The 72089-nt window shown below is 31.5% G+C and overlaps 1 protein-coding gene across 1 annotated transcript; it reads left to right on the top strand.

Moving 5' to 3' along the window:
* Positions 1-15034: 15034 nt before the first annotated feature.
* On the top strand, positions 15035-42448 carry LOC127717714 (cephalotocin receptor 1-like). The gene is made up of 3 exons (XM_052223481.1): positions 15035-15363; positions 16608-17581; positions 39651-42448. The coding sequence occupies exons 1-3, from the start codon at positions 15359-15361 to the stop codon at positions 39893-39895; spliced, it is 1224 nt and encodes a 407-aa protein (XP_052079441.1). The 5' UTR covers positions 15035-15358; the 3' UTR covers positions 39896-42448.
* Positions 42449-72089: the final 29641 nt, after the last annotated feature.

The following is a 72089-nucleotide window of genomic DNA, read 5'->3' as shown; positions in this document are numbered from 1 at the left end:
CATCAACATGTCACAGTATAGAAAAGGATGGAAACGGGGTAAGTGTCAAAGAGAACAATTAACCCAACCCAAATGTACAAAACAACCTAAGACCACCGATACCTTAATTTTGCTATTAATACATAATTACCTAGTTGATTAGTTTTTCAGTTCTTTTTATTTTCAAATTGGCATCACTGTATGCATTCAAATGTAAACATTGTAACCAATTGTAAGATAAATAAACTAAAGTGCACAGCTACGTACTTAAAGAATTGACATCTTTTTTTAAATGAACACATTAATCCATGCACTGAAAAAAAGTAAGAATATACTTAAAACAGTAATGAAATATTCCGTACAGATACAGTACTGACTTAATCAGTATCATAATGAAACAGTAATGAAGAAATCAGTACTGACAAAATCAGTACTGAAACAGTACTGACAAAATCAGTACTGAAACAGTACTGACTTAATCAGTATCATAATGAAACAGTACCGAAGAAATCAGTACTGAAACAGTACTGACGAAATCAGTACTGACAAAATCAGTACTGAAACAGTACTGAAAAAATCAGTACTGAATTTATAGAATTAGTAATTGTACAGTTTTTGTATAATAATAAACAGTACTGAATTAATAGAAAGTATAACATTACAAGTTTTTAGTCTTGCCGAACAGTACTGATATGTACGAGGGTAGAAATGTACCAAAAAAACATTGGTAAATTCTTGGTAGTGTAGTAAAGTTGATACAAGGATATATTATGATGGTGTGTATATTCTTACTAATTTGATTGGTTTAGAAAGAGTCACATGTTTTAACTATAGAAAAGTGATATTGCATGGTTAATCTTAGAAAAGTTTTATTGCACGGTTAGTTTAAGAATATCTGACACAATGGACAAAACCAATCAGATGAATTGGTGCTCTACTTCTGGCTTATTGACAATACTAATAAAACAATTGTAGCCGTTGTATGAGGTCGACACGAGGATATATCGACCTCATACAAAGGCTATAGTTGTATAATATCGATCTGAAAGAAGTATATCGATGTACTTCTTTCGGTCTATATATCCTCATATCTACCTCATACACAGGCTATAATTATTATATATTACATCATGCCGGAAATAGAGCCAAATTTCGTCTGATTGGTTGTTACGATTTCGTCACAAAGTATTTAAGTTTTAGATTTCTATTCTAAGATATTTAAAAGATAATTGTCCAATGTCATTTTTCAATCTGCAGTTTTTAGTCTAGAACCTTTGAAAATACAGTTGAAAACGTGACTTTATAGTGAACTAATCAAATTAGTTACAATACAACATTTGATATTTATGTAGCATGAAATTTGATTTTTACGTTGTGTCGCTGTCCCATGGTATATATTCATCCAATATTTTTCTCAATAACAAAACAAAAAGTTAGATATTCTTAAAATAGGTGTTATATTTTAATAAGTTGTTATTAGAATGGTTGAAAGATATATCTATGAGTAATCATCGATCAATATTCACATTGTCAAGATAAATCATGAATATTCATAAGATAAATAATAATATAAACAAGTTAAAAAAAGAAATGTTGATATTTCCGCACGAAGTTTTAAGCTGAATATAATGCCATTGATTGAAAGCAACAACTGCTCATCCTTCTTCTCGGAAAATGATTGTTATCAATAAAGGAATAAAGCTGAAAATGAATACCAGCTACGGGAATATCATATCTATAAGTACATCAAAAAGATTAAATATAGTCCTTTATTTCATAAAGTATATTCACAGGATAAGTAGTCTACGTTATATTACGAAATAGCAATTCTTACATTTTAAACATAAAGAAAACAATTAAACATAACTTTGAAGATAAGGCTTGTGCGTTTTTACATGAAATCCTTACTGCAAAATACATGTTTTTTTTCTTGTAATTGTGTGTAGTGGGTACGTTTTCAATACATAACGGCTTACAGAATTCAATATAAAAGACGCAATAAGTAGAGAACATATACTGTGACACAATACTATGTTGCGTTTGTGTGTTGTTCATACGTATACTTTATTATTACCATATATAACAGCTCAAAATACGACACTCTTCACAACTGCGGCTGTTTCCGTACCCCAATCTAACGGAAAGTACCGAAGTCCCCCGAAGTTTGCAATTGCATAATACGGATTTCCAGGACACACCGTATAGTACTACAATTGAACACACTATAACCATGCGGTCTAAGCGCTAATACATTGATTGTACCACTATTTAGTGATTGCTTATACAGTTTTATATGAGTCTATCTAGTTGCCTTGTGGATTTATCGGTTGCTGGTTTCTTGAAATCTACCTCATATCTCATTTCCTACGTTTTTACTAAATTTTCATCAATTTAGGCCATGTCTTGATCATTTTTGCGATTGTGGTACAGAAAGCACAAAAAATCCATTACCATATTGGTTTCGTTACTGATTAATACCCAGGCTGGCTCGTTATCTAAATTTGGCCCCATTAATATTGTCTTGATAAATATATACACGAAAAGTCTATGATTATTTATATTTTTAGTTTAATGGTATTTAGATAAGACAATCCCCCATGATATTTATTGTAAGTGTCTTTAAATCAATTGATTCCAGACAAGGCATATGTTCAAAATATAAATAAGTACTTATATAGAATTGAATGATAAATAGAAAGCAATTAATGACAATGACCACTCAGCTGGAAATCGATTTCAAACATCCGGTTTTATGGCTGTTATAAAACACGAAGTCTCGCCATTCTGCCTGTCAGTAAAGACCGTTTTTTTAAGATATATAACAATATTAGAACGTTGAGTAGTTTATGCATGATTGAAAAGCTGTAATGTAAACAGATGCTTAGATTTGGACAAAACAATTTATTAAGTTGTTTGAAGAAACGTTTCTTAACAGACGTACGACAACACCCGCCGCCCCCAAGAAATGAAATAAAACCAAACTATTTTAAAAAAATGATAAAAAGAAAACAAAATAATGAAAGAAAGAAATAACAAAAAACAATGGTGATTTATGATACAAAACAAAGAAGAATGTTAATATTTAAACTGGGAGACTCTTCCGGAACGAGCATACACTGTCATAAATCTGAAAACAAATTAAAAATTATTTGAAGGAAAGAATTATTATCGCCATAACTATCAAAAAAGAAGTTTTATTACAAACAATTAGTAAGATAAATTTTTTAAACATGATTAGATGGAAATATATACGAAGGAATATACAGTTTATAGGTGACTGTGTATTTGGCCGTTATGTTTTATTGTTAGTCTGACAATTAAACTATTTTCTTTTTGTCAATGTTAATATAATCATTTTGAATGCTAGGCACATGAAACTGATTTTAAGGTGGTACCAAACACTTTGACTAAAATTAATTTGGCTCGTTTAATTTTCCAAAAAAATTGACAAAATATTTATTTTGACCCTTTGACAAAAATATAAAAATTTCAAAAAACTTGAACCACATACTTCATCGGAAAAAATTCATTGGATATATAGCAGTCTGACAAACACTAATTTTGATAATTGAGAAGCTTAATATTTCCTTAACAATAGAACGTGATTAAAACGTTCAGATGTTTTTACAGAGTTATCTCCCTGTTGTGTTGTGTAACACCTTAATAATCATTAATACAGTATTTTAGATATACATAATATCTTTGTTGTTCTATTTATTTGATAAAGAAAAACAAAATCGCCAATAATTGTTCATTTAAACGATTAAACCAAAAGTTAAGGAACAGCTCTTATTAGTACTGGCAACTTTGTTTTTTATACGGAGAATTTGATGTTATAGACTGGGAACGATTTAGATTTTGATATATTGTATGGACATCCGTTTATTGTTGAAGACTGTATGTTTCCCACTCGATGATCTTTGGGTAGTTGTTGTCGTGTAGTTGCTGCTGATGTTATACCCCACATCTCCCTTTAATTATTTTGATTTAAACACTTCTCTCACATGATATTGACTATATCTTCTAAACATTATACACAAAAGAAAGAATGAATGTTGATTGTTTTAATTTTTTAACCGGATTTTCGACAGAAATATCGGTTATTTATTTGGGATGTATGGCAGGCGGGCGGACGGCTGCAAAACAGTGTTCGTCCATTAACATGAAAACGCTTTGACGAAATCTTTTCAAAATTAGATATGTTGTTTCCTGTGACTAAATAAAGGTCAAGTTCAATTTTCACGATTTTAGCTGTTCTCGTTGTTTTATGTTAGGCTATATCGAAAATGCGTGCATATGATGTGGCTTGTTGTAGTAGGTATTATTTCTGTTTAAGCACGTGGATAATTATGAAACGTACTGTGTGAATACTGCAAGCATATTCAGCACTACACAATTTTTTAATGTTAATGAGTTATGAATATGATATTGTCAAATTCAAGTCGATCATACATCGACGGAGGCAGTTTGGATTGAACCTTAAGTGTACAATCCGCATGGTGCCTGGAAGGCTGAGAGTCTTTTTTAAAAATAATAAATTAATGGTTTAATACATGACTGCATTTTAGATTTTACATCATATACATTTTTCCATGTAATAAAATCACATATGTGACACAAACCTCTTAAAATATGTATGCATAGTATATTTCAAAATTGTCGGTCGGAGTCCAACGTGTAATTCAGAGAGTGTCATATTCTCTGGACATTATAGAACCCATACAAGAACTATCTAAGGGATCCGTAAATTTCAGGAAATACTACTGCCTTATCCAATACCAATGATCTCCAGAGAAAGAGTAACAGTCCAATTATTAGGAGAGATTTTGCCATTTCAAAAACTTGATGTTGAAAATAGATTTTAAGTAAATTCTGTTGAAAGGAGAACGTATGATATGGGCACTTTTTATGACCATGAATTCGAACATCAAAATGTATTATAAATCTACATTCAGTTGTTTATCAGACATTATTCTGTTGGACATCTTTGAATTTTGTCTTGCATATTGGCATTAGGTCTTCAAACTTCTCACATTTACATTAAGCGCAAAACTTAAAAAAAACAGCCAAAATAGCCTCATTTTGATATCTTGTCATAATATTTAGATAAGAGCAACAGCTTGACCCAAAAAATTATTTTGCTGCAAGTGGATCGTAAAAAGATATGAAACGTGTTAAATATCTTTTCGGGTATATATGTTGCTCATATATATGTCGCCCATAAACTAGGCGCGAAATGGCCGTTTGAGGTCAAGTATGTAAATTTCGACATGACTTAGATTCCTATTTTCGCAATTGCAGGGGCCAAATAATGGCTCTTATCATACCTCCTAGTTTACAGCTCTAATGTAAGTCAAATATATATCTCAATATGTTGTATGTGGTTTATTGGACTGGATCAGAGACTGGTCATTCCTGATATCTTAGCATAGATACAAGATTAGATAAACACTTTTTAAAGAAACCTGTTTGGAATTTATTAAATTCGATTTTTATTCCATGATTATTTCCAAGTATGATCTACAAATATTCTTGAAAATTATTTTATACTAAAACCAAGATTAAATTTGTGTTTGGTGGTGAAATTGGATTTTACGGAGAGAACGTAAATTCCTGAAACACATTTTCTATTGAAGTTTGAGTATGTACAATGCCTTGTTTTAGAAACTGGAGTATAATAAAGATGAAATGTTGATTAACTTTTCGTTATAATAGATTCAAAGAATACTATGACAGGATGTTAACGTCTATAATCACATTAAAACACCTGTACTGTTATGAATCAACCGTAAAATCGTATTTACAGAGTAATAACTTAAAAAAACATCATTATATTGCTATTAATTAAATCCTGTAAAAATCTAAGTTAATTACAGTATTAAGATGCTTTTGAATTCAAAGATTCAATAAGATTAGCTGTCACAGATGTCGAATACCAATCACAGTCGATTCTTTAATACCTTTTAATGTATAGAAAATACAAATTTTTTATACTTTTCGTATAATTGAACATTGATTTGAATATATATTTCTTGGTGTGACTAAAGAAAACGATGGTCCAGTAAGGTAAAGCTATTTCATATATTTCGTTTTTATTTTTGATGCCCTATTTCGAATAGATTTTCTTCAGCAGCAAACAAATTTCTGATGTCTTTCAGTTTTTCTGTGGCGTTGGATTTTTTTGTTTGACGTTCACCCTACATCTCCTTTTAATCATATTAAAAAGCCAAAATTGTACAATTAGAAGCACTATATAGAAACATGTGACCACAATAAGGACATCACCATTTTCTGACCTAGTTTGAGTTACAATTTCTACCGGTCATCTGCGGCATAAGGTCATAAGCCACAATTGCTTAAATGGTAATTAATTTTTTAAAACTCTTATATATGAAAATATACCGAATATACTATCTTTTTATTAAGATTGTTTTTTTTTATTGTCTCAAGTCATGTCTTTCAAAACCGTTGAATCGATACTGAAATAATGAAAGTACAAAATGCTGAGTTCATTAATGAGCTATATCGTGATAATTAGGACAATGAGTTAATGTTTTAAAATCAGAATAAAGTCCACTAGTTATAGAGTGTTGTTGTCTATATTCTTCATTAACCTTTAACCTTATGACTCATCAGTGTATTCAAATGTAATATATAACCGGGTATAGTCCAAACAATATTAATATGCATAGATAACAATAGGTTACTTCAGACTTTTGGTTTAAACAATATTTACGAACGAACTGTGCGCCTCTCCTTGCCGACCTCTTCTTATTTTCATATGAATCGGAGTTCCTTCAGACACGTGTCAAAAACTAGAAGATCAAAGAAGCCAGGTTATTTGATTTCACTTTCAGATATATTGATGATGTTCTTTCCATTAACAATCCGAACTTTTCTGATTGGGTTCCATTAATATATTCACCAGAACTAAAAATTAATGAAACAACAGACACGGCTTCCTCCGCCTCATTTTTAGACTTATGCCTCAAATTTGACATACACAGTCATATCAGTATCAGAATTTATGACAAACGAGACGATTTTTTATTTTGAAATTATCAATTTCCCCCACCTTAGTAGCAATATACAAGCTTCACCTGCATATGGGATATACATCTCCCAACTTGTACGGTATTCAAGAGCTTGCAGCTCCTACTCAGACTTTGTAAAACGTCACCAGTGTCTGAGCAGAAAGTTGATGAACCAGGGGTATGTCAAAGAACGTCTCGTCCTTTTTTTAAACAATTTCATCGGAAGTTACCAAGACCTTGTTGATAAATATTCCGTATCAACTTCACAAATAATACACGATGGTCTTGAAGTATAGATTCTGCGTACTGACGTTGTTTATCATCTTAATAAAGTGTTATAGTATTCTTTTATTTTGTCTTTATTAATATTATTTTTACTGTTAAGTCTGTTTTTTGAGATATCCATTTGACGTGACTCTGTACTTATGTATCCCGTCATACTTTGAACGACAAAATTATTTTATTTATTAATATTACTTTTACTGTTAAGTCTGTTTTTTGTGATATACATTTGACGTGACTCTGTACTTATGTATCCCGTCATACTTTGAACCACAATGTTATTTTATTTATTAATATTACTTGTATTGTTAAGTCTGTTTTTTGTGATATACATTTTACGTGACTCTGTACTTATGTATCCCGTCATACTTTGAACGACAAAATTATTTTATGTCTACCTGTGCGAATTTCAAACGCTCGATTTTACGCCAGTACTTAAAACCTTCCATCCTTTATGGATGGATTTTACATTGATAAATTAAATCGTATAATAAAAAAGCAAAATGAGGATGTAAAATTTGATGTATGCCTTTTTGTGCTTATTCGTTACATTTGTTTGTTTTTATAGTGATTAAGACGATAACACAATGTTGACTGCTGTACCCCTATTTTTGACATTTTTACCTATTGTGTCTGTTTGTTTTGTTCACGCATCGTTGTCATTATAATGGAATTTGATGCGACTGTCATACAAGTGATAGGTTTAGCTATATAGCTATAAAACCAGGTTCAATCCACCATTTTCTACACAAGAAAATGCCTGTACCAAGTCAGGAATATGCCATTTGTTATCCATTCGTTTGATGTGTTAGAGCTTTTGATTTTGCCATTTGATTATGACTTATATCTAGAAATTGACTATGAGGGTCGGTTGAAAACAAAACCTTACGACAAAAGAGATGATTTTACTTCGTGAATTTTCATTTTTAAACCAAGAGTTCCAAATGGTGAAGTTGAAATCATCACTTTGTAAATTTTACGGACGCCATCACGAGTTGGTTGACCGTTATGGAATATCCGTTTCGCAGATGATATCGGATATGTTCCTTATGTCGTAACTACAATCTCGTTCCTTTGTCACGAATGTGACCTACCGAATTAGACTGTTTACCCCTATTTGTGATATGTTTACCTATTGTTTTTGTTTGTTTTGTTCACACATCGTTGTCAATACAATGGAATTTGATGCGACTGTCATATAAGTGAGAAGTTTAGCTATCTTTAAAACCAGGTTCAATCCACCATTTTTATACATAAGAAAATGTCTGAACCAAGTCAGGAATATGACAGTTGTTATCCATTCGTTTGATGTGTTTGAGCTTTTGATTTTGCCATTTGATTAGGGATTTTCCTTTTTTGAATTTTCCTCGGAGTTCGGTGTTTTTGTGATTTTACTTTTTACTCAACAAATCAAGTCATGCTGTATAAGGATAGTACATTATAAACAATAGGATCCAGAAACAAGCAACATTGCATATTTTGATGTCTCAAAAAAAAATTATGACATAAAACATAATGAATATTTGGAGCATGCTCTGTCAATTTGAATAAAGTAAGAACAGTAAATATAATATAAGATTGTTTATATCATATATATCGTAGATTGAGAAAAAAGGGAGAAAAAACAAAAAAATATTTCTTTGTAAATTATGTATGCAAATCATTATATCTGCTACACTGAAGAAGAAAATGAAACTCGTCTTCTACCACACCTATATCACACAAAAAAAAACAATTTCAGTCCGTCATAATAATACCAACATAACGTCAAGATGGATTATTGTTTGCTTAAAGTCCAGTGGCAGATATTTCATGCATGTTCATGACGACATAACGTCAATTTTTAATGCAAACTTTGAGGTTATTCAAAGACAAACGTATCCTTGAAATATGTTTTTGAAATTAGAAAAAGACCATATTTCTGTCAGTAAAATTGCAAAACAGCATTTGTTACCACATGTTTATTTAATCTACACTTTAAAGAAGAAAGTCGAATAGCTTGATCAACAAACGTTGTCTTATTAAAGGTAAGCATGAACTGTCTACATTCAGCAGCCATTGATTATCCAACACATGTATTTTTGATTATATATCTAAGGTATAATGTATCTAAAAATCTATCTAAATTGAATCAATCAGCATGTTCACACGATCAAACATATTCTGGTTAATACAAAAAAGAAGATGTGGTATGAGTGCCAATGAGACAACTCTCCATCCAAGTCACAATGTGTAAAAGTAAACAATTATATAGGTCAAAGTACTGCCTTCCACACGGAGTCTTGGCTCACACCGAACAGCAAGCTTTAAAGGGCCCCAAAATGACTATTGTAAAACAATTCAAACAGGAAAACCAACGGTCTAATCTATATAAAAAAACGAGAAACGAGAAACACTTATGAACCACGCCAACAAACGAAAACCACTGAACAGGCTCCTGACATAGGACAGGTGCATACAAATGCATCGGGTTTTATCGTTTTAACAGACGCCGACCTTCACCCTAACCTGAAATAGTAGTGTTACATTACAATATAAAAAGATCAATAATCTGATCAATTAGTCATAAGGCAATCATAAGGACCTCGTTATTTAGGATGGGCTAATATGCATGTTACGTTTGGGTGGATGAATGAATAGGTGTTTTAAACATCTAATGCCAAATCTTACATATATATCATGGCAATATCATGTTATCGTAGGATTTCCAGCACCACTCTTGATTATCTCAGGATAAACCTTAAATTTAGAGATTTTATGAGATAACTTTGGAAAATACTTCTAACTTAGTATGTTTTTATTGATCTTAAAAGAGTATTATTCAATGATTTTTTTCGGTCATGAAAAAAAGACATACATAGAAAGGTATAACAGTTTATTAATATTTTGCAATTACGGTTAAAATAATAATTGTATAAGCTCCACCCTTGTAATTGTTTCTGTAGTGATCCAATTTAGAAACTTAAGATGAACAATCAGACGTATGTATATACAAAATACTTATATAAACAAGTCTAACTTGAAAACAACGTTCAAACGTATGATTGCGTTGGAAAAAACCGCAATTTTTATACGTGTGCATGCAAAACAAACTTCTTGGTAGAAGGGTCTAAATACAGCACAAACAACATTTTCCAAAAGACCAAAAAAGTGAAAAAGTATATTTTCACAAAAGGCATTTCACTAGCAGGTCGAACATGTACAAAATATGTTTAGAACCGGGTAATGCAAAGGGTCTAATCATTCTGTATTAAAAGTGGGTGTGGGTGGGGGTTTACAGAATATAGAGAATAATGGGCAAAAAATATAAAGAATAGAGAATAATGAGGTGCTAAAATAGAAAGAAGAGAGAATAATGGGCAAAAAATATAAAGAATAGAGAAAAATTGACAAAAAAAAAGAATAGAGAATAATGAGGTGCTAAAATAGAAAGAATAGAGAATATTGGGCAAAAAGTATAAAGAATAGAGAAAATGGTCTAACAAATTAAATAATACAGAAATGAAGGACTCCCAACCCAGACCCTCTTAAAACAAAGACATTTCATTATTCAAACTAAGCGCAATTGTGATGATGAAATGAATTGTCCTTTGACTATATATCTTGATATAATGATGAATTGGATTGGCTTTTGTATATTTTCTTATCAATCATAACGGTCATTCCTGGTCAGTTATAATCCGTCATTGCCAAGAATACCACTGGACAGACAGAAAAAGACATCAAAGATTTAACCTTAATCAATTGACCCCAGACATCAACTCATTCTAGCAATAAAATGATTGAAAAGTAATCTCTATGTGAAAATGGCAATTGTCCCGAGAGTTGCAACATTTATTTGATTATATTTGACCTTCGTCTTGGGCATGCAAGATCCAATATTTGAATGAGTGATAGAAGCATATTGAAATCCTTTAAATAGAAAGTGGGTAGAAGATACAAAAGTGACATCGAAGTCGAAGATCACAAAACCGTTAACAAAGACAGGTCCTATATAAACAGCAGACAAATGAAAACTAAAGCTAGGGCCAAATTTACTCTCACATTGACAACCGGAGTAAGAAACATACATACTCCTATAACAACCGAGAGTTTTATCAGGTACTCCGAGAGAATTTACCCTATCTAAATGAAGCACTTGTTGTTTCGGTTTGAATTTTAAGCATACTTGTACATGTACTTGCTTTGAACGGTGCGTATAACTTTAACACATGTATATTGATAAAAGTAATTTACAACAAACGATGAAAGAGACGAGTACAATTGTATATTTATCTAAAACCACGTAACCTTTAAAAAATGTGAATATTATTAACATTTATGATCGTAATATATGCAGGAAGTACAATTGTATATTTATTAGACACCATATGTACTTTACAATCTTTAGATGTTTTTTAATTTTATGATAATAATATATGCATACGAAACGGTGCAATTGTATTTGATTAGAAACCATATGAACTTAAAACAATTTAGAATATTTATAACGTTTAATAATCGAGATACTTAAACTTTACTTACATACCGCATCAGGTCTAAGATGTTCATCCTACCAATGTATTTATTTCATATTTATTATATATACCTCAAAGAAATTGATTACGCTGTGAATTTCATACTGCAATAGATCATTAGTTTTTAATAACTTGAATATGATTGCGCTGACGTATTTTAGCATTGGAATATCAAGTGTTCCAATATGTATATATTTTCCAATTTATTTTAAGACAACTAAAAAGCAGTGGCTTAGATACAAAATGATAAATAATACGAAAAGCAAACATCAGAGCACAGATTTTATATATTTTGGGAGGAATTAAATAACTGTCTTTCAAGAATTACCCTCGTCAGTTGATAATTTAACGGTCCGAAATTTAGTTTAGTGGCGACGCGTACCGTGGTCCGAAAAAACGGGTATTTTATGTGTACAACTTTTTAAACAAGCTACTGTTATTCTTATAATAATACAAATCTAAATAAAAAAAAAGTTTTAGATAAGCATGGGTTCATTTATTAGCTGAATTGAGACAACTATCCTCCCGAGACGACAGGGCGAGGATGTAAACAACTATAATAGGTTACCGTAAGGCCTTCAACAATGAGCAAACACATACTGTATAGTAAGCTATAAAAGACCCAGGCATGACAAAATGTCAATCAATTCAAAAGATAAAACTATAGCGGCCTGGTTTATTCTAAAAAATAAGTGAAAATAAATATGGTAGACCGCAACAAACGACAATCATTGAATTACAGGTTCCTGACTTGAAACTAAACAATTTTAACATTATCTTTTTTTCAATCTTTATAATGGTTATGTCATGTTGGTCTTTGTGTTTTTTTTTATTTCGACTATCATGACTCACGAACTATGAAAAGAACTGCCGTTTAACATGCAGATGATAGTGAGTTAAGTCATCTAGGCCAGCACTATAGATAGAAGGACAATTGAGCACCTTAGAAGTTCTACTTTCTTCATCTTCATCAACAAACCGTTGTCTTAATCATGTTAATGTAATTTCTCTGCTTTGATTCAGTATACAATCCCAGCTTATTGCTCAGACATTCACTGAATTGTTTTATTTTTGCTAATTTCGCGAATAAAATTGATTGCAAAAATTCTGACGCAAAGGTTGATATTTCAGAAGATTGGAATAAAAGACAATAAAAAGCGAAAATATAATCTCGCCAGATCTGCACGAGAAATAAAAAGAATAAACAATTTACCGTATCCAGTATTCTGGAGATTAGAAAAATATATGTACATGAATGATAGGCATGGTGTCCATTTCATAAGTGGGTAATTGATTACTTTTATTTAACTCACTGACATAATGTTTATTGAATGATCAGTCAAAACTCGAATTACTGCTATGTTAATGGTATCCATACGTGACTACGATACAATTACTTTTATAAATAATGGAAACTTGTGACAAATTTGACAAATCATAACATTAATGACAGTCTCGTCACATTAGTTCGCAAACCATTCTGGTGCATTCTGGATCCATTGACACTTATATAAACACTTTTGTCATTGATTGGTTCCGTCTTTATTAAGTAAACTTCAGATTACTATTTTGTTTAAATAATTACAGATCACGTTCCTCATTTTCATTTTTTTTCTTCTCTCGGTGTCCTTGGCACTTATATCATTTCTGGTCTGTTTGACACGTTTTTCTTTTCATTTGTTTGTACAAAATACAAATAAGAATTACTGCAACATTGCCAGATTACTTACATAAATTACGGCTCTTTATAACTGTTACAGTCTCCAACAGTTTGGTCAGCTTTTGTAGGCTCTATCGTATGTAATGAATATTTTACATCTTTTGAAAAAATGTTTAAACTTTCCTAAAAAATTCACTGAATAAGATATAAATAACAAATTTTACTAGACAAATTACTACTACTAGGAGGTGGGGGGGGGGGGGGGGGGGGCTTGACTACCCATGAGGATCTCGCACGGTCGGTAGATAAACTGAAAATGCTAGCATATAAACATACATATCTTCATAAATTAATGATAAAAATTACATTGATTATGTATGAAATATTTGTCACTGGACGTTAAACAATCAACAAATGAATCTTATTTTTATTTTCTTATCAAAACGTGAAAATATTCTTATTTTCGTTTTTTACAACATGCAAACACAAATCATAAAATAGAAATAAAATTATTCTAGGTAAAAAAATGTTTCTTATTCCTTAGGCCTCATTTTATTCATTTCTCGAATTTTCAAAGCTTACATTTACGTGTTCATAAGAAGGAAACTGTACCGAGCTCAGTCTAAAAGTCAATAAGAGTTCCGGGACATTTTATATGAAGTTGGAATCGTAACAAATAAAGATGAATATTTTTTCTAAGTAAATGATGATGAAAATGGCAATGGGATTTTTGATTGTGAAGCTAACGTTAGCTTTTTTGCTTGGATGCAGAAGATATATTTTTAGATATTGTCCGAAGTTTCACTACTTACATTAAATATAAAAAAAGAGGAGAGAAGTCTTTTTTTTTTAAATTAGCGCAATCGTAGACTTTATTTTTGGCGCAAAAGATACTATATATTTTGAAAACAAGTGGCGCAAACATAGTATTGGCGCAAATAAATTGTTGCTCAAAAGGGTGCATTTTTTGGCGCAAACGGAGTTTTCCCCATTTCGGCTGCGTTTGCTGTCTTTTTTCCATTTTTGAACTACTGCAAAAAGAGGTTTGGATCTTTAGTGTATTGTCATAATTGTTGAACACTTCGAGAGGAGGAATAATTTTCAAGTTTGCACGTTTCAGTGAAGACTAGTATTAACATCTCAATGTTGATGTTTAGACTACAGTGATGCCAATGATTAGCTGTCGTACTACTTTTCATCACAATATTTCTTTTATTGACTAGATTAATACCAGGCTACAATTCTTTCATGCAGAAAGTTACAATTAATACAAATAAATTTAAAATGTATTACATCAATAACAGAGAAACAGGTGTCTGGGGTTCAGTGGTATGCTCAAAAGGTTCCATTGATCTCAAATACTTGTTCTTTTATTTAGAATTCCAATCATATTTTACTTATATTACCAGGTTATAACAGCCGCATAAAATTCTTTTGATTTATTTTTTCATTTGCAATTTTATTTTAACATGTAGCCTGTCGATACTTTTGTGTTACTCTTATAATACAATATTGTTTTCATTTAATGATTTTCATTGCATAAACACTTGGAATACGTGCGGACCACTTATAAGTTCTGACATCTATTTTGTAAAGCATGCAACTGTTTCTGAAGGATACATATTTACACAATCACAAGCAGATTGGCAGGAATTGTCGTGGGATTAATAATGTATTGCGTTTGTTCTACATGTAACTTGTCAACAGAAATTTCATAATTATCATGACGTTAGTGACAAACCATTGACACCGGATTGAAACTGTTTTGAAAACAATTGTATGGAGGATTTGTAGGTAGACAGGAAAATATAACAATTCACGAGATCTCACGATATTTTGCTCATACTTCGTTTAATTTAAATTCTACAAACAACTACTTTGCCTTGATGAGGTAAATAACATGTGTAAATGGAATAACAGGATTTACGATATAATCATTATAGTTTTTTATTTTTAAAATAATGCGAATACTTTGTTTATTTTTCTACGATTTTCTACTTTGTCGTGATGAGGTAAATGAAACGTATAAAAAGATATTTTATTATAATTGTTTATTGATAAAGTTATATCAGCGAATGATATCAACCATCTCATATCACCAATGACTATTATGTTTGGATGGAGTTTTACACTGCCCGGATTCTTTCTCGATAACACTCTTGACAGATAATTAATTATTTCTTTTTATGCTATCTGTTCATTGGAGTCAATTTTATACTGGTTTCAGGGTATTTCTTCGGATATAGGAATGTTGCAAATTATATTGCCCTCCAAGTTGAAACAGCTTAATAATAGGAGTGGGAAATGTTAAAACAAAAAATAACAAGAAAGGCGGGAAATTGAGTATTGACGAGAAAAAAATTATAATTACGAATCATTAATCAACAGAAATAAGAAAAATATTTCTGAATATAACACAGATATAAAATAAGAAATTAAATTGAAGAATAAAAAAAAAAGAGAAGGAAGATACTGAAGGGATAAACAAACACCATAAGTCGGATATAAACTAATAACGCCTTGGGAAAACATGACGAAAAGACGGACAAACAACATAAGTCGGATATAAACTAATAACACCTTGGGAAAACATGACGAAAAGACGGACAAACAACATAAGTCGGATATAAACTAATAACATCTTGGGAAAACATGACGAAAAGACGGACAAACAACATAAGTCGGATATAAACTAATAACGCCTTGGGAAACATGACGAAAAGTCAGACAAACAACATTCTATAAAACACGACAATAGAAAACTAAAGGATGAGAACACGATCCCCACCAAAAAATGGTGGTGCTTTTATGTACTTCGGAAGGTTAATGGCTATTGAAACGTGTTTTTTTTTGTAGCTTATTACGGAATATACCAGTATTTGATAATTAAAAAAATATAATATTGATAATTCAAAGCAAAAACATTCGGGGTAAACATTATTGTTTTGTTGTTGTTCATATAATGTATTCATTTACTAGCTGAAAAGTGTTTTGTTTTTCCCGAATTAGTTAATAGTGTACATTTATACTAAACGCATCATTTACTAGTTGAATAGTGTATTGTTTTTCCCAAATTAGTTAATATTATACATGTATACTATACAAATCATTTATATCTCACCTTTCTTATTTCAGATTCGATGTAAAATTCAAAATGAACAACTCAACAGTCAACGATAGTGCATCATTTTTAGTGAACAACATAACAGAAAATAATAACACAACAAACAATACTGGTACCCAGCCCACTTTGGCAAGGAACGAGTTTCTTGCTAAATTTGAATTAGCTGTGCTAGCTTTTATGTTCATAACAGCAGTAATTGGAAACGTGCTTGTGATTGTCGCCTTAAAATGTCACCGTAAAAAGCTGACGCGGATGCAGTGGTTTATAATTCATTTGTGTATTGCAGATTTGTCATTAGCATTTTTTAACCAATTACCACAATTTGCATGGGACTTGACGTATAGGTTTCAAGGAAATAATGTTCTATGCAAGTTTGTTAAATACGTCCAGTTAATCTCAATGTATTCATCATCTTACGTGCTAATAACCACTGCTTTAGATAGATACTTTTCCATCTGTTATCCAATAAACAGTCAGACATGGACTATTAAACGAGTTCATTTTATGGTGTCTGTGGCATGGCTTTTATCCTTCGCATTTTCGATTCCTCAGCTAATATTTTTTTCCTACGTGGAAGTTGCTCCCGGAAGTAATGAATATGACTGCTGGGAATCTCTAAGTAACGGACCTATGTCACATCTGCAGGCCTATATAACGTGGATATTTGTGTCGATTTACCTAGTTCCGTTTCTGGCACTAGTTTTTACTTATGGAAGAATATGCTATGTTGTTTGGAAGTCCATGGATAATAGATCTGGTTATGAACGTCAAATGCAGTCAAGAAATGGCAATTATGACACACATCGGACAACCAATGACAAATCAAAGATAATTCAACCACGTGTGCATACGAAAAAGGTATCTAAATCAAAGATCAAGACAATCAAAATGACCTTGATTGTCGTCACGTGTTATCTTCTTTGCTGGGGTCCATTTTTCATTGCCCAGATGTGGTCAGTGTATGATTTCAATGCACCTTTTACAGGTATGTATTTTTGACTTTATGTTATAGAAAATGTCATTGCCAATATTTTAAGTTTTTAGCAAATACAGTGAAATTTCCCAGTTAAACTCAGAAGAAAACTACAATTGTATATGCATGCTTGTGTAAATTTAAACATCGTATTTGGAGAGTTCAGTTTTTTGAGACAAAATGAATCGCATAAGAGTTGGACTTATAAGATCACCTGTATTCAGTTCTATGTATTATAACGAATGATATATAATCGCCATGACCAAATTGGACAAACAATGTACCATTGATTAGCTTGTCTCAAACATTTACAAAAACGGAATTGTGAAATAATATTTCACCGTTAGCAGTCAGTTTGGTTCAATTTTGTTAAGATACAATAAAAAAAAACATCGATGATGTATTATTAGCTTGCAAGTCAATTATTCAATTCATTTGAATCCATATTCATGTGAACTTCAATTTAACCCTTAACTAGGGATGGGATGTCAACATTGAAAAAAGTGAAAAGAAGGCAGCCGCTGGGAATGTCTTTTTCGTTGACTGATACTGCTCACGAAAAGCCATTCAAATACTGACAAAACGATGATTTATACATTTGATTTAATGTATGACATGAAATCAATCAGACATAAAAAAAATGGTTGTTATACGATTGCACGTGCTTGCATGTGCATTCATATTTATATTTATGGTTACATTAGGTCATATGATTTACGGAAATCTTCGGAGATCAACTCGATGGTTAATTAGATGTCGTCTTTTGTAAAATACATACGAAGTGTTGATGCATTATAACGAGTCCGTGATTTTTAAATTGTTTCTTAAGGACTTTTTATGATTTAAAATGACGCTTTAGTGTGTTAAAAATAAATTATGATATTTTTTGTCGAATCGGTGAAAACGAATTCGACAGCTAAAGCACCTTCAAATCATCAACTTTTTTAAGGGAAAATGTAGATTTTATAATTTAATAAACGAAACTAAAATGATAACTGCCGTGGTCTTGTTTGCTCTTTGGCGTTTAACATTCGGCTACCTGGTAAGGTACTGCCAACCTTGAACTATAAGGTTTTACTCCAAATCTGATAAAGATCTGCCAATACCTCTATTCCTTAGGTATGCAATGTTATTGTTTTTTGTTATATGTTCAGAACACAAAACGGCTGCTGGATCCAAATTATTGTCACATTAATCTATAATGTCTGTTTGGTTGCTCATCCATTTTTTTCAATATAGCGGAACTATAAACAATTATCATACAAGTAGGATGTTTAAATTAGCTAGCTATAAAACCAGTCTTAACCCAATATTTTTTTGGAAAATGCCTGTACCAAATCATGAATATGACAGTTGTTTTTCGCTCGTTCTGTTGGTTGATGACGTTTGGTTTTGTCAGTTTTTATCGATTTCCCCTTTTTGAACTTTCCTTTGAGTTCGGTCTTTTTTTATACTTTTTTTCGTGCTTGTGTTATATATAAAGAATTTCAATTATAAATAATCCACGTTATTGAATCCAAAATAATAAATACCGGAAAATTCAAAAGTCTCTTTATCTTTAATGAGGGTATGGATAGGGTGTACAAAATAGAGATTAATAGACCAAACAAAAAAGAATATAGAAATACGGATATGATATAAAGTTTAAAGAAACATGGGGTTCCCAAATATAAATAATAAAGAATAAACAACAGAAATAATGAATACAGACAAATGACCGAAAAAAATTAAGAATACAGAAATGAAGACATTACACCCTTTAAGACCCTCTTTTATTATAGTTTCGAATGGACAAATCAGCATTCGTGTAAAATGATAAATTGCGTAGATTTGTCGACTTATTTTGCCAATGTCTTGTCTCTTTTATTATTCGTGACAAAATCTAAGTTTCCAAACATAAAACCTCAATTAACACAGAAACATTAAACACCAATAATGTTTGTCGTTAATGTACATTACAACTTCTATGTCGTAAAAGCTGTCTCTTTCTAACTTATTAAGAAATATATGTCCAGATTCAAGTCTGATCTGTTATCAAAAGGAAAGTAAGATCACGATTGGTAAAGAAAAGGGACAGCGATAACAAAAGCAATACGGTTAAATATTTAAATTGTAGATAAAAGATATAAAAGTATCAACATAGACGGATCTTTTGGGATTTGATATTTATGTTAATTAATAAACATGACCAATGAACTCGTCGATGTTGTTAGTTCCAAAGAAGGTCAATTTTATCATGTGTTAAAAAAAGGGGCGAAAAATACCAAAGAGACTTTCAAACTCATATGTCGAAAATAAACTGACTACGCTATGGCCGAAAAAGAAAAGAACCGAAAAGAAAGACACTAGTATACAAAAAACATAGAAGACTGAGCAACACGAACCCCACCAAAATTATCTTAGGTGCTTCCGAATGGTAAGCAGATCCTTCTCCACATGTGGCACCCGTCGTGTTGCTCACGTAAGAACAAATCCGATAATAAGTCTCATTCGGTAGGCCAAATTCAAGGAAAAGAGGACGGGATTGTTTTAACGACAATTGGAACATATCCTTTGTCACCGGTGAACTTTCAATACTTGAACCTCCTGGTTTAATAGCTTTCCTGCGAGCAGCAACCCTCTATTAAGGAAATCATGATAGAAAATAATGAAATTGACCTTCTTTAGAACAACTATTGGAAAGGGTTACATGATCAAACTTTAAAAGAATAGATCTATTAGCAACATTATACTCCTGATCTTTAAAGAACTAGTTTGTAGTTACAATTAGGAGTGACTGCACATGGTCCAAAGTAGTGAGGGAACTTCGTTGATGAAAAGGAGGCTGAAGATAAAGAGGAAATAAAAACTAAAAATTCGAAGAGAGACTGACAAAATCATTGCAAAAAAGAAAAAAATATAAGTTCAGAAATGATAAGGAAAACAAACGGTACAACTCTCTAAGGCAAAGTTGGATTTGGCGATTAATTTGCATCCCTTTTAATTCATACAGCTACTAAGGTATTCAAGTATTTTGACAGCGTTTGCTTTTGAAATATTTGGGGTTCGAGCGTTACTGATGAAGGTTAATCCATAAATGTGCTTCGTTAAGGGCATACGAAACAGTTTTGATCCCACGGTGATTTTTTTACGAAAATTTGCATACAAGCTATTTTTCACTTAGTTAATTCAAATATGTAATAAAAAATATATCTTCATGTACTAAATTTAGAGACAAATGGGGCCGAAATTTTAGACATTTACTTAAAATTTCAGTTTCTTGGACATTTCTATCCTTTGGACAGACACACTTAACTTTTTTGTTTTAAAAGATAAACACATGCGAATTTTTGTAAAATGATTTGGAATATCTGCGTTACAAAATAATGCTCTTAATTTGTGTGACAATTTTTTGAAAATAATTCATTTTTATTATAATTTCATAATTTTAGTAAAAAACGGCATTTTTTGCTGCATATTTATCTAATTTAAATAAAAATTTATCGGTGACTTTTTCATAAAAATTGGTACAAATAATCTTCTTGTTGTCTGCTCTGTGGTTGGGTTGTTGTCTCTTTGACACATTCTCCATTTCCATTCTCAATTTTACAAATAATCTTCATACAGTATCAAGTCAAATGTCCTTTAAAAAAGAGGGGTCCATGTACTCGTTTTCAAGCTAATTATAAAAATCACTCAAAAAGTGCATTTTTTCCCGATATGTTGCCGTTTGACGTCGCTAAAAATAACATATTACGTTAGCAACGTCATTACCTCCCCTGTAACTGTATCGTATGCCCTTAAAGCGTTAGTTTCGTGTTCAGTAACTGACGTTATTTAAGTGTTTCATTTTTTTTACATCATCTATGCATCTTTAAGTTGACAAATTATTGTGTCTGATTGACATTTTTTCAAGCCTCCGTCTTTACTTTCTGTGTACATAACTTAATCCTTCCTACATAATTATATTAATTGTATCAAAGAACACAATTATCTAGACAGACATAAGGGAATTATTTCAATGCAATAGAATATTCACTCCATGCTCAACGTATTAAAGCCACGGTAGATTTTATGCCCAACAAACACACAAATGAAGTCAATTAAACGTCGCTGAAAATCAAACGCTTTGACGGAAAGATAACGGTATTAGAAGCAGTTTAACAAAAGTCTTCTCGAACATGCAATTTCAATCAATGAAACACATAAACGTTCTGATGTCTATTTTGTACTATATATGATAACTATCATTCTCTTAACCACCGTCAATGTCTTCACATAAATATCAATGATTTATCCATTTTAAAATCAAAACTGGTCCTGGAAGGGTTGATTATCAGTTCGGTGCAAATATGTGCATGAAGCAGTTGAGACTGAAAGATGAGATAAAAGTTAGAATATTCAGAGACGGACTGGGTCAAGGGAAAACTGTAACAGCATAAATCAACAACATATATGTACACACTATGGCTTTCGGTTATGAAAAAGTCTTGATTTTGCTATCGTAAAATTCCAGTTGTAAATAACACTTTTTAGAGTTTAGGCCAAACCTATCGACGATATAATAGCACTACCACGGTGATCAATCCGTATCAAATTAGGTACAAAAATAAATGTTTCATTAAATAAATTGCACTTTTGTGCGGAATTAACCAGGGTCAAACAGACGTAGGAAGGAACGACATGTTAAATTAGAATTTAAGCTACAGTTGTTTACCGATAGTAAAATCTCATAAATCCATTAAGAAGATATAAATCATGGTAAAAAACAAAAATCCACGTGAATCGTATTAAATCCAAATGGAACTAGACCAGGTGTATCGACAGTGCATGTTGTGCATGCATCATCGATCTTGCGAATCAATACTTAGCCAAAATGTCGCAATCGGTACTAGATACAATCGATTAATTTACAAATCAGACGACTATCTTAGTATCTAAGAATCTAAGATCGCGAAACATTTCACAAATAAGTTGAACGTTTGTTAATAGCCTTTCATATTTATGTGCATATAATGTTCATTTTGCTATGCAGATAACATTAATTTTCGTACTTGTCTATCTGGGTCTCTTAAAGTTAATTCAGACATAGTATAAAGAGTAGCTGAAATTACGATATAATTAAATCATGAGCATGCATGTTCAAATTAAAGACATCTCCCTTATCGTGAAGAGAGACAGCCAAAATCTTTCATATTGAATAAATGCATAGCATGTTAGCAATGACATTGTAATTGCCTACAACAGCTCTAGAAAAGTACATAGTTCCAGGTTAACGCGTAATATCTGTCGGAAAACCCAAGCTTATGATTGATCAATTCTGCTTATGTCTTTTAAATGATATCGGCCTGAATAGGATAAAATTAAGAATGAGGAAAAGACGGGGAGGCATTTCTGTTATAAATACATAAGACTATAAAAAGGGTGATGATTTGTCCAACATGGTAAAGAATAATAGAATGGAATAAAGTAAATGTTATGATAAATTTTGAACACCTACAATCTTACTGTTTACTGTGGAACCAAACACCTTGACTAAAATTAATTTGGCTCGTTTGATTTTCGTGAAACTTTTGACAAAATATTTACTTTGACCCTTTGACAAAAATATAATAATTGCAAAAAACTTGAGCCACACATTTTTATCGGAAAAATTTCATTGGATATATAGCAGTTTGACAAACACTAATTTTGATCATTGAGAAGCTTAATTTTTCCTTAACAATAGAACGTGATTAAAACGTTCAGCTGATTTTTACAGAGTTATCTCCCTGTAGTGTTCTGTACCACCTTAAGTTTTTAAAGGTGAACATACGACATTTATCGTAATCTGAGACGCACGTCTGGAACAAATTTAATAAGATTGTTATATTATAGTCACACAATTTTTCTAAGCTGTGGATATTTTATTATCATTTTTGCGGCTTCCCTCTTACATTGTTGATGCATATAACTCCCACGAGGAAGTTTGTCGAAAAAGATCTATTGCATTTGGTAAGATATTAAAAATTAATTGCTTTTTTGCAATTTGTTATAACAAAAAGTGAATTTATCATAAAACACTTTTATGCGTCTTTATTGAAAATCACTTTCAGTTTCTATTTTACGATCTTCTTTTTAGAGAGTTAATACGTTTCAATTAATTGATTTGGCTGATCTTAGTGTTGTTATGTGTTTATCAAACGCATACAAGATGAAGATTTCCGATAGGACGTAAAGTTGACAGATTAAATGGTACGACCGTTGTGATTGATATAACAACTTGCTCACTAAATGCGATTTTGATTGATCATGGAGAAGAATTTTCAAGGATGCTTGTATTTGAATATTATCACAGACGCATATTGTAGTTGTCTTGATAACAGATAATGGAATTGTAGTCATCATATTTGCAATTTTGGAACATATCTCTTTAAAAGTATTGTCAGAATGAAGAATTGCATCGCTAGCGATGAAGCTTGTAGTAAGTGTTTCTGAATGCCTAGAGATTTACACCATAATCACTATGATGGAAGCATTCAATATATTTTTAATAATAAGAGACACAATTTAGTGTCAATGACGCAGAAAAAGAACAAGACAATTGCACAAACAATTCATAATTTTTGGACTATCATTCATTGTTCTATTCCAGCAGACATTTGAAGTAGTATAAACATCAATTCGACGTCAGACCCTAACGTTGCACCTACGTTAGATTTTGGTTGGGTATGAAATTTTTAGACGTCAAAAACTGACGTCAACCCAACGTTTTGAAATACGTCCGTTCAACGTCTGTACAACGTAGTTACAACATCAGGTCAACCAGCAGGATGAACCCGAAAAATGATGTTTAACGTCTGTACAACATCTACTTGACGTCATAACAACCACCATTAAACATTTAAATATCCACAGATGTCTGTACAACGTCTTATCAACGTCATAATAACCACCATTAAACCTCTAAATATCCACAGATGTCTGTACAACGTCTTATTAACGTCATAATAACCACCATTAAACCTCTAAATATCCACAGATGTCTGTACAACGTCTTATCAACGTCATAATAACCACCATTAAACCTCTAAATATCCACAGATGTCTGTACCACGTCTAATCAACGTCATAAAAACCACCATTAAACCTCTTTTAATATCATCAGATGTCTACACAACATCTAATCAACGTCATAACAACCACCATTAAACCTCTTTTAATATCATCAGATGTCTACACAACCTCTAATCAACGTCATAACAACCACCATTAAACCTCTTTTAATATCATCAGATGTCTACACAACCTCTAATCAACGTCATAACAACCACCATTAAACCTCTAAATATCCACAATTTTTGATAAAGCAGGGATTATACATTGCAAACACAGAAAATAAATTTTTCAAATTATCTTGAAATATTTTTTTTACGTAAGCAACATTATTTTGAGAGAAACAACTTTATTATATTAAAATCTCAAAAGCTCAGAGACATGTTTAATTCTATGGATTCCAAAAATTACTCAAAATCACAAAAAACGGCAATAGAATTCCAAACTGTATTGACACTACTTAAAAAATATTCTAAAAAGTAAACAAATTACCTACCCACAATAACTTTGCACATTTCTGTCGATTCAAAATTTAAATTTTCCTCGATTCTCCTTCATATTGTACTTGACCATGAGTTCGTTGGACATTACTCTGTAATGATAAAAGAATGTCAGAAATGAAAGAAAAATATTTATTTGAAATGACAACAAATTTCAAAATTGAAAAAAGGATGTTCAGACAAAATTTATGAAATGGATCTGTATTTTTCATAAACTTTTGATGTATTTTTACTATTAGGGTTTCAGGATTATTACAATTTCAAATAGTAAAACCTCTCATCATTTAGTTGCAAATTCAGAATTAGCTGGTTTATGTGTCAATATAAAAACTATGCAACTTTTCGACAAAAAGAGTAAAAATAGCAAATTATGCCACTTACTATCTTGTTTAAGTATTTATAGAATATATGTTTCACAAAATAGTTAGGTACCACCACAGACATGTTAATCTTTTTACCCGTCATGTTTATTTCGGACACAGGTTTATTGGTATGACATCTCTTTAAAAAAGACACTTTGCAGTGCAACATTTCCAAAATGTCACAAATCCTTCTTTAAATCAAATCTCACAATAAGTTAATAGCATTTCATTTTTTTTATCTTGACAGTCACTCATCATGATATACAATAATGCACCACAAGCACCGAGATCTTGACAGTCACTCATCTTGAGAAACAATAATGCACCGCAAGCACCGATATCTTGACAGTCACTCATCTTGCGAAACAATAATGCACCGCAAGCACCGAGATCTTGACAGTCACTAATCTTGGGAAACAATAATGCACCGCAAGCACCGAGATGTTGACAGTCACTAATCTTGGGAAACAATAATGCATCACAAGCACCGAGATCTTGACAGTCAGTCATCTTAAGAAAAACAATAATGCACCACAAGCACCGACATCTTGACAAACACTCATTTTGTATAATAAAACACCCTTAAAACAACGTATCCTTCATTGCCAGATAGGATCCCTATATTTTTGTGTGTTTCGGCAGATAAAGCTTTGGATGGTCATCTTAAGATGCTTTTACTTATAATATAATTCAAAATAAATATTATTCATGTATAATTAATTATATTGATATATTTTATTTTATATTAAAATTCTCCATCAATAGATATTTTTGGCATGTTTGCTTTACGCATGAAGTAGTTCAATATTGAAACTTTGTTTACATTCTTCTTCAAACTGTAAAATTCCAGTCTTTTGTGATACTTTTTTTTAATTTAACGTATACATGTATACATATGGGTTATGTTTAGATATCAAAACTAATTCAATATTTTCTTTTTCCTTGATTTTTTTGTGCTGTAATAATTTAGTACGATCAATTGATAAAGCATCAGTATTAAATACATCATTTATTTTGACGTTATCATATAAACCACTTTGAAATTGGTTAGATTGTGTATTAATTTGCTATGGTCACACGTGTTTCTTATCTGCCTATTGCTTCATGGATAACATGTTTAATAAATCCTGGGAGTACATGCTGTGAGTGACAGCTAGAGTAGAAAAGAATTGTTTGTTTTAAATGTGTTTCAAGGTTAAGAATGTCATGTGTTGTAAATCTTTGACTTTTAATTACATCAACATATAAGAACGAAATTTTATCGTTTTTGATTACACAGGACTCAGATACACTCATCAATAAATAATTACTTGCCAGACGAATAAATTCTTTAATTTCATCCGACGTTCTATGATATATTATGAATCCATCCTCTCTGTATCTGCAATGATAGAATTTTGGAGAAGACGTTACTAAGTCAAAGTCAAAGTCAAAGATTTTATTGATATACAATCCAAAATCTGGATTGTCATCAACACACAAACAAAGAACAAACATTAATCATTACAATCAATTATATATCAATACATAACATACAGAAAATAAAGAGATATATATAAAATCTTGTACTTTTTCGATTCCCCCTCCCCTTCTATCTATTTGACTGAGGAGGTACAGTTTTATATACTAGTAATACAATTTATATAATGTATAACATAAAATAACTTAAGTTAGTGAACGCCTGAACTTGTACATCTCATTAATACCTTTTTATGCAACATTTACTGACATCATAATGATTACTTCGAAATATGAAATAGAATTTTTCAATGTCTGAAAGATTATTGAAAGGTGGTAGAATACAGTGGAGTTCACTTCTAACCCCCAGTTTTTGGTGGGGTTCGTGTTGCTTAGTCTTTGGTTTTCTATGTTGTGTCATCTGTACTATTATTTGTCTGTTTGTCTTTTTATTTTTGGCCATGACGTTGTCAGTTTGTTTTCGATCTATGAGTTTGACTGTCCCTCTGGTATCTTTCGTCCCTCTTCTCTCATTAGAACTGTTAGAATAATCTATCATAGAACTGTTCTAAACTGTCCTAGAACAGTTCTACCTAGAACAGTTCTACTCTAGAACTGTTCTAAGTAGAACTGTCAGAATCAGTTCCAGGTAGAACTGACCAAATCAGTTCTAGGTAGAACTGTCAGGATCAGTTCTAGGGTAGAACTGTCTAAAACTACTCTAGGTAGAACTGTTCAAATCAGTTCTAAAATAGGGATGAAAGATACCAGAGGGACAGTCAAACTCATAGATCGAAAACAAACTGACAACGCCATGGCCAAAAATAAAAAGACAAACAGACAAATAATAGTACAGATGACACAACATAGAAAACTAAAGACTAAGCAACACGAACCCCACCAAAAACTGGGGGTGATCTCAGGTGCTCCGGAAGGGTAAGCAGATCCTGCTCCACATGTGGCACCCGTCGTGTTGCTTATGTTATTACAAATCCGGTAAATAGTCTAATTCGGTAAGTCACATTCGTGAAAAGGGAAGGGTATTGTAGTTACGACATAAGGAACATATCCGATATCATCTGTGAAACGGTTATTCCATAACTGTCAACCAAATCGTGATGGCGTCCGTAAAACTTACGAAGAACTGTCAGCAGAACTGACTAAATCAGTTCTAACCGTAGAACTGTCAGCAGAACTGTCTAAAACTGTTCTAGACGTAGAACTGACCAAACCTGTCAGGATTGTAGAACAGTTCTAAATGACGTCACTGCAGTTAGGACATCTCACTCGTCACCATTCAGTGTTATTATTATTGTTGATAAAGCCACACGCAAAATGCCTCCTGTCAAAGTTAACAGAATTTCAATGTATTTGATGCAGCGAATAGTTAATCTTCGCCAAAGTGGAAAATCGTATGTGAAGATTTCCAGTATTTTATTCGACACAGAGGGAGTTGTGATATAAGTCTTTAAATCTTATCAACATTTTCCGTAATGAAGTTTTTAAATCGTCGTTTTTCGTAAACAGTGATGAAGGTGGTGTTAAACTATTGTTTTTCGTGAACAGTTTTGTTGTATTTCCTGTGAACTGTGATCAGTTAATTTAACATTTCGTAAACTCTGATGAAACACCCCTCTTCCCTACATTACCCCCCTCACAGATTGGGTGGGATGGAGCTGAGATTACTATAACACATAGTATATTATTGTTATAGTAATCTCAGACCTGATATAATAACTAACTCTACACAAGAAAGGGTTAAAAAATAAAATAATTATGAAGAATGTAAACAAACTGTGACCCCGATCAAAACGGTAACAAACTTATTGTCAAAAAGCATGTTCCATCCTAAAAAAACGTGTCACCCCTTTCCCGTCAGAATATCGCCAGTCGTTCATTATAAACTCTAAATAATGAAGTTTGGTATTTTCTTTACCTGTAAGTACAAATATTTCATAAAATTATTTGTTTTGCCACTCTCCTCCATCGACATCCATCGTAACAAAATTTCCGCTATAAAAGCGACCGAGGAAACAGTTATGGACATTTGCCGTAACGAGAAATGTTAAAACAGTGCTTTGATGAGAATTTTTTGATATATATTATATTCTTTTTACTTATCTTTATTTAAGACAAAGAGTTCTTAAAACTGTTCTATGGATAGAACTGACTAAATCAATTCTAGCCGTAACCGTAGAACTCACCAAATCAGTTCTAATCGTAGAACTGTTCTAGTCGTAGAACTGTTCTAGCCGTAGAACTGTTCTAGTCGTAGAACTGACCAAAGATTTGATCAGTTCTAGGTAGAACTGTCCAAAACTGTTCTAGGGTAGAACTGTCATGATCAGTTCTAGGTAGAACTGACCAAATCAGTTCTAGGTTAGAACTGTTCTAGCTAGAACTGTCTTAAAGGTGTCAGGATGACAGTTCTATAGCTGTCCTAGAACAGTTCTCCTGACAGATTTTGACAGATTTGATGAAAGGTTAGAAGTGATCTTCACTGTATCTGAAATATTCTGAAAAAATTTATTCCTCAAATCATTGAGTTTGGTACATTTTATTGTAAAGTGTAATTCATCTTCAACTTCAAATTTACATAGGGGGCATAATCTGTTTTCTAAATCAATCTTTTTATGTCTGCCTTTTTCAATCATAAGGATACTATTACTTATCCTTATTCTTACAAAGTTTGAAATATCAGCTCTGATTTTAAAAAGTTCTCCATACCAAACTTCTTTTTCAAATCCTTGTAGGTTCTTAATTTGTTTCCTCTTTTATCAATAACACTTTTTGAAATGGAATGGTCCCAAAAATTTATGAAATCATTTTTCAGTTTTTTGTATATAGCAAAAGTTAAACGATTTTTACTAAATGAATTTTGATTTTCCAAGACATGTTTAAATCCAACTTTTTCAAATAACAATTTAATTTTTGTTCTATACCAGCCTGAGTTATTATTAACACTAGATGAATAAATCTTATTTATTAAACTATCTGGATTTGAATTGACTACATGATGCCAGTAACCTACTCAAAGTTTGAAAGCATCAACAGAACATGGGATCATACCTAATTCTCCCAAACTGCCAAATTTGATGCAGTTTTGTTAACTCCTAAGATGTATTTAGCAAATTTAATTTGTACTTTTACAGGTTGATATAAAAAATATCATGACTCCATGGAAGCATTATTTTTCAACAAAGTATCTAGACATAAAATTTCACTACAGTAAAGAAGTATAGGTTTTACACATGAGTCAAATAATTTAAGATTTGGTGCTTTCCTTGCTTTTTTACATAGATATTCATTTGCTTTGGTGAAGTTACCTGAATGTTTAAATAATACTCCAAGATATTTATATTCTTGTGTAATTTCTAGTGCATATTCCTTGTACTTAAAATTGTCTTTTTTAATTACTCTTCCAGATTTATTGAATATAATAACCTTTGATTTGTCTATATTTACTGATAAATTCTATGCATGTGTCACAATAATTTGATAACTTACTTAAACAATTTTGTAGACCTTTTGCAGATTCCGATATCATAACAGTATCATTTGCATACATAAGACAAGATGAATTTACATTGTTTATTATTGTGGGGTCACATGAGTTGTCAAATATTTTGACATTATCATTTACATATAATGAAAAAAGTGTTGGACTTAAAATAAATCCTTGTTTTACTCCTACTTTTGATGAAAACGACGTTGTTTTACCTTCTGAAAATTTAATTGAGTAATTAACTTCATCATACATATTTTTCAAAATATTGAAAAAAAACCTGATAGGTTATAACAGGACAATTTATATAATAATGCTTCTCTGTTAACTGTATCAAACACCTTCTTAATATCAATAAAACAAACATACAATGATTTACATAACTTGAAAGCCTTATCAATAAGACATTTTAAAAAGTTAAATTTATCACTAGTTCTACAGAATTTCTTAAATCCAATTTGTTCACTGCAAACAACATTATTTTTCTCTAGAAAAATCATCCAACCTGTTTGACAATATTTTAGTAAAAAAATTTCCAAAACAACTAGATACTGCAATTCCTCTATAATTAGAGAGGTCATTGAATCAACCTCCTTTGAAGATTGGTTTTATAAAATTTTCTCTCCATAAATCAGGATAAATTTCACATTTAAATATAGCATTGAAAAAACAAACACACACCTTTGCATTAATATTACAAGTAATTTTAAACATTTCATTTAATATACCATCAGGCCCACTGGCCTTTCCGAACTTCAGCTTCTTTGCTGCCTTCTGTACCTCCTCAGTCGTGACCTCTGAATTTAAAATTTGAATATTTTGATTTTTATAAGAAGACATGTGGATATCTTCATTTTCATATCTATTTATATGATCTATATTCATTAATTGATTAAAATAACTCAACCATTCTTTTTGGGATATATTACAACTGGGGTCATTACTTCATTTTCCTTTTAACTGGCTTACTGACTTCCAAAATTCTGATGGATTTTTGTCCTCATATTCTAAAATATTTTCAAATAATTTATTTTTAAATAGTCTATGTTTCTTTCTGGTTAATTTGTTGAATTCCTAAGTTGAAAAACCTGTGTCCAATCCTTTTGTCCATTTTGAACATTCAAATATGTTTAAACTAATGATAGAATACTTTGCCATACGCTTATGCTTTTTACTAAATCATTGTTCATAATTTTTTTAACATAAGGTCCTTCACCCAATTTTCAATTTACAAGTCAAATATATCTTAAGGTCAACCTAGTTGTTCGCCGAGGCTTCCAAAAATTGTATCTTATCTGCAGGAATATGACAACTACGTCCATGCTTATAAATTATATCTGATCCGAGATCTGATCTGCACAAATCACTATTCTCATACTTGCAAGGAAAGCGAATAATTACAGCTTCAATACTAATTACAGCTTCAATACTATTTACACTTAATTATCATATATATATATTATTAAAGCAAACAATAAATGAAAATCATACTTACTTTGCACTTCTTAGAGCAACTGTGAACTAAGTTTGTATATCAAACGTCGTAGAAATTGTTATTGTTATCAAATTGGCGCACATAAATTCGAAATGTCGGCCTCATACGCAAGCCGCAATTGAAATAAAATCTGTTTCGTGCAATTGAAATACTTTACCGCTAAAATTTAAAACAAATTAATTCATTTACTTTTATCTTGTCAATTTGAGGATTTATATATATTATCAACAGTAATCATTGAATTTATTCAAAAACATCAGTAAACCAATATAAATAAAAAGATGCGTGCCTGCTGGGTAAATATATTAATTAAGACGTCCGACCGACATTTGAAATCCGACGTTGTGTTGACGTTGTATAAGGTTGCGACCAAAAAACAAGGTGATATAGACGTCATTCTATAACGTCCGACAAATGTTTGCAGTCGACGTTGAACCGACGTTGAATTTAGGTCGCCGACGTTGCGACCTATTTTCAACCAAATATCCACGTCTATACAACATCGGGTGCCTTCTGGGATGATGGACGGGCTTTTAAATTGACACAATTCTTAGTTGTAAAGAAAGCCAAACAAATAGTTGATCACAAAACGCCTTACAGAAAGTGCTTAATAATGACCTTAACAAATACGGTGACACTAGACAGATCCGGAAGCACGATACACTATTGTTCTTTTAATACAATCGATTACTAAAAAGTAACCAAAATATCTTATAAATTGAATTGTATACAAAGATACAAGATAAAAAAAAACAACGAAAAACAATTACTATTTCATTTTTTCCCTTTCTTTCAAAAGTGCAAAACTGTAAAATAAAATCGATTTCGGATATATTTATTGCAGTGTTACTAATGAAGCTACAAAAATGCTTTTTTTTTCTTTTGGGGCCTTTAAAGCCGGCTGTACGATATAGGTTTTTCTCATTGTTGAAGGTCGTACGGTTGCCTATAAATACTAACATCCACTTCATTTTAACTTTGGTGGAAAGTTGTCTCATTGGCAATCATACCACATCTCCTTATTTTTATTTTTATACCGAAAAAAATGGTGGCATTGTCTGTAAAATGTTATTTCTATCCTACATATAATTCAAAATTTGTCAGTTGTTTGATGTTTTATGGTGTTAAATTTGGTATGCCCTTTTAAATTAATAAGTATTTTGATTCATTTCAAAATAACAGAAAAAGTAAACTAATGTCGCCTTTATGTATCTATTAAATTGGTATATTTAACTTTGATTTATTCAGAATGTTGATCTAACGTCAACGGTTCACGATAGTTGTTTCATATCTTCGCTTCCCATTTTTGAAAATTCCAAGAATGTCGAATAAAAATAATGTACTTTATGCATATTTATCAGATGCTTTTAATGGCACACATAGATTCATTTATAAAAAAAGGTGCAAAAAATACAGACACTGTGGGAAATATTTCAAAATCCATTAATATTTTTCCCCTCTTACACATGTACGATAACTTTAACGATAATGTAAATGTTAAAGCATGTATAAGTACAAATTAAATTCCCGTGAGAAGAATTAAACTCATACAACTTAAATGTTTCGCCACTTAGTATTACGTAAACAATCTAGATTAAACTCTATTGATGTTTGTAAAATGTTATAAACAAAATATGAAGAAGTGGTATGATTGCCAATAAGACAACTCTCCACCAGAGACCAAATGACGTAGAAGTAGGCCACTTTATGTCACCGTGCGGCCTTTATCAATGAGCAAAACAGATACCTCATAGCAAGGTCTAACGGCCTGATTAATGTACAAATCAATAAACGAAAAACAAATATGATATACAGCAACAAACGACAACCACTGAATTGCTCTTGAATTGGGACAGGCATGTACAGAATGTGGCGGGGTTAAACATGTAAGCGGGTGTCCAACCTACCCCTTTTTATATTTACAGTGAAAGATTTTAAGCAACACTGACAATAATTTTATTTTTCAGATGAGCAAACGCTGCATCAAATTTCAATTGTACTAAGTATTTGTTTATGTATTACTTATGCATGTCTTGGACATATGTCCGTGCTGGTGGTGGACTGAATGTCCTTGGCAATACAATGACCGTGATTTGCAGCGCATTTGTATTGCAATGATAATATTGTGATATCGATATTGCAAAAGATTTCAGTTTTCTAACAGATGAAAAAATTTGACGAATTCTAAGGTTTATCTCTCAAATGATCTGGTATTAATAATCTCGTTTGAAATTTGTGTTGGGGATGTTGTGTTTTTTTTTTAAGTTGAATACATTTAGATTTTATGTAAGAAATCTGGTTAAAGTATTGATAATGTGAGAGTTGTCAGATATCTCTGTCAAATATTCGGCTTTGAGCGTTCATGATGAAGGTAAATCCAGAAAAGCGCATGACATTTACAAAGTGTTGTTTTTATGTTTTGTATGTTTCCACGTGTAGTTATTTCATTTTAATGTGTATATCATATGTAAATTAAAGCTGTCTAGCTTTCCATCTTTAGAATAAAAGATAGGAACATCTCCGTTATTTGAACCAATATCAACCAAAAGCAGAGCGAATAATATACATTTTACCAAAACATCATCGAGTGCGATACTCCACTCGAGAACGTTAAACATTTTAAATTTAAAACGGCAGGCCTTCTGAGCGTTTTAAATAATTAGATTTTAACCGTTACGAGAGAAAAATTGGTTGTTGAATCTTTTTCAATAATGAATTTTAGACAATATTTAAACAAACTTTATCATTTCTTTTCGAACGGTTTTCAAAACAATGTGTTTTTATTTTCAGGCATGATTTCTTTTTTTCTTAACGACACAAAAGCAAATTCAAAGGAAAGCAAGAACATATTACCTCATAATTGAATTTTGGCCAATGAAAAACCTTAGATCAAACGAACCATACATTTGTTATAAAACATGCAATCTACTGCTATGACATCAGCCTATTCATTTACCGCGATTTTACCCTTTATAGAATGAACGCTTATTTAATCTGTCACTAAAATAAAGTCATTAAATTATATTCAATTGCTCCCTTGGTGTACTTGATTTTATGAAGTTTGAAGTGGTTATTTTATTGATTTCTTTTCACAACTAGAACTATTAGAATTTCGGCTTTTGCAAATGTAAATTTGCCGTGACTGGGGTTCGAACTCCTTTCTTGAAGTAAAACTATCAATCAGATGATATTCAAATGTCGATTTTACATCTATCAAAATGATACGGTACAGAAAACGACGTTTGTGGCACTCTCAAATTAAGTGGGAGGTTTATCAAGGTGTAAAACCAGGTTTAAAAGAGGGACGAAAGATACCAGAGGGACAGTCAAACTCATAGATCGAAAACAAACTGACAACGTCATGGCCAAAAATAAAAAGACAAACAGACAAATAATAGACCAGATGACACAACATAGAAAACTAAAGACTAAGCAACACGAACCCCACCAAAAACTGGGGGTGATCTCAGGTGCTCCGGAAGGGTAAGCAGATCCTGCTCCACATGTGGCACCCGTCGTGTTGCTTATGTTATTACAAATCCGGTAAATAGTCTAATTCGGTAAGTCACATTCGTGAAAAGGGAAGGGAAGGGAAGGAAAAGTTTAACCCACCATGTTCTTCGGAAAATCCATGTACTGAGTCAGGAATATCTAAGTTGTTTTCCATTCGTTCTTTGGTTGATATATTATAATGTTTAATTTTGTCAGGTTTTATGGACTTTTTTTTATTTACCTTGGAGTTCGGTATTTAAGCTTTTTGATATAGGGTGGGTTGGTAGGCGCAAGGTTAGGATGAGTTGAGGCGTTAACGTTGTGATTAACACATGTAGACATAGTTCGAATCTCTTGTTACAGTTTTTCCCTTTTTTCTATTTTTGTAATATCATTGATAGTTTAGCAATAAGATCAGATCATTATTTGTTTTAATTTGATTGCTATCGACCATTTAATGTAATTCCTATGAAAAATTAAAACATTGCTAGTTTGATGTTTATTCCAATTTCATCTGTTTCACTGCATATTCGTAAAATATAAAAAGTGTAAATCGAAAAATGGATTTAATAAACTATTTTTCTTTCATTAATAATATGTTTTACTAGAAAATTAGATCGATTATGCTTTATTGACTTGTCAGTAAAGGACACATATACGTAGCATATTCCTACTTCCGTAACATGTGTTAGTTCATACGATTTTGTATTAATTTTCATTAACTTTTAAAATCATTAACTTTTATAGATCTAATTGAATAGTAGTGTATGAAAATTAAAAAAAGTCCACACATAATAGGGTCTAAATGAACTGTAATTGTTAAAAGTCGTCACAGCAAAACTCTTAAGTACGAGACACGTTGATAACTGTTAGTACTATGAGTTCTGCTTCATAGGAGTACAAAAACAAGTTGGCATATCGTGGCGCACAATCAATGCATTAGGTAATTAAGTTCACATATCTAAGTGGTAAGCAATCATTCTTCATAAATTTTATTGATTAAGAACATATTTAGAAATAACGTAGTGATATTTGTTGACATTTATTTAGTCTCATCGTTTGTCCTATCATGCCCATTAAAAGCAAAAAAGCGTAAAACCGATATGAGACTGATCAGCCTTTTTAAGGATTGAAAAACTATAGAATTAAAGACCTAGCGTATAAAACTATACAATGATTGAGAAGGATAAAACTGTCTGTATGGTTCTAACTGACAGCTGTAAAAGTCAGTTAAGGTTGTTAAATGTATTGAAATTTATAGATAGTGATGATCATGTAGGTTTATTTTAAGGCTGAGGTTCCTTGCGTGGTAGCTAATTTGGAATAACAGACAAAAGATTCGCTTTGTATCCAATAAAACTTAATTTGTGTATATTTCACTTTTGCGTTGTAACTGTTGATTCCTTAACATAACGTATGAAAAATAACATTACAGTTGTTTTAAGCATTTGTTTAGAACAAACCAATCGCGATGGTTTATTGAAGCTATGATTAGAGTAAATGATTAAATATGTATGTAACTGTTTTACAGATGAGGTTATAATGGCGCAATTATTGATAATGCATTTTACATAGGGTACCAGTTGTGTTCCGTATTTTATTTCTCGAAGACTACACAAACTAGGAAAAAAACAGGTTGCAGTTCCTGTTACAAGAATTGCCAGTGTTGCATAACAATAAAAATATATATATATATATGGTCATGCGGCAACAATTGGCTAAAAATGCAGTTGAAAAACATCTTCTATTTTATTCGCTTAATAAAAAAGACCGATTTTTAATGCCTTCGACGTGCAGAAATGGAATATATTTTCTATACTTTATAAAATGTGAATTTGATTTTCTGGATTTTTTAAAATCTAATTTGATAAGCTTTCGATTAAAAGTAATTTTAATCCTGTTTCATCCAATCAAAAGCCGATCAAGATTCTATTCTGAGTACCATCTTGGGGTAAAATGTAAACAAATAATTGTGCTCTTATAACCTTGATGCAGTGCAGTTAATATTCTACTTTGTCAAAATTATCTCCCCATTACGCCACCTTAATTATTTAATCGTGATAATGGAAGCCATTGTAGAAATGACTCGCTGTCAATTTAGCTCTTAAAAAACGGATTAATTTATCCACATAGCATCATTACGATCCTTACATGACAGTTATATTTTGAAAGACAAATGTATCTACTAGCAATGAAGCCGTATCTTAGTGTACAAAGTAAAATATCAAGGTTAAAAATATAAACAGTATACGCAGGGGATTAAAAGTTCATTACTCAATTAAAAGTAAAATATTAACGCTTCGTTTGATAATTTAAAATTCAACACCCAAAATATTGCGAGTTATTTTTCAATGAAAGATAACCCAAGGAAAGCATACAGCTGATTATTCCAAATTGGATCCTTTATGAATATCGGCTTAATGTTGGTACATAAAGAGATACCTCCGGTTTTGGTTGGGTTCGTGTAGCTTAGTCTTTAGGTTTTTATGCTATGTTTTGTAAACTGTTATTAATCTTTTAGTCTTTTTTGCCATGGCGTTGTCACTTTGTCATCGACATAAGAGTTTGAATATCCGCTTGGTATGTTCCGCCGCCTCTCATTTTATTCCAGTTTGTCTGCTAGAATTCATTCCAAAACACAATTGCGTTGTGCGCATTGCAATCAGCATTGACCGATTATATTTATTGCTTAGTTGTTATTCCTTTTTATTCGTTAACAATCTGAATATATATGATCATTAGTTACTTTGAAATCATGCATTAAATAACTTATTTTGTTAAATTCTCCTTTTTCGTTCTGTTTGAACCTAAGCTCATAGATAAACTCTGTCTGCATAATTTCGATTTTTTAAATACCCAAATGTTAAGTATGTTAACTAAGTGTTTTGCCTCTCATCTACATAGTCATTCAACGCAAAATGTTTCCACCAAGATAACGACCCTCCAAATCCTTCTTTTTGTTGTGAATGTAATTATGTACGTTGTATTTCTATAGGATACTCAATAATATTATTATAAACCACTGTTCGTCGATCAGATATATCACAAGCATTACAAAGTGTTGCTATTAAAGAGAACATAATGAGCATCTAAAATGGTTGCGTATTTATTAAGCAGCATGATATTCTATGAAGCAATCAGAAGTTTAATACAGTACTTGTGAAACTCGACTGGAAGTCTCCACTTCATATCAATAAAACAGTTACTTTAATCTTGTATTGTTTTTATGTCTTGTTATGTAACAAGCATTTTACGCCAATCAATCTCTTTACATGCACGTCCATCCCATAGATATCCATCGAACAGGTTCGATAAAATGTTTCTAATTCTCTGGAAATTTCCTTAGTTTTTGATATATACTTTGAATATGTTATTTTTTTTTCTCATTGAAATGTTTAACTTGGGTCATAGGAATTGTTTTTATTTGTTATTATGTTATAAGTATTTGACTTTTAAAATTCTTATTATATGAGCGCTCATCTTATAAATATCGATAAAACATGTTCGATTAAATGCTGCTTGTTTTCTGGATATTTACTTACCATTTGCTATGCAAACATATTCTTTGACGATAATTTTACATCCTCTTTGGTTGAACCGTTAAACAGGAGTTGTTCTCCTAGTTCTTAGAAGATATCTTGAAACACCTGTTTGAAGAAATGTTTCATTTTATATATTGTGTACCGAATTCTATTGTAATTCAAAAGTAAGTTGGAAAATATGCTGTAACATTGCAGTTACAATCTTTTGTTTGTCAAAGTGTTTGGAATCACAAAATTCTGAAATGAAAAGTTGAGACATTACACATTTAAGGACACCTGTCCTAAATATATATCATAACAAAATTTTTATAGAGTTTAAAAAAAGAAGTAAATAAAGTTTACAGAAGAAACAATTTATATGCAATTAACGTGATGGAATTTCAATGATTCAAATAATGAAGAAGAAAAAAACATAACATAAAAGTAAAATATTATATACTTCAGCTACTAAAAGAGGAGGTTTATAATAAGGAACAGACAAATACAAATGTCGTGTGGTTAAACACGACTTTTCTTAAACAATTGATTTATAAAATCTACATACAAGAACATCCATTTTTGTACAATACAAAACTAATACAGGAAAATCATTTAATTTTTCATGTGACTAATTTACAATTACTTTCAAAATGTCGTATGTTTTATCGTTACAGGAGCCGCTATGGCCATTATACTGTTACTAACAGGATTAAATAGCTGTGCCAACCCGTTCATATTTCTGGCATTCAGTGGTAGATTATGTAAATCACCAACAACAGCTGCCCGTACATCAACTTGTCCAACATCTCACACAGAACTCAATTCTGAGACTCGGCTCCGCTCAACAAATCATTCTCCGGATGAACATACTGACAAATATAAATTTGTGACGCCGCCTGCTAAGGATTCTTATCTTTGAGTGCCACTTGGTTCAGAACAAAGAAAATATTCAATCAGGGATCATTAACAAATTCTAAATATGTTGTTATCATCACTGTACATTATATATGTACACTGACTATTGTACTGTTCGCAATACTTTACACACCAATTTCGTTCGACAAAAATGGAGGGTCTGGATTGGGTTTACAGAATGAAGGTTAATGGACAAAATGTGCTGAAAAAAAGGGCCACACAAATAGAGCATAATTGGGTGCTAAAATATAAAGAATAGAGACTAATGGTCCAACAAAAAAAAAATAGAAAAATAGTCTATAAATTAACGAATGAGAAATGAAATGATTCCCTCTTACTTCACTACGATTGCTTAATGAAGTTCGCACAATATTCATCCGGTAGGGCAGTAAGTAAATAAGTACAGGAAAACGTTTAGTGTTTGTCATTGGTGGACAAATTCAATATTGGAGTATTGAATGTGTAATATGCTTTGTTGTCGTCTATTGTTATCATCTGTAGATTTTATTGTGTATAATGTTTCTACATTCTTAATAAGAAGCAACTAGGTAGAACACAATTAAAACGTACAGGAAGAAAATTAATGGCATTTTAGAAAATGCAGAAATATTCATATCAAGAAGTCTGTTGGCATTTAACATCAGTAAAAATAATACACTTACGAAAAAACAATGTGCGGTAAAGCACCATAAAAACTCTCATATAAAAACTCATCAAAGATAAAAGATTTAGAATTTGCCAGACGCGCATTTCGTCTACATAAGGCTCCTCCTTGGCGCTGGAATTAAAACCATTGGAAGGCCAAATCGTAAACGAGGTTGAAAAGCATTAAGAAACCGAAAATTCTGGAAAAGTGGTGCCAAATGCTGCGAAGACAATTCATGCCTTGGGATAAAAATTAACCTAAGTGTTTCGAATGATTCAACATTTGATATACAATAATTTTGAAAACTAGTATAAGCACTCTAGTAAAATATCGATGATATTCATGAAACTTTTAATAATTTTTAAGCTGCTTATTTCTAGGGGTAATTAACAACTGATTTCTTTAAATGTAAACAAAGGCAACAGTAGTATACCGCTGTTCAATAGTAATAAATCGATCAAGCGAAAACAAATCCGGGTTACAAACTAAAATCGAGGGAAAAACGTCAACTTTAAGAGGAAAACAGCTTGAGTCTCATTCTTTGTTCTCTCAAGAAAAAATATATCCTAAAAATATCTAAATCTAATTTGAGATAAAAAAAAAAAAAACTTCATTCATTTGTAGATCAAATGATTGTTTATATTGAACAATATATCAAGGAGCAGAGATTATAATTTTGAATTTATTATTTCATTTCATGACACATCCTTCAAATAAAATATATTAATAAGAAACTTCAAGGTAAATTGTTTCTAAAAGAAAAAAGCTGGAAATCCTGGCTTGATATTCCTGAGGAGAGAGACATGCTTATTGGGTTCATGTATTGATTATTTGCATACGCTTTGTCGATCAAAAGTGTAATTATTGCTTGTCGTACCCTCTGCATAAATGATACTTTACTTATGTATCCCTCTTGATTATATTATCCGGGTTTGACTTTACTCTTGGTCCTTTTTTGTTTAATCAGATCGTCATTTTGTATTAGAATTTGAAATTTCAAATAGTTTGGCTTCGACCATCGTTGAAAAGAAATAAATTGTCGAAATGCGCATCTGTTTCGTTAAGACGAGTACCGTAAATTTTATGACTGATTTTATATAAATCATGCAACAAGACTAGGACAAATGTTTAATTTCAGGATGAGAGGACAATCGCTATACAAAAATGTAATGCAAATTCAGATATTTCATAAGCACAAGACAATGTGAAAATGGAACCGAGGATTTTGATATTGTAGAATCATGAATCACTTGGGAGGACATTGATTATTCTTGAATTTTTTTCGTTTTGAAGATGCTGCCACTTTGAAATGATTCCATTCAATTGTATCTTCAATTTTGAAAATAATCCTAATTTATAATACATTTTTTTGACATGCTAATATGTCTATATTTACACTCTGTTCGCCGTCCTCTGATTCATTGTCGATTTTACCTCAAGTAACACGATAGAATTTGCTGATATTTGAGGAAACCTTATTTCTTTATGGCAAATACTTTTTATAAGAATATAAGTCTTTAATCATCGATATAGTTCAATTGGGAGAACAGATACTGGGAATTCTAAACATGTATATATACCCTCGGGGACTAAAAATTGACCTTAAATGAGAGGGTAGCTTTGATTTTATGTTCATAATGCATAGATATTACAACAACAGGACATCAAGGAGATTGCATGTGTTTTGTGTGCACAATTACACATCAGTAACCCACAAAACAATAATTCAGTAGAACATTACAAAACAAAAACAAAAAACAAAAAAAAAACTAGATAAGATAGGTGTTTGATAGGTGTAATATTAATTAGATTTTAAATAGATAGTATATCTATACCCTATATAGACTTTGTATATTTGCTGTGTTGAATTGTTTTAATGTGATCTTATTAGCAAGAAGCATTCATATAATGTACTGTTGTTTGTCTCATTGAGTTTAATAATACTTTACTACGATTCGATAGTAAAATCAAAACATATTATTCATTGAATATCAACCAATCGCGCGAGAGAGAAATTGTATCATGATAAAAGGGAAATGCGGTATATATATTTCAATAATACAGCAACTCCAACCGCACAAAAAGATATATATTTCAATGATACAGCAACTCCAACCGCACAAAAAGCTAATTAACATTGAATTTTTATTGTCTGTGTTTGCAAAAGCATCTTCTACATTTTATTATAACTCTGGCCTTTGATTTTTCGTTTGGATTGTTTTACACTTTGTCATGAACAGTCAAAGAAATTTGCTCATTGCTGAAGGCCATATGGTGACCAATAGTTTCTTAGAGCCATACCAAAAACGAATGCGACGAAAATACGTTCAAGTCACAAAAACACTACATAGAAAACTATATCTTGAACAACACTTAAATTCGGTGTGTGATCTCATTGGCTCCGGAAGGGAAAGCAAAATCTACTCCACTAGTCTTTATTATGGATATTAGCCGATATATGCCTCCCTACAGATCATCTACAGACCTTAAAATGTGTACCTCTTGTTGCTGACAGCATAGATGTTCTACACGCGGTATTGGTTGTAACTTGTTAATACCGACATCAAGTTATTATGTATTTATACATCCCATATACCATCAAAACGACACCACTGTTGGGAGAGTTTAACAGTTCAATCACAAATTCATTCCTTCTTTTAAGATCAGTCTATACCTAGCATCTCGAAAACCTACACCAAGACAATTAGGATTAAAAGTTTTAATTACAAGCATGTGATGCAAGATAAAATACTTTAAGTCTGAACCTGCAGATTGCATATGTGCTATTTCTCTATTCACACATAATTCGGGTGACCACGTAATCACTGGTGACTTGTACATTGTCAATAACACTTCTCTGCTAAACGTGTTATTCAAAGACCCGAAATATCATGAGCCTAAATTCATCACTTGGTAACTTATCTTTTGAAATACTATTGGATTCAGTCAGGAATTATGCAAGGATACAGGCGAAAAAAAAGGAAGGTACTCTTTCCGAATAGGCTAAGGTAGTGAGTTCGTGGATACAAATGATAACTAGAAAAAACTGATAGTCTATAAACACGATATCTACACCCATATTCAAAGACCCAAATGTTGCTAAGTACCTGTCCTACCTTCATGATATATATGTTGTTGTCCCCGCAGATAAAGGCCCCAATAAATTGTCTTTGGGTGTAAACAACATAAGATGAACTGCGCATGCTTGATAAAGTAATTACCGGTAAAGACAATTCACGTAAACTCAACTTCAGACATTGGTATTAACAAAACAAAAGTTCTCTTAGAGTATGTGTAATCCTTTACACAAGTTTGGATCATGCAAAACTTTTAGACACATTGAAGGAATTTGTCCTTTTCTGATTCATAAAAAAAGAAAGAACAACGTAGATACATAAACCACCAGAGAGGGATAAATAAATATTAAATCCAAGATATTGTCAATATGCTTGATTTCTTGATTGATAACATATTTGTTACGTTTGGAGGACGTAAGTTTCGATAAACAATCGCAATTCCTGTCAGAACCATCTCTGCTCCTCTACATGTTGACTTGTTCCCTTTTCATCATATGAGACAGACATGAGCTTCTTAGGAAGAATGAGAAGATAGCATTATCCTTAGATATGTTACGCTATATAGATGGTTCATCTCACTAGATAATGCAAAGTTAAAGTCTAAGCATGGTAAACGCATTCTTTCCCAATCCACTTGAAATAAGGATATCATAAATACAGATACGTCTACGTCACATCTTGACTTCCATCTGCAAATTTACAAAAAGTGTCAGTTACGAACAAAACTTTACGACATAAGAAATGATATGAACTTCCCATTTATGAATCTTCCATCTCTTTGTAGCATCATTTTAGTAGCGTCAGTATATGGAGTATCAACCAAACTGGTAAACAATTGAAGCCTTAAAAATTGCATGCGTCATAAGCGCTTTTCTTGTTATACCTTCATCAGGAACGCTCAAGCCGAATCCCCCTTTGAAAATTTTATGGACGCCATCACGAGTTATTTGACAGTTATGGAATATCTGTTTCACAGATGGCGATATTTGCTTGTGATTAAACTGTTACACAAGCACATACAATTCATTATTTAGTAGAAAGGTCCATATTAACATCACCAGTTTACTACAATAACTATTTATGCTAATTTAATAGGCAATTATGATACCTCATACACTTTACCATATAGCACCATCTGCAAAAAGAGAGCTTTCAGGCTGTTTGTTTCAAACAAGATGTGAGTCATCAACATAAGGTTGAAGAACTACAACTTCTAAAAATGTGAAAAAGTTTAAAAGAACTTATAAACACCAGATTACTACTTTTAATTGGAATTTTGGATAGAAACTTTGATATTTTAACACGTATTGTAACATCCTGTTAAAGAACAAATATTTTGGCTTTTCTTATCATTTTATTTGTTATTTCATATAAAAATCATTTAAAAATCAGAAAAGCCTTTCTATTCACATCAATTAAAACACTTACCAAACCCCCTCTCCCACCAACCATTCAAACAATCAAAAGAATTAATAAAATTCCAGAATTGTGTGTGAACTGAAAACAGATTGTTCGACGTTTCTTTATTTCATTTGTACATGTTGTAATTTCATAACAAAATATTTAAAAAATGAAGGTCTTTCTTTTCGTATAAGGTCAACGAAATCCCCTCCAATTATAATACCCCCTACCTACAAAATTATAATTGTGTGTTTTCCACTATTCTATTAGTACATTGCAGTAAATAAATTTGATTATCTCTCTTTTATCATGTTGTACGACCAGGATTATATTCCTATAAACTTTATTAGCGTGTAGGGGATATTAGATTTAGAGAGATAAATAAATGATAAATCAATTATTGAAAAGTATAATTTCAAAATTTTCTTTTTTCAAACTAGAAAACTTCTCGGCGAAAGGTTTCTTTTACTGCATCCTGCATTATCCTTTTAATAAATGCATAAATGCATTGACGACTGAAAAATTAAGTTTATTACTATGACAGTAGACACGGTAATGTTCTTTGTGATTTTCCACCATTGTTTGACAACATACACATCGTAATTTTCTAGTAACAGATAATTGATATGTTGCAGTTAAAATTCTAGCAGATCTCAAATTTTCTAAGTATAGTTCGACCTTCTAAATGTGAAAGTAATAGTATTTGTAAAGACACAATGTATGTGTAGGTGTCAAACCACAGATTCAATCAATTAGAATTGATAACATTTTGTAATAGAAGTTCTACTAAAAAAAACATGCGGCTTTTGTCGTTGCTTTCTTTGACTAACAAATAAATGTGCATTTATTAAACTTTTACTGAAGGAACAAATATATTTGGATTCACATTTACTTCACCTTGATTTTGAAGATAGAAATAAAGGAAGATATGCGACAAAGTACATGTAGTATACGCTTTTAAAGTATTCAGACCACTTGAATATTTTAGAAATAGGTTAATTGCTGACTTATGTCACACATACATTATTTTAAAATTTGCATATTGAAAGGTGATAATGTTTAATCAGGATATATATGATTGCAATGAAGTTCAACTTTAGGTGAACTATGAAGAGAGCAGCTGTGAAAAAGCAAGCATAATTGTCCGCAGTGAAGTACAGAGATTAGAATCATGAAGCCAACTGTACACCTCTTGTACTCACTTGCCATTCTAATTTTAAAAAAATGTGTCTTCCATTGTTAGAAAATCATTGGGAAACTGAAGGGAATGACTCCAATTTGGAAAAAAAGTATTTTCCTCACCACCAGTCATGTCCTGCAGAAGGTCAAAACACATCTGTGACTAAGTAGTAACAAAAGTAACATATGCCATCCCTTTGTTAATACGAACAATGTGGGAGAATGGATTGTTTCTGTAGTAAAATTGCCACTACTAAAAGTTCTTCAGCGACTCCTTTACAAAACACAGATAAACAATCTTCGAAATTTCAATTGTAAAAATGAGAACTCAATTTACACCTGTGTCATCAGTCATGGTACAAAACTAACAAAAACTGTTTCCCTACGAAAGAAGCATCCTTTTGATAAAGGTGCGTAACAAAATTATAGAAGGGAACAATGAGTGGGTTAACGCTGCAAGAAGAAGAGAACACTGTTCGATCCACCAGACCTTTACTTTCGAAATTGATGGTCTGAAGGAAAATGACGAAAAGGGTTACAGAAAAGATAAAGAGTTAGTTTATCATGTGACATCGTCTTTATATAATATCTCTGTAATATTGACCAAAGGACATTGCAAAAGTACCATACTTCAACATCAGATTTGGTAAAAACAATCTTGAACGTCATACATTTGTTAACTCAGCACACTTAGATCTTAAGATTAGAAACTGACAAAATCAAACAATATCAACCAACGGAACGAGTGCAATAACTGTACAAAGCCGGTGATTAGTCTCATTCGGTAGGCAAAATTCTAGGAAAAAACGGGATTGTGGTAACCGACAATTGGAACAGTATGCAATGTCATCTGTAAAACAGATATTCTATAGTGGTCAACCAACTTGGAACTCTTATCAGACATGTTAGATTCATTTAGAAAAGTTTTATCATATAAGCACCAGAGACACTCATATAGCTTAATTTTTGAACAATTTGGCTTTGTTCGTTCTTGATCTTTGACATTGATTTTTACCCAAATTGTACCATAAGGTAATGACATTTTGCCTACAGATAAACCAGAAAGTATACATTATAGCAGTTGATAATTGAAGAGCTTTCAGTTTCTACACATTTTTAAGATTCGATATGTTTCAAAGCTTGGTAAATTGCAAAAAAACCTGTCTATTGTTTAAGACTGTGTGTTTCTCAAGGGATGTCTTTAAAGTATTCTAATGATAAACGTATAAAAGTTTGTAAATAGGTACAATATATAGGAAAGACGAACTCGGAAATGTCTTACTAATTATCAAGTTGAGTGTCGATGACGTCTTTAAACTGCCATGAACCTAAACATGTCTGATTTTAATCAAATGACGCCATTGCGCTGAATATAATGATCTCTAATGAAATATATTTGGTTCATATCGGAAGCTGAAGTTGACACAATAACCATATTTAGTACATACACATGACATTTGAGTACGCCAACAGCCGAAGCTTTTTAAGAAAATGAATTAGCAAAACGTAATTTATCTATTAAACTAGTCGTATTGAATACATTGATTCAATTTAATCTACTTTAATATCAGGAGACATTTTTAAGACATTGAACATGCTGAATCAATTATCCTTTTTTAAAAGTTAGAAAAAATTCTCCCTATAACGACCATGTGCTCTTAGTCAATAAATAAAAAGGTTTAACTAAATTCAATACATTAGATTGCAAGTAAATATGTATGGTTAAACATTTTTGAATACTTTTGGTTTTGTCAAAACCTATATTTTGGCATTGCACAATACAATATATTCTTCAGATTGTTTATTGCTTGAATACAATACATACACTGGATACGTACTGATTGATATTTTAGTCCGAGAACACACAATTTGTGTCTTATTTGTAATAGACATTGACCTAGCTTTCAAATACTTCAAATACCCTTAATTCAGTACCGTTATTTTTGTTAGGATTTTTATGTGTTCATGGCTGATCCTATAAACCTCTCTCATGTCTGTAATTTGTGTTTCAGTGGGTGCTATTTGGTTTTCTTTTGTTGTTTTTGGATAAATCAGGCCATTGGTTATATCTTGAACTGATTTACACTTTGTCATCGTGGTCATAACGGGATCGTGTATAGGTAACTATATGGTATGGGTTTTTATCATTGCAGAAGGTCAAACAGTGTCCTTCAATTGTTAACATCCTGATCCATTGGTCTCGTGTTCATAGTTGCATCATACCATATCTTCTTTTTATAATAACATGAACGGTTATTGTTTAATTGACGAAAGTCGGTTTCAAAGAATTGGCTATCAGATATCAATTGATAAAACGGATCAAACAAAATTATTTTGAATGTAGGATATCATTCTTAAGTAAGTACACTTATTGACTGGAAGTTTGAATATAACTATATAGAGGTCCGTTGCTTCATTTTAATAATTTGAATCTTACTGACGTAATTCATTATAACTTTTACCTTAAATGCACGTAGATGTATCAGTCATCCAAATCGAAAGTTTTATATTTTAGGTTGGCAGAAAATAATTTCTTTTACACAAGTTAATCATTCTTCCAAAGTATCAATGTCGGGATATATCTATTAGACAGCACTTTAGTTCATTCTGTCATTTGGTGAATTCGGCTTTTCTTGTATATCCTCTTTGAAATATAAAAATAAGGAGATGTGGTATGATTGCCAATGAGACAACTATCCACCAAAGTTCAAATGAAGTGGATGTTAGCAATTAAAGGCAACCGAATATTCACTTTCAAGCACTAGTTCGATACATGTACCTATGCTGCTGGCCTCTGAGGGTATCATCAGTCCAGTCGGCGGTTCATTGACATGAACTGACATTATTTATAACATATCGTTCTTACATTTAGTGTAATAAATTAAAATTATTAAGAAATACGATAATAACCATTTATTAATTTGTTGCAGTCGAGGTGCTTTTGGTTGTACCTCCATCAGGAACGCTCATACTAAGACAATGAAAACCAAAAATGAATAACTACATAGTGAGGTGTACTGCTATTTGTTCAACAGGTGCCTAATAGAATACCCAAATATATCAAAGGTCAACATTGCCGAGGGAGTTGGGAACAAAATAAATATGACATGGACTACCAATTATATATATCTGTTATCAAAAGCAAATTATTTAAAAAAAAAAAAACCAAAAAAATTCATGAACTTCGCCATCGGATGCCTTATGTGATATTGTCAGGTTTCTATACGTTTGGTCTTTTCAGTTTATATCTGCTCTTCATTGTTTGTATTAACTTTGTATTTTCTAGCTATTTGGACTCAACTAATAAAACATAGTTCAATGAAGAGACATTGATTGCCGAAATACGCATTTGGTGCAGTAAAATTGGTACATTTAAATGTATTTTTGTTGTTGCTAAGGGATTTTGCAAGTTGAAATTCACGTATATACTTCGTACGTGTTAAACAAGTTCTTTTAAATCCATGACTTTCATTATCAGGAATACTAGAAAGTCAGGACATTTTATATAATTATAGGTCGAAAATTAACCCTTTTCAACTATACTTTTTCATGGGCACTACCAATGCAGGCGAGTTAATCCCGTTAGAATGAATAACCGGAAGGTAAATGAACATACTGTTGAAGTGGTACGTAGGTGACAAAATTAACAACAGAAAATTCTATTGCCTTCTCAATATACCTTTTTTTCCCATCTTGTTGTCCACAGGTGGATTAGCGTAATAAAATGATACGATTTTTGCGTGTAGATAATTGATCTATATAATGTATATATGTATAAAAGATTGATCCGTTTGGAATCTTAAATATAATTCATATTCATTAAGATTTTGCGGTAAAAAAAATGAATTAAAAATTACATAAATGGCCTATATTGACACATGTTTGTGAGTTGGAAAAATTGACCACATACAAATAACTAAATAAACATTTACATGAGAGATGTTTTCATTAAGACAATCATGATTGTGGTAAATTATTGTAGGTAATTACATGAGTTTTGTATTTGCGGGTCCAAAACTACACACCAAGCTCACAGTTCTCTTGAACCCATATCCCTTACCGCTAATCATCCATGTCTGCCTATTTTGCTGGAACCTTACCAGTGGATGTATTGTTTAAACTGTTGCCGTCTTTAAAAAAAATGAAAAAAACACTATAAATTGTATGCGTCCGTAGCGCATGAAAAATTGTCACAAGACGGTAAACGAATAGCAATCAACAATCATTATAAGGTACGAACTAGCAGTATATTCATATTGGTGCAGTATATATAAAACTTAGAAGATGTAGTATGATTTCCAATGAGACAACTCGTCATCAGAGACCAATGTTTACTTTTCTAAAACAATTGGAGATCAATGAGTGTTTTTCATATAGTGTATCTTTCACTAGTCAGATATGTTCTGTGTGTAAAGGATTTACATTGTATTTTGGTATACAGTTCATAAGTGTCAAAGAGAAAAACTGTTTATAGGTATAAAAAAAACGGTTTAGAATATATAAACGGAAATGAACAAAAACCTGAGGGAATATCTTTACTCAAAACGGAGCGAGATTGGATGATTAGAAAGAGTAAGGTCGTCGGTTACATGTAATCGAGCATTGGAAGCCATATGTGGTTCCAGACATAGTAAAAAATATCACGGTAGTCAATGAGACACAAAAGGAAAACAAAGGAAAAACCTTTCGGAATTGCTGGCCCTTAATGGTCACAACTCGTTCTTTATTTGCCTTTAAACTGCTTTGATTCGAGGGTCATTGGTGAGACTTTAGTAGATGAAACGCGCGTCTGACGGACAAAATTTTAAGCGGTGAGTGTTTTCGTGTTTTTATAAATCATACAAACACACACAACTGTCACATTAAGACTTTACAATTTAATCGTGCAATGGAATAAAGAAAGAACTCGAATACACTATATCATTATGACACACGCATAGCTTGAGACACTTATTGTGGACGCACCCGGTTGCTCCTTTTGCAGTTCATACAATTCCCCCAATTTTTGTTTGTTACCTTGATTGGTCTCATTTTAATTCATTTACGAAATTTGAACATCAGTAGATATATTATTATTGCCCAAAACATTTTATTATAATGAAGACATAATTTATTATCTATATTAAAACAACAGATGTTCATTGATCATTTGTGAGAAATTCTATATTTTAGTAGGTTTCATAGTTCTTTGATAATTCATTTTAAATAAAAGATAACACAAGCCGTAGTCTGTTAGTTTTTATGTTCTTTATTACGGCAAATGTATTAGAAAAAATTACAAACAAGACAAAGAGTTTTATGGAATCATCGGATCTAGATAACATACTAGATGATTGATTAGTTTGCTTTATAAGATAGCTTTTTAGTTAATTTTCTTGGAAGAATAAGACATCGTGTATTGTTGCTGTGTTATATAGAAATAATGTGATCGTATTAACAAAAGGCACTCATATATCTATGGTTGTTTTCCTTATTGGGTTTGATTTGTTACGAATCCAGTATAATCAAATGCAATATCATAGTCTTCTTGTCTTGAATTGAACTTGATAAAATATTTTTGAATCTGATCAGATGGAAATATGGGATATACTTCAATGAGAAAGCAAATCCAACCGCATAAAAAAGAAAAAAACGACATTTGTTTTTGTTTGCATATATGTGCGAGATGGAATCCAGGTGGTAGTTGTACTGTGCCAAATTATTAATTGTTTATTACATTTGGATGACATATTGAATAAATAGTTATATTGGTTAGTGTTGTCTGTTGATTCGTCCAAGGCGTTTGGTCAATGTCTTTGCTGTCTGTTTTATGTTTTATTCTGTAGTTGAATAGATATGACTGTTTCTTCAAGGTCTACCATTTTTGCTACAGGAACACAAAATATACCACATCTCTGATTCATTGCTAGGAAAACTATGTTATAGTTACCTCAAATAATGCAACATAAACTTAACTGGTAATATGTATATCCGCACTGCTTTGAAAAACCCTGTGTATAGAATACAACTTCAACCAAAACATGTCTGGTTTTCAATAACGTTTAAAACGAGACAATGCTGTCATTGTCAAGCGCCTGTTAATTTTAGGGCCAGACCAACACCCAAAGCGACTTGGGCTTTATATATTATATCTTCATCAGATATTAAATGTTGCTTTAAATGTTAATTCGCATTTGTCCCTGTTTTTCACTGCTTTAGTCTTGCAAAAGTTGAAATTTATATTTTAAAGTGAGAATACTCTGTTTTTTTCGGCATATATATTTAACATAAAGAAAACTGTATAACTAGACTAATTTTAACTAATTTCGCTTTAGCTATATAGATTATTATTGACTATATATATAACATCTGAAAATTCCTCTAAACATTTATGCATATATTTATGATGAAAAATTTCTAAAAGTAGGTATACTATATTGACAATGATTTTCAATAAAAAAGAACGTTTTCCCACGATCTTTTCTAAACTTATTGGTAACCTCAGCGAAGAAGTATTCAATTAATGTGTTGTCAGAGAGGTTGTACGAGAGAGTGCATTTGCTTATTGTTAAAGGTCGTACAGTAACCTATAGTTGTCAATTCTGTGTAATTTGGTCTCTTGTGGTGATTTGTCTCATTGGCAATCATACCACATCTTATTTTTATATTAACTGCATTCATTTTGATAATTTCATAATTAATATAAATATGTAGTTATTGCTAGACGGCGCTTGCCGTGAATTGGTCGATTGATATAGAAACAAAAACCAATATGAACGTGGTCTTTATAATAGTCCCGTTCCTTTTATATGCCATTGGATCACCGGGAGGTGTTTCCAATTAATCAATCCTATAAAATTCTCGTTATCAAGCTTTAATTTTGTAGGTTAAATTTATTTGCGATAACCTGAGAATGTAACGAATAAATTGGGATTTGTTTTATCAATATCTTTTGTGTGTTCGGGCAGATAACTGTTTAAGTGGGTGGTTAAACAGGTTAAACAGAATGAGTTTCAAAGTTCAATAACTGTTCAATATCAATTACAAAAACCTCTTGCGAAGCCAATACCATGCAAGAAAAAAGCGGCTGAAAAAAATAGATATCAGAACAATATCTACAGGTCTTTCTACAGAAAAGTGGAAAGACCTCATTATCAGAAAAAAATATCAAAATCAAAATCAAGATGTCTTTCCACAAGAAAGTGGAAGACTTAAAAAATGATAATCAGAAAAAAATCACATGGTATTTCCAAAGAGAGGTGGACAAACCTTATAATGAAAAAAAACTAAAAAAAAACAAGAAAACAAAACACACCTTTTGGAATAAAAAATATGCATTCCGGAACCGTACTTATGTAATCGCTTTTTCAACCTTTTGATGATTGCATATACACAATGTAAATTACAGCGACAAGTAGATAATAGTTTTTATCGCTTTTATCAGTTAACATTGTCTAAAATTTAAAAAAATTAGTTAGACTAAAACGAAAATAACACTAAATTAAATTGTGTGCGTTCGAAGCGCTTTTCTGGATATACCTTTATTAGGAACGATCAGAGCCAAACATTTGAATGACGGGATGTATAAGACATAGACACGCAAGATGCTACAAGACCAAAAGGGATTGAAAAATAGCCACATTTCACTGCGGTCAAGTAGACAACCAGAACAAAACTCGTAATTTGAACTGACTATCATTCAATCATTAATAAAATGTCAGCTAGATATTTGCAAAGAAGGAGGATAATTAAGGAACCCACTCTTATTTTGATGAAAAGTCCAAACGTATAAGATATGACGATAGAGCTCATCTGGAACACTATACATATGATTTAACCAGCAGCTACTTAGTTATCACCAGCCCAGTAGTCAGCACTTCTGTTTTGACATAATTATCTTTGATATGGTCATAATTATATATTAACTGTTTAAAAAACATTGATTTTTTTTCTCGAAAAACTAAGGATTTTTTACCCAAGGAATAGATAACCTTAGCTGTATTTGAAAAAAAACCTTTCGTCGTTTAGCGTCCTTTTTTAACTGTTTAGATTTGAGCGTTACTAATGACTCTTTAGTAGACGAAATGCGCGTATTCCGTTCATAATTTTAAGTATGGTTTCTATGATGAGTTTATATATTACTCAACAACGTCAAACTATTAACATTAAGAAGATATAATAATACAGCAAATAAAATGCTCATACAGAATATGGCGTTGTTTGATTTCAATAGGTCCAGTAGTTTTGGAGGAGAGTTTTGAAAAGACTTCATACATTGATTAAGTCCTGGTAATAGCTCACTCTAGTTGGGTTGGTCACTTGTCCTTTAAATGATGAATGGTAAACACTTGTTGATAATAAAAGTCCATTTTACTTTTACATGTTTTATGCAAGGTAAACTGGTAGCAATATGGATATATTAATGTACATCTTTCGACATTTCTAGAAATGTAGTCGTTTATCTTTCAGATACTGAACCATTCAACATTATGGAAGATAGCCTAAAGAATATTGAAGAGTTCTTATCGACAAAAAATATAGCAATACGTTTAGAAATGGATTAGGAGAATAGAAAACTGTCGAAGCAGTTAAAGACATTGCAGCTGTTATCCCTATATTGCGAAGAAAGAGGACGTGTGATGTTGTTGTAGCTAGCCTGAAAATTGTGTCAATTATGGCTTATGCAACCTTTCTGGGTTTCGGTCCACTGTCAGGTGGAATAATATCTGTATGCTCTGCAATTTTAGGTACAACATGGAAAGACAATCAAAATACTGATTCAACTATTATCAACTGATATTAAAGCAGAAGAACTGAAACCAAAGGTGAAAGGTTTACTTGCAACATTTCATGTTTCAGAATTATATCTCCGTACTTTGGAGTCTGAACGCAGCGATATTACCCAAAAAGATATCGATCATATGATGTCTGTAATAGATCTTTATCAGGGTTCAGAAATCCTAGGGAATTTAAGATGCAATATAGAAAAAGGTATTGATCTTCAAAATAAAGGCGAGGCAAACAGAATAATTTGTCTCATAAATTTATATGTTAGAATAGCAGTTATTCGATCATCGATGTTATGGCGAAGATTTTCAATTTTAACATCTTGTACAAAGAAATGGTTTGGTGTTTGGCAAAGCAGTGACTCCGAGGTAGCACACACAGGCGGAGCCATACTAAATATTATTAAAAAAGAAGATGAAATACATAAACAATTTCTTCTGTTTCTTACAAAACCAGATTATAATACAATTACTTTATTGTCTGTTCTTAATCCTTCGGAACACAGGGAAATTGCATCATTCGTTAGAAGTTTCGGAATGGAATTCTAACGATTAAGTGACTTTTTACAGGGGAATTTTCCATTAAATTAAAAAGGAGGAAACACTTTGGGCTTATAATGTCAAGTAATGTGTTGGGTTCTGTGTGGGGCTCGTACAATCCGACCGAAAATCAACATATTTTTAGATTTCAAGAAGTATCAGCGGAAGATAGCATATTCACAATTTTCTCTGTCAGATTGCCATCTTGGTATGTTCACATGCCACGTTACAGAACATGTAGAGAATATAATGAGTCATCTAGGGAGATAGGTCCACAATCTGGAGGATACTGAGGTTAAAGGATGGCCATTTCGTAATGTCCCCAATACAGTGGCATTGTAGGTATGCATATATATCAAACTCCATCTCTAAAATGATGCGATGGGAATCCAGGAGAAAGGAGCTACTTCATTTTTGAATCTAAGGGGGAATAATGTACTAAATATTCGTGACAAAATTCATTGTTTCTGGAAAATGATCATTTTAACATAATTAGCTTCATTCAGGAAAGAGTAATTTGGACAAACGATTTTTACCATAGCAAATTTATTCAAACCGTTACTCAATTCTTAACCGTTATGTTGGTTTATAGAATATGTTTATTTAGATACTATGTCGTGAGTTACAGTTAAAACCGTATTTTTTTTTAAAAAGCATACCAATTATTTCAAAATCGTTTGCCTTTTCACAGGTACTATCTTAGTGAAATGTATATATTAACTATAATTTTTTTTATTAAAATTACACTTAGCCATATGATAACATACTAAATTATAAAAACAATCGTTAATCTTTCGACCTTTACAGTGTTTGAATAACTTAACAAGATTAAAAAAAAATGCTTCAGATTGTGCTGACCCAAAATTCATGGCTATTTTAATTTTTTATTTTGTAAATGAAATGAGTTGGAAAATGGCTACAATTGATCATGTCATTTGCCCTTGACCACAACTTTCTAGTAATGGACCAAGGATATGGAATCAGAAGGCCCTTTGCATCAATGATTAGTTTATGGGTTACACTTATATAGCAACTATTCCTAAACGAAAATAACTCAAATACGATGTCTCTGTCCTCCTTTAAAATTTTAGTGTATAATCCTGAGTATCTAACGAATAGATTTGATTTATCTTTTTTTTTTTTTTAAAAGAAGCTTTCTCAATCGCACATTCAATAAAATGTTCGGTTACATAGACCATTCGCAAAAGATACATGTAGCATGGGCAAAACAAAAATTCCCCAAAACATAAAACAGCGCACCAATTAGAACAAAATCACGGGAAGGTAGAAAAATATAGATATACGTAGCAGATAATATTGTGGTAATCTTTTTATTACCGATGTTGTAACTATACTGAGTAAAAAAGTCTAGCAGAAGAATAATTTTACAAGTGAGAGGTTTAGCTAGCTATACAACCAGATTTAAATTCATCATTTTGTACATAAGGAAATGCCTGTACCAAGTCAGGAATAAGATAGTTGTTGTCCATTCGTTTGATGTGTTTGAACTTTTGATTTTGCTATTTAATGAGGGACTTACCGTTTTTTCCTTGGAGTTTGGATTTTTTGTTATTTTACTTTTTCATATTTCAAAAATAAATTATTATTCTAAATATAACAATTTAGAAATTACTGTTACAAAGAATATAAACCAAACGGTGCAGTTTTTGGTTAATAATAGTGACCCAGTAAAAACATTCCACAAGTTTGAAAATCATGATTAAAAGTTCTTCTTATAAAAACATATGTTCCTAAGCTTTTTTGCTACGAATATTAAGCAAATGTGGTTAGAAGAATAAAAACAAAAAACATGTAAAACTTACTTAATTTTCAAATTCAAAACGAAAATAAATCCAATACGATGTCTCTGTCCTCCGTTAAATTTTAGTGTATAATCCGGAGTATCTAACGAGTATATTTGATTTATCTTTATTTTTTTTAAAAGAAGCTTACTCAATCATACATTCAATAAAAATTATTTTTATAGTGACAGGCCGACTAGTACATGTACGTAGCGGAAAATTTTACTTTTTCATATTTAAAAAATAAATTGTTATTCTAAATATAACAATTTAGAAATTACTGTAACAAAGAATATAAACCAAAACGGTGCAGATTTAGGTGAATAATAGTGACCCATTAAAAAAATTCCACAAGATTGAAAATCATGATTAAAAGTTCTTCTGATAAAAACATATGTTCTTAAGCTTTTTTGCTACGAATATTTAGCAAATGTGGTTAGAAGAATAATAAAAAAACAAATAACTTCAAGGTCGAAAGACATTTGACTGTTCTCTAAACGATTGTTTTTTTTATGATTTAGTATGTTATTGTATGGCTAAGAGTAATCTTAATAATGTTTTCTTATTATTTTAGGTTTTCCTAATTTATGAAAAAAAATTGTAATATTTTATGTTATAATGTTTTGAAACAAGAACAGAGATATTAATATGTTCTATATTTGTGTTATAATGTTTTGAAACAAGAGTTCAAAATAAAATAACAATTTAGAAATTACTGTAATAAAGAATATAAATGGCAAAATCAAAAGTTCAAACACAAATATTTTTCATAAATTAAGAAAACCTAAAATATTAAACAACTGGTTAAAATGCCGTTATTTGGTAACAAACAGCGGGAATCGACTATTTGTAGATATATATATATATATGTAAGAGAGAGGACATTAAAATGAGAATATATACCATCAATTGATTTCGATATATCATAAACAAAATTCAGATTTGAAATTCACAGACCATATACTGAGACACTTTTATAGTTTTTCGTATATTCTTATCTCGATAATAGTGTATTCAACTAAAGAAAAAGGTTCATAATCATGATAGTGTTTTCTATCATTCATTATTCTGTTTTATTTGATCAACTATCCGAATCAGTGCGTGTGGACTTTGTATACCATGATGGAGACTACCGCTAAGTACATGTACTAGTCAGCCTGTCACTATCTTTTTGTTTTCTTCTTCTCCTTTTTTTAAAAACTTCATAGATTAAGTTAAAGCGACAGTAGTTGACCGATGTGCAGTGCATATCTCGAAAACCGATTTCAAAGAGACAAATCAAGGTACAAAACTGAGGAAATCGCATTAACTCCAAAAGGTGAGAATGGGTGCTTTGACAAGTTAAGCGTCTCCTGGTATTCATGCTTATGGGAAAGTGTCACTAAACAAATATAGAAACATAGGTAACTTAAAGATGATTTAAATAATTTTGATATCTCTCTTCTTGTTTCAAAACATTATAACATAAAATATTACCTTCATTTAAACTGTTTAAATGATAATCACAATCGCAATTATCTTTATGATGATACTCAATATAATTATGAAATACTTGAAGCTGTTAATAAATATTTTCTTTTACAAGTTCTATTCATAACATCACTAAATAACGTCCAATATGTTGGTGAGTCAAAGCCATAGGAGTGAAATCTCTAAGAAGTCACTTCTCCCAGTTTCTCAGCATTTCAGACAGTCTGGTCACAAACTTGATGACTTTAACCACATGAAGATCCTAGTGATTGAACAGAACATTCACTGGAGTGATGCCCAGCGACAGGTTCGGGAAAGCTTTTGGATAAAAGAACTAAATGTTCATCATCCAAACGGCATCAATAAAAAATACTAAGTTTTATTTTTTACTCATTTTGGGAGGTAAATATACACAGTAACGTATATTTGAGTGTTGAGTTTTGTTTTATATCATGATGTTCAGGATTTTGGATTAAATCAATAGACCAAAACTTACCTGTATAATTGAGCTATTTTTATACATATAATCAGTATTGTTAAAATAATTGACACTGAAGAAGGCTATTTGTTAAGCCGAAATATTTGTCAACACGATTTAATAACAGCATCTTCGTATAATACCATCTTATATAAGTATCTTTGTGCAAATCTCTAGACTTATATAATTTTTTCCTTATCTGCACAGTATCGTCTATTCTAGACGATCCGGTACATAGTAAATTTGCTGGTTGGTCCTTTTTATATACTTCTATATATATATATAGATATAACACTAGTCATACGGTATGTCCTTATTTCCATTCAATGAACTTTGTATCAAAAACTAGGATAGGTTTCATTCGGTTATGTAAATATTGATAATAACAATGAGATACCATCAATTTACTTGTTCAAGTGTATTTTTGCTTCATTAAAATATATATTATAACATGACGTTCTTCAAACACTTTGAGTACACACCCGTGGTAAAATATGAATATATTGTATGTCAGCTGATCGGCAACGTCATGATTTGTGTGGGCTGTTCCGATCATACTCCCACGTCATATACTTTTCTTTTTATGAATGAGCTACCCGACTTCAATCAGTGGAAATGACATCATTGAACGATGACGTAAGAATATAAGCATTTTACGTGAAAATGCACGGTTGCTAAAAGTCATCAAATCAAAACATAAAAAACCATGATAAAATTTTTTAAAAGCCATTTGTTTTACATATAAATAAGATTATCATTTAAATTCATCTAAACAAATCTAAGTACGTTATTGTAAATAGTTTAAGCATGTCAATAGTTCATTATTGTACATTCTTCTACGTCAATATTAATAGTGCGTTTAATGATGGGAACGGCAATTGTTTGCCTTCACCTAGAGCGCTTCAATCCAAAAGAATTGCCCTATTTGTCCTATTAGAATAGAATTCATTCATGGCGGCTTGAATTTATACTGATTTTACCACGGGTTTTGCCCTTTATGCCGATATTTTACACCTCGCTATCACTCGTGGTAAATTATTTATATATATTTTATAACGACAGGGACGAAGAGTGTATCATTTATTAGCAATACATGATAAACAGTAAATCTTTTAAATCCTGACACTATGTTATATTCTATATTTTATTATTTATAATCTTAGCAAAAATGATATATGTTTGTCTATATGTATCCATGAGAACTAATGCAATACATTATAACAAAGCTGCTTTTCGTTCCAGTGAAAACAGGACCTTCCGTTTTGAATGTTACTTAAAAGGTCGGTATTTTTGTTATTTTACTTTTTTCCATCATATTGTCAGATGGTTATTTATAACACACAGCGTTTATGTTTACCCCATATAACACCTATAACACGTTACGAATGTACTTCTGACTACTGGTAGAGTAGATACAATATCTATAACACAGATAAAAAGACGCAATCGGGAACACGGTTTCTTTTGTATCTACCATACTGATAGCCATTAATGGGGTTAGTGTTAGTAAATAACTGTTCTGTTAATTAATGTTCTAAAAGTTTGTTAATTTAACATTTAACAATTAAATAACTTGTTATTTTGTTAATTGATGTATGGTCAAAATCTTTCAAATCCTGACACAAAAAATTATCACAAATCTAACTATATTATATTCTATTTTATGCTACTTATAATCTTACCAAAAATGATATATGTTTACTGTGCGTACTGTTGTACGTTTGTTTTTTTCTACATTGGCTAGAGGTATAGGGGGAGGGTTGAGATCTCAAAATACATGTTTAACCCCGCCGCATTTTTGCGCCTGTCCCAAGTCAGGAGCCTCTGGCCTTTGTTAGTCTTGTATCATTATTAATTTTAGTTTCTTGTGTATAATTTGGAGTTTAGTATGACGTCCATTATCACTGAACTAGTATACATATTTGTTTAGGGGACAGCTGAAGGACGCCTCCGGGTGCGGGAGTTTCTCGCTGCATTGAAGACCCATTGGTGGCCTTCGGCTGTTGTCTGCTCTATGGTTGGGTTGTTGTCTCTTTGACACATTCCCCATTTCCATTCTCAATTTTATTGTCTATATGTATCCATGACAATTTATGATATACATTATAACAAAGGTTTACGTTTCTGTACAAACGGAAAAAAATCAAAGGTGAGAATAATATAACTTTGGTTAGTTTGTAAATATCAAATTATAATTTTAACTAAAAACCCCGTCTTTTTACGTTTTATGCATTGTGTATATTTGTATTTACTAACTGAAGAGTTGTAATGTTTTGTAATCATGTCCTTAAGCGGCTCGTTATTGGTTCAATGAATATAAAATTATTGTCCCCATATTGTACCGTGAGTAAATTGAAACAAGGCAGTAGTAAATGATCATTAATACATCTAATAATATTTTTGTATTCTTAAAATTATCTGTTGATTGGTGATTTACACAAGGTTATTTGCTCTTTTGTCGTTTTTCGTGTTTTGCAATGGCATTGTCAGTTCTTTTTCAACTTTTGAGTTTAAATGTCCCTTTGGAATGGTTTGCCTGTCTTTAACTTATAAGTTATCCTCTACAAGTTAAATCCTTGGTTTTGTAAAATTTGCGTAGCTGTCCTTAATAATTTGAAACATATCTTTTTGTCTCGCCTGCGATTGCTGCTGTCGGTGTAAACTGCAATGCTGATTGGTAAAATCTAAGTTAATTTATCAGTAAACATGATAAATTCAAAACATTTTTACAAATCGAACTTTTCACTGTGGATCCTGGTGAAGATTATTTTCATGTTTCAGACCATTCAAATAATTGATGTTGATTGAGAATAGATGCATATATTCCATATAAGACACGATCAATTATTCCTCAATCTACAAGTTAACACATATAACAAAGTACAAATTCTGCGACTCATTTCACAAAAAATCTTACGATTAAAATTGATCGTAAGTTATACTGAAATGTGTATGACTTACGAGTAATTTTACTCTTAAGATTTTTTGTGAAAAGAGCCGCAGATCATCATTTATATGATATAAGTGATAAACTATCTTATAGATTTAATGACGAGTTAAAAGGTGAATTTTCTATCAACCGTAAAAGATGGATAGACTATAAACTATGTGTCAAGTAATATTCGGGGTTTTGTTTGGGGAACATACACTTCGACCGAAAATCAAAATTTCGTTAAATTGCAAGATGCAAGAAATATCAACGGAGGATAAATTATCAACAAGTTCGTCAGTCAATGGTAAACACGATATGTTCATATGAAAGGTAACATAAGATGTAAACACATTCATCTGCCTTCATGAGTACCAGGTCTACAAGCTAGATTAAAGATTCTTAGATTACAAGATGGCTATTCCATAATATCTCTACTAAAATGGTTATCTTACCAATGTTGTAATTAGATCTTTGAATATAGTTTACCTTGGCACAAATATCGATTTTGTCATCAGCAAATTAAAACATAACTAAATTTGTATTTTTTTCAAGCGGGATGTATAAAGACATACCCACGTTCGTTTAGATCTATAAAGAGGTTAAACTCCTAACTATCCTACTGTCTGTCGATACATTTATTTTTGGCATTGCACTAGTCATGTCTTCTTTGACTGTCCATGACGTTAAAATACTAAATCCCTGGGATGTGTTTTAGTTGATTTTAGTCTCTGATGCATGATTTTTTATTATTTATTATTTTGGCTTTTAACTAGCTGTCAGTAACTGCGAGGACTCTCAAATCGTACTTTCTTGTTTATTTGACCTGTTGATACTAATTGTATTGCTTTTTTGTTATTTAATGTTAGTCAGAGTTATATCTGGTCTATATACCATCTTTGAAAGTGTTTGGTATAACTATAAATTTTCACTTCGTACTTTGAACATAAAAATTATTCATTTTGTAAAAATATTTCCTTTCTCTATTGGTACTGTACACGTCACTACAAAAGTCTAAAAGTCTGAAAAGACCAGTTTTTGTCTTGATTTGCATGAACTTTTACTCGACATTCTCCAAAAGTATGACTCGTGTCTTAATTTTTCTTGACAAATTCTCATTTATATTAAATTTGTATGAAATTTACTCGACATATTCTCGACATTCTGAATATGGTCTTAAAATTTCTTGACAAATTCTTGACATTTGAATACTGTCTTGATATTTCACGACATATTCTCGACATTCTTATTTTTTCTCAGTATGGCTTGACATATTCTGAACATTTTGAATTGTGTCTTAAATTTACTTGACAGTTCTGAGTTTTACAAATCACGACCAATATTCATGATATAACTTTAATCTTTATTTCTCTTTATATGATATACTGTTGTTCCAAGTTACACTTCTTACAACAAAAATAAAAGTTGGGCATGTAAAATAATTGAAAATTTGGGTATATAAATATTTTTACAAATGCCAATATGGCTATGAAATCTAAAGTATAAAATAATTCAAATGTGGGTGTGTTGATATAAAACAATTTGAATGTGGGTTTTTAAATAATTACAAATTTTGATTCCTAAATCTTATAAATTAAATGATTAAAACCAATCATACTGTAGACATATTTCATTCTACATTCATAATATTCAATGTTGATATGGTAAATAATTATTATACCAAAATGTGGTTTATATAAATAGCAAATTATGATGATATACAAATCATTCATTTAACAGAAGAAAAATTTGTGTAATGTCATCTGTTGGAATATATATATTCAGTATTACACATGGACAGGATGTTCCCCATAAAATTAAGGTATTCCACACCCAAGAGTACACGCAACTGTCAAATAGAAATTACTGCTTTACCTGTAATCAGCCATACAACTTATCAGTTGACCGAACATGCCACTACAATTTAAAAAGTTTGTTGATAGATGAAAATGAAAATCATCATTTTGATGAAAATAAATTGAATTAAAATGGATTTTTTTCATCAAAATTATGAAGTTAATTATTTTAACATAAAAACAAATTGAATAATTCCCAAAGATTAAAAGAAAATTATTATCTACTCCAGGAATAATAAAAAAAAAAAGGTATTTATAATGGGTTCCATCAATGATTTCTATATGAAATGGATCTCAAACAGACATGCACAATATAGTTCTAAACATTCGTTTTCTTTTCAGGAAGGAGTTACCACAAATATTTATTTTTGATAAAAAATTATAAAATTCAACACTAAAATTTGAATAAAAAACGTTTTTGGGTTGTTCTAAAAAATGAATAAGGTTTTGAATCAAGATGGGAACAAATTCTTTGACATAAACGAAAGCCCCCCCCTCTTTGTTTATCCACATAAACCCAAAAGATGAATTGAGGGGTCCAAAAGAGACATGGTCACATTTTAAAACTGCCTATAAGACACCTATTTTAGTAAAGCAAATTTGACTGGCAGTTTTGCGAACGGCAAAAATCTAAATGCTGTTTGTTAGTAACTTTGACTTATATTCCAAGTGAAAACAATTAATTAAATGTTTAATAAAAATAAATCAAAATTAAACTACATGGGGAATTATTCAGGGTATTCCAACTTAGTTGCACCAAAAGGGTATCTTACTATACCAAATTGATCCTTGATTCTTCAAAGTTTAGTTTAGCCATAATAAAAAGGAGTAAATAACAGCAATAGAATGTCATTAACAGTGCAGAATAAGTCTGTTCACATTTCAGGCCAAATTTTTACTGTTGAGATAGTGTCAAGACATATTTAAGACTGTCAAGAATGTGTCGAGACATATTCAGACATTATTTAGAATGTCAAGAATATGTCGAGACATATTCAGACATTATTAAGAATGTCAAGACAGATCAAGACAAATTTAAGACAGTCAAGAATTGGTCGAGACTAATCCAGACTCTTATCAGATGATACAGGAAGTGTCGAGAAATTTTAAGACAATGTTCATACTGTCAAGACACTTGTCAAAAAAAATCAAGAACCTTCTTCGACAAATTCATACTATGTCAAGAATTTTAAAACATTATTTAGACAAATTAAGAATGTCGAGTAAAAATTCATGCAAATTCAGACAAAAACTGGTCTTTTCAGACTTTTTGACTTTTGTAGTGCGTATACCTAACAACCAAATTATTTTCATTTACCTGTGTTTAAAGTTATTACAAATGGCTGATATAATTGTTCGAGCATATTGTTTTTCTTTAATTGTTTAACATTTCTTACCGATATAACATGTTACTTTTATTATTCTATCCTTAGTTTATTTATTTTGTATTTACATTGTGTCATAGGTCAAATTTATTTGTTCAGTGTATGTTCAATGGTGTTAATATGTACTTTGATTGAGTTAAGCTATTTCAGTTGATATTTTATAGTGCGCTTTCTATGTTGTGATGTTACACTATTGTTTCAGAAAAAGAGTGAAGGTTTGGTACCATTAAAACGTTTAAACCCGCTGCATTTGTTTGCACCTGTCCTAAGTCAGGAATCTGATGTTCAGTAGTTGTCGTTTGTTGATGTGGTTCATAAGTGTTTCTCGTTTCTCGTTTTTTATATAGATTAGGCCGTTGGTTTTCCCGTTTCAATGGTTTTACACTAGTAATTTTTTAGGGCCCTTTATAGCTTACTTTTCGATGTGAGCCAAGGCTCCGTGTTGAAGACCGTACTGTGACTTATAATGGTTTACTTTTATAAATTTTGACTTGGATGGAGAGTTGTCTCATTGGCACTCATACCACATCTTCTTATATCTATCTGTAGGAATGAGATATAATGCACTTTGAAGAAAAGATTCAAGTTTTACTATGGAATGTTTGACAAAGTGATGTGTTATTCAGCAAAACATATAAGTGAATTTTACTGTATACGGAAAAAGTTTGATAAGTTTAGCATTTGCATCAGGATGCCAGTTATATAAAACCATTAGAAGGAAATGTTAAAAGGATTAAGTGCATTGCAAAAAGAAAAACGAAGCTGGCTCTAGATTGAAACTGTATTCTGTTTATAGGTTGTAAGGTTAATCAATAATGATCAAGATTATTGTAATCGTAGATTTCATCACAAGACAATATCAAATGTTGTAATTTACCCGTGGAATAGATTACTCATTTGGCGAAACCTTTCGAAATTTTTGGTCCTCAATGCTCTGCAACCGCGTACTTTAATTGGGCGTTTTTACATTTTTTATTCGAGCGTCAATTATGAATCTTTCAAAGACGTACAACATTTTAACCCTGGTACCTATGATAATTTGAACATTAGTCTGTCTTGATAACGAAAAATTATGTCAGATTATTACAGGTATATTGAAAATGCAAAATTATGTCAGATTATCACATGTATAATACATAATTTTTCATATAAAATGTGTTATCAACCTAGAGCTTGATAGAAATCAACGAGTCAACAGTACGAGGACTGCAATCGGTCATTGAATAATAATCAATTTGATATGAAAAAAATTCATGTAATGATCGGTGTTCCTATTCTTCTAAGTAGATAGATATCATTACGTTTAAATGCTCAACATTAAAATAAATATTAACATCAAGTTATCGTTTTAGAGGTTTTCACCTTTTTTTTCTATACTTGCATTTGAAAAAGATTTGAAACTGTTCAGAAGTATTTGAACCTTGTGTCACTTTGATCAGAGAACGTTGGATTACCTCTCGATTGTTAGTTAGATTCATATAAGATAATAAGATGTTATATGATGCCAATGAGACCACTAACAAGCAGAGACCCAATGACATAGACGTTAGAAGCTATATGTCACCGTATTGCCTTTAAAAATGAGCAAAACTCATATCACATAGCAAGCAACAGGCCCAACAGAACAAAATGTTATACAATTTAAATGAGAAAACTAACGGCATGATTTGTGCATAAAAAAATAAAAAAAGCAACAAAAAAATATGGTCAAATAGTACCAAACGACAACAACTTACCCGGGACATTAGTGTAACTGTGCAACATAGTCTTTAGTCTACGACGTGTATTCTAAGCTGAAGTTTGTCTCCTTTTTTCATTTCTTGCCTTGGTGTTGTTGGTTTCTTTTTTGCATTAAAAAGTCAGACCTCCTGTTTGTTTTTATTATGTTTACATGTTTATTTTTTATTATTGCTTTTTTTTTGTTGCGTTGTCTCTTTTTTGTAAATTTGCTTATGTATCACATTGTATGTTTAATGCATTATGTTTTCTTCTTACTGTGCCTTTGTCAATTAAGATTAAAGAATAAAACATCTATATAACTTCTTTATCTCTATACACAACTACATTTGAGTGTTCAATGAATAAATTTACGGATATTGCCATGTTTTTCACTTCATTGTAAAAATCTTATTAAATTCTGGATTGTTTTATATGTTGTGACCTAATATCTATTAACAGATTCATGCTTGCAGGAAAAAAAGTATAACAAAAATACCGAACTCCAAGGTAAAATAAAAACTGACAAACGCTATGCTAGTTTCTGTTCGCGAGGGAACACTTAGCACGGCTTTTATACGAACGGTATAACAAAGTACATGTAGTAACGTATGATTTTTAGGATGTTAACTTAAACGGATGTGCGCGGAGAATGCCAAACTCACTGTACAAGAAGAGGACAAACAATAGCTGTGTGTATTAAGTCATTAATCGCATGTTACAATGATCTTTTAAATGTTGAATAAGTTCGAAAATTTCAGTTGAGTACTAATTTGATAGAAGTATGCAATTATAAAACAATATTATTTCACTCTTTCACGAAGTAATTATACCATGTTACGAATGTATAGCTTTTCATTATTTGCATATTACCAATATTGCTTTTCACGAAATCCATATGCAGATGCTGTAAAAGAATAACATTTATAAATTATAATACGTTTGTCTTCCATTGAGTACATACAGCGATGCTTTATATGTATAGCTTCACCATACTTAATGTAAATATTCATAAAAGGAATATTGATACTCAAGGTCAAAGGACAAGGTCAAATAGCTATTCTTATTGCGAGGAACTGTTTACCTTCTTTGTACCCTTGTTGAGATACTTTCTTGGAAACGAATTCCCAATCTTAGTATGTAACAATATTCTAGCAGCACCTTCGTAACAAGTTAATATATCTCAACCAATACAATACTAGATCGCTTGTTGCCATTACATGATCCTTATTAATAGGACTAAACTGCTAACTCTAAAAAGGGTTTGAGGTTCTTCAATTATCCCTTTGTAAGTGTTATTGTTGTCCAACGAGCTAATTGAAAGCTGATCACAATATTAGAAAACAATATTAATTCACATTGAAGAAAAGAATTGGTAGAAATGGTCCGCTTCATTTCCTAGAAGACTCGGAGATAAGATGTACCCACATTACCGCCATTTGTTCGTCATTTATGACAACACCTCAGATCAAATGTAAGCCGGAAAATTTGAAGTAAATAGCCGAAAATTAAATTTATTGTCTCAGGACAGGTAAATAAGTTGAACATAAAATTGGTGAATTAAAAACTGTAAAAACATGAGTACGGTATGGATGTCTCCGAGACCAAAATTTAGTGATATTGTAGAGATATATGCCGTTGTAAATAAATGTTTGATTAAAAATTGAATTCTAAATTACAGGTTTTTTTTTTCATTTTCCAAATTTCATGAAGAAAGTCGGAAGCTCGTCGTCGTCTACATGGTCTAAACGAATGAAATAAAATATTAGGACCCTTCCGCCTTTTTGTTTTCACTTTGAAATTGCATGTTCAAACCTTCATGCATGTTGTTGTACTTAAACCTGGAGGCTGATTGTAATATACAATATTCGTTGTTGTTTGGTGTCTGTTGGAATTTTTACGAAGAGTCGATTGATGTTGGTTTGTGTTGTCTGTGGTACTGTCCAAGGCAGTGATTCATTCTATACCTTTATGTTTTATTCTGTGATTGATATCGATAACTGTGCCTTCTTTGTCTACTGGTTGTTAGCTAGGACCACACACTATTATAAACAACTTGTAATAGTTACCTTTAAATAATGCCACTTAAAATTAAATAGTAATGTCCGCACTGCTTTTAAATCTTGTGTCAACATTTCAATTTTAGCTAAAGCATTTTTGGTTTTCATTATCAATGAATATGTCGTCAGATATTACATCTTTAGAAGATATTGTTAAATTTTGCTGAAATCTCTCTTTACTTTTTGATAACATTAGTGAAGAAATTTGCAATTCATGTGTTGTCAGAGAGAGTCAATTCACTGCTTAGATAATATTATAGATAATTTAAAATGTAGTAAATATCACAAAGCGCTGGTCGTTTTTTGGTTCATTGACTTGGAAAATGCAATATAAAATTGGTCTCTATGAAATTTCCTTTCCTTGTTTATATCACTGGATCAAGAGAATGGGATTCCAACGCGTACAATCATTTCCTCTGTCACAGAGCATGTTTTTAATATTCTTATAACATTGTTTTTAAATACACGTAAGGGTGTATATAGCATCAGTGTGCTTTAATGAAAATAAGCATTTTGAAATTTTGAAAATAATTTTGTTACGAAAATAAGAAATTTTCCATAAGGTACGAAAGGCCGTAATATAAATACAATCAGAAAACAAAGGAAACTAAGATGAGCTGTATTTGGCAAAACGTTTCAGAATTTTTGGCCCTTATTGCTCATCAACTTCGTACTTTATTTAGCCTTTTTAACGTTTTTGGATTCGAAGGTCACTGGTGAGTTTTTTGTATGTTTGGTAGAGGAAACGTGCGTCTTGCGGACAAATTTATAAGCCTGATATCTTTGATGTGTTTTTTATATATAACTACTAGTATACAAACCATTATTGTCACCAATGAGTTTTACTGTGCGTATTGCTGTGTGTTTGTTTATTCCACATTGGCTAGAGGGATAGGGGAGGGTTGAGGTCTCACAAAACATGTTTAACCTAGCCGCATTTTTGTGCATGTCCCAAGTCAGGAACCTCTGGCCTTTATTGGTCTTGTATGTTTTTTTTTCAAATTTTGGCTCATTCATATGTTTCGGAGCTGTGACGTCCATTTTCGCTGAACTAGTATACATTATTGTTTAGGGACCAGCTGAATCCCGCATACAGGTGCAAGATTTTCTCTCTGTGTTGAACATGTTGAAGACCCATTGGTGGCCTTGTGTTTTTATCTGTTCTTTGGTCGGGTTGTTGTTTCTTTGACGCATTCCCCGTTTCCATTCTCAATTTTATTGCTGATTAATTTTAAGTATGATGAATTTTTACATTCGAAGAACGGTGTGTTCATGCTTTTTATGAATTATGAATTATACACACACACACAACTGAAAAACTGAAAGTAAAATGCGACTGGCACATTTAGAATGTATAGGTTAAACGCACAAGGAAAAAAGAAAACAAAACTTGAGTACGTTATATCAATATGATACATGCATAGCTGGAGACACTAACATTGTGGGAGCACCTGGTCTCGCTCCTTTCGCAGTTCATGCCATTCCCCCAGTGTTTGATTGTTACCTTGATTTGTCTCTTTTTAAATGATTTACAAGATCTGAAAATCCGTAAATTACTGTCGCCTTTGGTGTAGTAGACATTGTATTGTTGGTCGAAATATTTAATCTTAATGACTACTTCATTTGTAATCCATATTGTATGACTAACATATGTTCATTGTTCAAATGTGAAAATTTCTATTGGTCCATTTTATTTCAGTACGTTTCATAGTTCTATGATACTTCAGTCAATGAGTTCTTATGTTCCGAGTGAACAATTTCACCGCTAAATCCGGATCCTTTATTACAGCAAATATTGGAGATAATTACAAACAAGACAAAGAGTTAAAATGGAATCATCGGATCTAGAAATAGATAACATTGGTGATTGATTTGTTTGTTTTATCAGTTAGATTTTTAATTAAATTTCTTAGTAGAATGAGACATCGCGTATTGTAGCTGCGTTAAATTGAAGTAATGTGATCGTATTAACAAAAAGCACTAATATACAGTTGGGTGCAGACCAAGCACAACATAAAGTAAACGCAAGTTAACGCCGCGTGCACATATTTCGTTAGTTAACTTCAATTTTCGCGTTTGCTAGTAAACGCGCGTTTACTCTAATTACGTTAACGCGATCAAAATGGAAATTTCTAATGTCTACCCGAGTAAACGGGCGTTTACTCTGTGTCCGTTTAGTCAGTAGTAAACGGGCGTATACTTCAGATTGGACAAGTTTATTTTTACGTGCACTTAAAAGTAAACGGGTGTTATCACATATTTCACAAGTGTATTTCTACGTGCACTTGAAAGTAAACGCGCGTTTACTTTTCGCGTTAATGTCCCGTTAACTGATTGTGTAAATTAGGAAATAAACTTCGTGTTCATTTGTACATTTATTTTAATTAAAACGACTTGCATCTTAATATTTTACGTACAAGTGTTTCAAACCAGAACAATTCAAAAACACTTTTAATTCGAAATATTAACTTTTATTAATTACAAAAAATCAGTTCCAATTATTTTGCTGAGTAGCAGATTTTCTATCTTTTCTTTTCAAAAGTTACATGTTCAAATATCGAGGCGGATAGAAAGGTTATCCAACACATCGGAAAAATATGTGTATATGATGGGATATAAACATCATGGTTTACGTTGCTTCGTTCCCCATTTTTAACAGTCTCTTCCTAAATATAACTCTATTAATTTAATAAATGGATTTTTAATCGTAATTCACCTTGTTTGCCTTGGATTTACATGATTTAAGATTCTGTTTTGCCAAATGTTCAATCGCAAATTGTACAGTGTATATATAGGGATAATGATAAGGTGTTGTATAAGTATGTAGATTTGTACCATCTCGTCAATTTAGACAGACTTATCCATAACGATCATGAATGATATCTGGGACGCCC

Source organism: Mytilus californianus, unplaced genomic scaffold, assembly GCF_021869535.1.
Source record: "Mytilus californianus isolate M0D057914Y unplaced genomic scaffold, xbMytCali1.0.p SCAF_10, whole genome shotgun sequence".
NCBI classification, from domain to species: domain Eukaryota; kingdom Metazoa; phylum Mollusca; class Bivalvia; order Mytilida; family Mytilidae; genus Mytilus; species Mytilus californianus.
This window is presented reverse-complemented; position numbering and strand designations above follow the sequence as displayed.

Coding starts and splice junctions, on each gene's coding strand:
- LOC127717714 (XM_052223481.1), top strand. Junction 17,582..39,650: donor TTTCAATGCACCTTTTACAG/GTATGTATTTTT, acceptor TTATCGTTACAG/GAGCCGCTATGGCCATTATA.